Source organism: Hyalella azteca, unplaced genomic scaffold, assembly GCF_000764305.2.
Source record: "Hyalella azteca isolate HAZT.00-mixed unplaced genomic scaffold, Hazt_2.0.2 contig7851, whole genome shotgun sequence".
NCBI lineage: Eukaryota > Metazoa > Arthropoda > Malacostraca > Amphipoda > Hyalellidae > Hyalella > Hyalella azteca.
In genome coordinates, this window is record NW_025937964.1 from 1 (window position 1) to 60,282 (window position 60,282).

Here is a 60,282-nt window from a genome sequence, read left to right on the forward strand (position 1 = left end):
ACCTTTTATGCTTTGCTTCAAATGAGCATTTAGTCTTAAGTCCATTTACTAATACTTGTCTCCTTTAAAACTCCTCAAATCCTATATGGAGCTACCTGAGAACTGTTCTCTCTTAAGAGAGAACTGACTAGCTTCCCGTACCAAGAAGCTAAAAACTTAACCAACAAGCTCTCAAGCCCAATGGTCATCCCATCAGGCAGACCTGTGGCTTTATGTCCACCCAGCGTGGACCCCCCGCAAAGAAGAAGAAGAAGCTGTTGCCTGTGAGGCTGTGTATCAGTGCATGCAGCTGCAGCATGCAGAATGTACTCAGTGTATAACTGTATATACATGGCTAGCTAGTTCTAGTTCTTGACGTTTATCCACGGGGCTAGTATTAGACTGCGAGTTTTCACACACATATATAGCTAAATATAATTCTATGTATAGAATTCATTGTTTAATGTTTAGAAATTAGAATGGAGCCTTTCATTTCGATTTTCGAAAAGCTACATAGAGAAATCAATTTGTAAAAAAGTTGTGAATAAAAATGGCACTAGCCTACCTATTTTCAGCAAATTTGTCTAAAATATTACTAGTGATGTATATTATTGATTGGAATATATATCATTCTTAGTATGTTTTATTTATGCCAATATTTTAAATGATTTTATTATTATTCTAATTTTTATATTTAGCTAATTAGTTATGTGTGATATTTTTATTATGTTCTAAAGTCTGCAACTCTTAGGTTATTAGGGTTATTGAGGGATGGATATCATAGCATTGTTGATTGTCTGTGTAACTGTATCCTAAATAGGCCTAGGATAGTATTTGGTGACTGCCTGACTGGTGTAGTTTGGCAGAAGCTTCTCTTTTATGCAAGTTTGATTGAAGACCAGAGCATGCTTTTTATTAAAAATATTCTTGTTTGTTTTTTCAATGAGTCAAACCAAATTTCTTGCTGGCACCTGCTGCCACCAGGAGATCAAAAAGCAAGTTTTCAAGTGACATTTTAATTGATTGCGACATTTCAAAAATACTATTTTCATTATCAAGCTGGTGAAGATTTTACAACACTTGAAATTGAATTTTGGAAATGATAGTAGCACATATCAATGGTATAGTGGATGCAATTAAAGATATTAGCTTGAAATTACTCTGAAAATAATTTCAGCGTTCAGACAAATTGTGTAGTTTGGAGGTTGATAGCTGGAGTCTGGAGACTCGCTCTCAGGATGGAATTCTAAAATTTACAGTTCATATATTATTTTCGCTTCACCTAGACCAGTTTTTTGATACAACATTATTTGAGGCAAAAAAATAAACTTCTTATAGGCTTAAACACGTATAGGTAAAGGTATAAAAAGTTTCTATAAAGTAATCACTTAACTTGGTATTTGGAAATGTTGCGTGTCTGCAGGGCGGCTTGCACTCAACAATTAAAATTATAAAAAGTACTAGTTCATTAAAGATTTGTCTCTTAATGTGACAGCAAAGAACTTTTCCATGATGCACACAATAAACACGCAATTGAAGAGAGCAAGACTACATAGAACAACGAAAGTAAGCTCCTGGCATGCAACTGACAGAAACGAATGACGATCGCGGATGCGGCAGCACGAGGCATAACGTTCATATGCTCAATGCAAGAGAATGATTAATTATGATATTTTTGATTAGAGGTTTGAAATATTTACGGAAGCCTAAAACGTGAACAAATTATTTCGTTACTCTGACATGGTTGATTTCAAAATAAATATTTTAATGCGAATTCATGAGAAGCAATTGAAATATATTGAATGATGTTCATTTATATCTATAGGTGGAAGTAAACAATTACGAATTGATTTATTATCCTTTAAATAAGAATCTTTGCATTGAAACATCTTTATGATGTGTCTACCACAATATTTGTACAATAGTATGGGTATCAGTCAAGAACTGAATCGACATTTTTGCGGACTCGCCTGCGAACTCGCCTGCGGACTCAGCTCAACCGAAGGACTCATAACTCCTACAAATAATTGAAAAACATTCTTTTACATCAAAAACAACGCATTTTCGCTTACAGCTTCTATGATGATTGACGAATGACAAATTTGATGGTCTCACTCATATAGCTAAAATTTTTAAATTGAACAATTTTTTCATTATCGAAGACCTCATTGATTGCAGAACTTTAGTTTTCGCAAGTGTATTCAAGAAAAGTTTCTGAAATAGTAGGAACATTTCCATTATCATTCTGAAATAGAAATGTCATTTCCATTCTTACATATAAACAGGATTAATAAGATACCTATCAAATCCATCCATTGTCACTCAATTTGTGATGTACCGGTATGAATGACAGTTTTACTTTCATTCCTATGATGCTCATTTTTACCGGTTGAAGCTGTGGAATTAAATTAAATTAAAAAATTAATTGAAATTAAATTGTATTAAATCAAATTTTATTATTTAATACACTAGATGGTACAAGCTGTAGAATTAAATTCTATTAGAAAAATGTTGAATTAAAAATCTGATTATATTTTTTATATTAAAAATTAATTTTTATTAAATTAATTTGTATTATTAATGCACTATATGGTACGTGGTCTATGTTTTATATAATGAAATAGTTTCCCATGTTAAACAACAAAAATTTTCTGAAAGACACAAAACGTTCGAAAACGCGGGATGGCAGACGAAATCATTCAGAATTTGAAGTGAATTCATCAAGATAAATTCAACATAATAGGGCAAAAAATTCAAATCTGGAGTGTATAAATAGGTTTTTATAATTAAAAAAAACTTTCAATCATTTAAATCTCAGAATGGAATGTGAATCAAGTCTATTTATTGTGAAATCAAACTAGACACAACCAAAACATAAGTGTGTGACACCGTCTTGTGAGAAGTAAACAGAAAACGCCATGTGAATGTAAGCAATGAAAGAGTGTAAGTTTATCTCATAATTTTGTGTGAAATCGAAAACTTTGTGAGTGTTGTCCAATCGTGAGAATTTTTTATGAAGCTGGATGTGTTTTTTTTTATTTTAGAACGTATTCATTGCAAAAATGTGTCCGCAAGCCTCCTGATAAACGACTAGTTAACTTGATTAGTCGTTGGCAACACGGGATTGGATTTCAAACCACCCGCGATTTCGGAAGCATGCTACGTAGTTTCCAATGAGCTCAGTTTATAAATTTTCATTGCAGTGGAAGGTGGTGTAACACAGTGCTAGGGTTGGTATTTCGATACGTTTTCTTAAATTGACATGAGAATATACCTATTACCTATACAGAATTCCACACTGCTTGCTCTTAACCAGGGTCAGGTGCAGAAGGTGGAAGCAGCGTCGCCAAATACCAATATATGGGTTTTTAGGCCCAAAGCGTTGCCAACCATTTTCAAAATGCATTGCTGGTAATTTTTAATGAAAAGCCATTTATGCTAAGTAATGAAAAACTATTTACAAGCCACGAACTTATTTACAAGGTTGCATGCCAGGGTGCAGAAGGTGGAAGCATCGTCACCAATATATGGGTTTTTAAGCCCAAAGCGTTGCCACCATTTTCAAGATGCGTTGCCGGATCATTTTTTATGAAAAGCCATTTACACTGGTTGCTGAGTAATGAAAAACTATTTACAAGCCACCTGCACAGTGGGTTGCATGCACGTGTTACCCCAAATAACTAATTTTACCCTAAAAACAGTCTGATTGTACAGCAAGTGTCAACTGAACATGTGATGATGCAGTCTGACCGCTCTAATGTGACCAACTACATTTTGTTTACATTTTTTTGGCGGGAACTCATCGCAACCGATCTCCGGACAAGCCTTACTGCATCCTGATCCATCCAAGTTCCATGGTGCAATTCTATAGGTTATTCAAAAGAACCTGGTCTTATGTCATTTTGAACCGAACGCTTCTTAACTGACCGATTACCGCACCGCAGTAACACACCTTCACCGGCAAAAGCTTTCATACTTCTGAAGTTCTGATACTTCTGAAGAAAGGTGAGCTGACAGCTACACTGGCCGTGGGCGGGCCTTATTTGAATTTGAACGCATGCATCAATTTTAAATCCTATACGCATAGTATACAAGTCATAAATAGCCTAAATTTTTAATATCAATATAAAAAATGTATGTTTCTGCATGGATTATAATGCTGTTAACATTAACAAACTTTGAATTATCTCTGATGCAAGAAATACTTGCTTAAATAATTTTATTTTCAATATAAGCAACTGGATGCAAAAATCTGTTTGCAAGAACCAAGATAGCCCCTAACAACAGTAATTTCAAATTTTCAATTGACGTTAATTTCTAAATTAAAATGTATTTAGCCAGTATTTCTTGCATCAGAGATACTTACAATTATTTCAATGTTAACAGCATCAAAATCCACACAAACGTAAACTTTTAATAGGTTTTACACTGAAATTTACGCTCCTAGTCCAAAGAACTGAGACCAATTTCAAATAAAAAATGACTAATGAATCCATCGCGCTTTCTGGCACCTTCTGTCCAGCTGATTGCAGTTGCAGTGCATTTTTTTAGCTTAAGTTGCCAATACGTATTTAATGTTGTCTTCCGTAGTTCCGTTGATACAAAACTTACAAAATAATGTTGAATTATTGATTGCTAATTTCTTGCATTAGGTAAATGTTTATAATTCAAATTAATCATAGAAGTTGTATCTCCATAATTCCATGTTGAATTAAAATTACTCATAGAAGGTTTACATACAGATGCCAGCGCTAGCAGCGGCAATCAAATGAACTACTTTATTGTTTAGTATCTTCACTAATAATATAATAATATTGTATTCTGTTTAGGTCCGGTCTCTTGAAGTGTTCCAGCAACATATTTTCCATTACTAATTATTTAAATGTATTAACTTGTGGTGCATTAAGATATTAAATTGTTTAAATTCTAAACAAAGATTACGCTTCCACATCCACATGCTAGCGCCAGCAGTGGCAATCAAAGGAACTATTTTATTGTTTAGTATATTTACTATATAATAAGAATATATTATTCTGCTTAGGCACAGTCTCTCAAAATGTTGCAGCAACACATTTTCCATTACTAATTATTTACATGTATTTGTTTGTGGTGCGAAATATTGCATTTTTTATGTCACAGTCGAGGTACCACGTGTTCTTGTGTGTGACGTCATCGCAGGCCCGCCCCGCTAGCCATATGTAAACAAAGCCTGTGGAAAGCACGACACTGCAGTGAAGATGGGAACAGATTTGCATTGAAATCGATGTTTATTTGTGAATAATATTTTTGATTGTGATATTATAACATATTTCTGATTGTGAAATAATTTTGATTGTGATATTGACACTTGACAGTAGTGTCAACATTTGAACATCAAAGTTCTAACATCATGAATTAGGTATGAGGTAAAAGTGTAAGGACTGAGCAGAGCTAGAATCATGGCTGAGGCTTTAACTGATGTCATTGTCATTTTTTACGTCATTGATATCATTCTGGAACCAACGTAAGTAACAAAGGAATTTCCCAGTTCAAATATTTATTGATTTATTTATATCAATTTCGAAACTCCACATATTTCTAAAGGGAGTTGTGAATGTGATGAGACCATGGGGTCGAACCATTGAGTATAGACCATTGCAACTTGCAAGAGGGGCCCAAGGGCCAAGGGCATGGGGCCTTGCGAAGGGTTAAGACTGCCGCACGGCGGTGGACCGCCATAAGTACCTCTCTTCATAGAATTCCACTATGCGATCCAACAATCCAGAAACCTTACTTTTTTCTAAATAGTTGGCCGAAGACTGACCAATATATTAAATGCAAGAATTTCAATCTAAATGTGTTGACAAGATCTTCTGGAGGCAGAAATTTTGCTACTGAAGCATCGCCAAAGATCTTGCAATATTCATCCACTCTCTGCACAGTTGGCTCTTAATAATGAGGGCCTCAGCTATTGCCAGCCTTGATGGGTCAGGGCACCACATAGCTAATTACCTATGCTGTTGCATGCTTCCAATGTTGCTTGGGTGATGATCTCATTGTGAGCCTTCCGCTGCACTGCATGTGGTTCTTAGGTCCTACTGATTGTAGGTGGCATGCGAGTTGTTGCCTTGAGGTCATGCTAGTAAGACTAATGTAGTTTATGTTTTGAAGAAGTCTACAACCTTCTTCAAATATTCAACTCAGATTGTGTAAACAAATTTTAGTCAATAATTGGTTTTCAAGTAGAACAGTTAACACTGAAATATCAAATTACCACTCAAGAGAAAACCAAACCAACAATGAAGCAATATCTAATGGAACCATCACAATGGTTTTCTACCAAAACCAGATGAACAGAGGTTACAAAGTACCTAGATGAACGAATCCTACAGTCAGTCATTCATATTCCATAATAATATCAAGAGCACAATGGATAACAAAAATATAAAACTTCTGATCTACTACAAAAATGAGAAAATTAAAATCCTTGTAATGAATAATAATCTCTGTAAAAAATCTGGTCTGCTTCAAGAAACTAATGTGGTTTATAAATTCTCATGTAATAAAGAAGGTTGTAGACTTCTTCCAAACATGAACTACATTGGCCTTGCAAGCACAACCTTGAGCCGACAACTCACATGCCATCTACAATCTGGAGGACCTAAGAACCACATGCGGGAGGCTCGCAATGAGACCATCACCCGAGCGACATTGGAGGCCTGCACCAGCATAGTTATGCGGTGCCCCGACCCATCAAGACTGGCAATAGCTGAGGCCCTCATTATCAAGAGCAAGTCTCCAGCCATCAACCTCCAAACTACAGGATTTGTCCGGATGCTGAAATTATTTCAGAGTAATTTTAAGCTAAGATTTTAAAATTGTATCCACTATACCATTCATATGTACTGGTACTTCTGTCATTCCCAAAATTTAATTTCAAGTGTTGTAAAACCTTCACCAGCTTGATAATGAAAATTGTATTTTCAAAACTTCGCAGTCTATTAAAATGTCATTCAGAAACCTGCTTTTCAATCTCCCGGCTCCAGCTAGAAATTTGGTTTGACTCATTGAAAAGACGAAGATTGTTGATAAAAAGCATGCTCTGGTCTTCAATCAAACTTGCATAAAAGAGAAGCTTCTGCCAAACTACCGTATATACCGTATATATAATCTTTGAGTTTAATTCTTATTCTACTAGGATGTTACCAGGGAATTTTATTTACAATGATGGAAAGCTTTGGCATTGACAAATCACATGAAGAGATGGATTTAAAATTAAATATGACTTCCACTTTGACAAGAGTAAAATTTAGTTTAAAAAATTCAAGATTCTTTTCTAAACAAGACTTACATGAGAATCCACTGGCAAATGAAATTTCCATTCAATTACTATAATTTAGTTTAAAAATTATTTACAATATTAGGAATGATAGGATTTGGGATTGTTTGATTTGGAAAAATTGAATTTTTAAACAACAAGGACTCCATATACTGGGCAGTGGGCAATGCTTGTCTTACCTACTAGTTCTGAATAATCTTTCAGTATTAATGTTTGATTATGTTTGTTTCTCCACACTAGACTAGGTAAATAATTTTCAGTTCATTTAAAGCAGTTTTTTGGCAGTTGCTTTGTTCAGTTTGGTGTCATTGATGTAAAATCATTTACTCAGTACAGGTCATTAATTATCAATGAAAAATTATAATGTACTTTCATCATTTACTCCTCCAGCTCAGATAAGCTTAATTGTGAAGTTTTTGATGCAGTTAGTAACTTAGATCAAGTTTTACATTGTTATATCGGTGAAACTGAGCAATGATTATCAAGTAGTAAGTTGAGTATAAATTTAACCCTAATCGCGCCGGGTCCGTGGGAAAATGCCCATTGTTTATAATAATCTCCATAAAAAATAACAGAATATCTGACTGTTTTGTCTGTCTAGATACTCTTCAACTGAGATCTATTCTTGGTGTTAGATCAATAATAATTTAGTTATTTTGATCTAGAAGCTTTACTGCAGCTTTACTGGTACCGTGGGTCATTTAGCAAATGACATACTAACTTTTGGAACTAAGTGAACTGCTCTGCTTGCTGGCAGTGAAGTCTCCTGCCCAACACACATTAGCACTCTTTCACTAGTTACAGAGACGAGAGCTACTTGATCCTTCCGCTGTCTCAATTCATGTTTTTGCAATGGCAAGCAATAAACTGACTGACAGTGAGACAAAAAAACTCATGGAACACATAAACAATGAGAATGAATGCAGCAATGATGATGATGATGATGTCAACTTTATCCTCAGTGTTGATGACAACGATCAAGAAAGTGAGTATACATCAGAACTTTGCCTAGAGCTGCTTCACGAAAAATCATTTGTTTTAGACAATACTCAAGCATTAGAAACTTGTCTCAGAGAAACACCAAGACTGAATTCTCAGAAGCGCAAAGTTTGCTCCATTGATTCTGCTCTGAATCCCAAAAATTACAAAGTTTTTCAATTGCCAGGTACAGAAAAAGCCTACAATGTAATAATCAGTAAGAAAACTAAACATGAACCTGAAAAAACACTGACTTGGTCTACCAATCCTCCAGCTCAATGTTTTGAACATAGAACTGATTCTGAGAATATTATTCAAGCTCAACCAACTGTAAAGCCTGAAGTTTTGTCGGCTGCCAGCCATTTATCAGCCTGGAACGTATTCTTTAGCAATGACATGATCACAGCTATTGTAGACTCAACAAACAAAAAAATTAGACCAAAAGTCTGTCTAGCACAAAACAAGCCAGAATTTAATTACATAAGATACACTGACCATGATGAAATAAAAGCATTCATTGGGTTATGTTACATGAGAGGAGCTTTGGGCATAAATCACCACAGCTACCAACTTCTCTTCAGTAATGTGGTTGGACCTCCAATATTTTCATGTACAATGTCAGCAAGCAGATTCTCATTTCTTCATGCAAACCTTTGCTTTGATAACATCGACACCCGGGCTGATCGGTGGCCGCATGATAAATTTGCCGCAATTAGAGATGTCTTTGAATTATTCAACAGAAATTGTGGGTCTGCCCTCTATCCTACTGACTATCTTTCCTTAAATGAAAATCTCTACCCTTGCCGTAATAAAATAGCATTCAAGCAATACAAGCCAAAAAAGCCTGCTAAATATGGCATTTTGTACAAGTCTGTAAACTCGGCCAGATTTCCTTACACCTATCAAACTGCAGTGTATTGTGGCAAACCGGTAAAAACTCCAGCACCATACTATGTTCAGGGAACATCCCAAATCGTGATGAGATTGATTGAAGAACTGGAAAAATATTCCAGCCTGAAAGGAATAAACATCACCATGGACCAACTGTACACAAATATAGAGCTCTGTGAATGGCTTCTAAGTAAAAATATCACAGTATTGGGAACAATAACGGCCAGCAGAAAAGGAATCCCCCGTGAAATGTCCTCTATTCAGAACAGGGAAGAGTTTTCATATCGTGTGATGTGGGAGAACGCCAATAAAAAACTGTCACTCCACTCTTATGTTGTAAACACTAAGTCGAAGGGAAAGAAAAACGTGTTGGCACTCACTACTTTACGCCCCCTGATAGCAACTACTGCAGATGATCAAAAAAACAAGCCAGCAATCCTGAAACTCTATGAATTCACCAAAGGAGTAACAGATATTGTAGATCAAAGAATAGGAACTTACAACACGAATACAAAAGCCAACCGATGGACCATGTCTGTCTTTTCATTCATGCTAGACACAGCACGAGTCAATGCACAAGTTCTGTGGGAACTGAATCGACAAAAAATTCCTAATAGCTCAAATTCATTTCAATTTGCATTCCAATTGGCGACTGAACTCGTCCATGATCACATCAACAAACGAAACAAAAATCATCTTTCCAAAACAGCAAAGCACAAAATTGCAGCATTCCTAAGGTCTCTCGGTAATAGCCATACATCAGAAGTATCGGAAACAGGAGCATCAGTTGCAGCATCGTCCAGCAGAGAAGCAGCACCTGAAAGCCTTATTGCCCGGCCCCCTATTGGCGCAACCGCCTCCAACTGTCCTGCAACGAATGTGACTACATTGGTAACAACAAGAAAGCGATGTTTCAAATGTGTTGAAGAAAAATCTCGCCTACTGGTAGCTGCGGAAAGAATGAAGAAGCAAGCCACGATGAGCCGAATTACAACTCCGTGCAAGATGTGCCAGAAACCTGTTTGTAAGCAACACTTCGAACCAATTTGTGCAGACTGTTTGCTAACTGATGAATAATCGCATTGTAGCTTGCACTCTCTTTCACATTATAAATAAAAATTTTGAATTTGAGCCATCAGAAAACTTTACCATATTATGTGTATTCATTTGGAATTTATGTTATTGGACAACAAATGAAAGTTATAAATTTAGAAATAATGTCATTAACCTTACTTTTTTGCAACAAAATCAGTTATAAATGTTGATAGATAGAAATTCATGCTGATCTTCATTGCCTTAATATATACTCCAACCAGCATTCATCATCATAAATGCAAGATTCCTAATGAGTATGTTCAGATATGATACTACAGATACAGATTTTGCTGTATTATGTTTCATTTATAAAAATTGAAGATGCACCTTGTTTCATTTTGATATGCGAATGCTCAATATTAGTTGTTGCATAATCATGCAATTCTAGAAAGGTGTTAACTGTATGTCTGGCTTGTTAGGCATATGCACAGGTGAATGACCTTGAATCTAACCATTGGAAATATCACCACCTCAATATCCAGTGGCTGCAGTTGTCATACACAGAAATGGCTCTGCTTGAGACCAAAAATTTGGTCTTTTCATTCTCATAATAAAAAAAATGGATTCGAGTTCACAATTGTGTATTTGAAGACTGCATTTGATAGGAAACAATCTATATTAGTGTGTGGTAAAATAATTGCGGCATATGTATGATGGAAGGCCGAAAAAAAAAACTTGACCGAACAAAGGGCAGATATCATTTGCATACGAGGTTGTTGCGTGACACAAAAACCCGAGGCGATTAGGGTTAAATACTTCAACTTATATTTTATTTGATTGTTCTTTTTTAGTTCAACTCATTTTAATTCCCATAATGGAACCATTTTTGGAGCTCACTATGATGTCTATAGCAATGTTTTTAGGCTGTTACATTTCAGGCAGATTACCACTTTGGATTCAGGTCAGTGTTTTACCATATTCTGTCAAATATCATTGGCATTTACAGATCAAAATGTATCTTAAAAAAATTGTATTGACATACTTATTTACTTGATAATATGGTTGTTGTATGAATTCCAAACTATTATTTCATTTAATGATCCATGTTGCATTCCAGGGTCGTGAGGGCAAGAGCCAAGAGCTTATGAGTGTTTTTGGTGCCGGACTCCTTGTTGGTACTGCCTTCACTGTTATTATTCCTGAAGGAATTAGAACTCTCTACATATCTTGTGAGTTAGTGTTTTTGGTGCAGAACTCCTTGTTGGTACAGCCTCTACTTTCATTATCTCTGAAGGTATCAGAACTATCTAAAAATTTCCTGAGTTCTTGTTTTAATCAGTCATGGTAGAACTTGTTCCTTGTTGGTTATCAGGTATTTATTCACTTGCAGGTATTGAAAAATTTGAACAGCTTTCTATTTTTCTATGGATATTGACGAATTATATAACATAGACCAGTCTAAATAATAATTTTATTCTCTAGGTTATAAGAATTTAATTACTTGGTCCATATTTGAATCATAAAAATAGATTACTGTATATGTAAAATAACCTTTTAGCCAATATTGGCAAGTTGGCAACCAGTACCATATTCATTTACTTAAGTCATTGATGATAGAATACTTTTTAAATCTTAGATTACATTTAGATTTTATTTTTTGTATTGTTAAATCTTGTTTCTTACAAAATTTTAAACTTTCAATTTTTGTGCTCTCTGAAATTAAGTGTTTTGTAGGCCTAGAGGAAGACATGGTGTCATCTAAAACCCCAAGTGCAGCGGCCGCACGCAAGGAGCTGGAGCCTGTAAACGAGGTGGTTGCTGCTCCTGCACATGAACATCAGCACCACAGAGACAATGAAATGATTGTGGCGTTGTCCCTTCTTTTAGGCTTCCTATTTATGTTGTTTGTGGACATGTTGTCTACTTCTTCACACTTCCACAGTCCTAGAGGGGACTTGGACAGCAATCCCAGCTCTGGTAATTATTCGTTCATCTTTATTCATTTATCCCTGAGGCTGTTTTGTTCATAGTCTATTAATGCATTTATTTATGACTTTAATGAGTAAGTTAGCTGTGATTTGTATTCTTTTTATTTATTATTATTTATGTGGCTTTACATCAATTTTCACTTACAAAATTAGTTTAAACATCTTTTCTTCTTTATTATTTCGAAGGTAATCAGCAAAATAAAATGTGATTAGATTGCAGTCTTCCCCGTTTGAATTTCCTAATACTCAAAAGCTTGACAACAACATACATAATACAAATCACCGTGGCTTTTAACAGGAGTGTTGCTGATGCAGAGTTCAAACAAAACACGTCGTGTGTGCACAGCAACTTTAGGTCTCGTAGTCCACGCTGCTGCAGACGGCATTGCGTTGGGTGCTGCCGTGGCTTCTCATCACTCTGACGTGGAGTTCATTGTATTTTTTGCCATCATGTTGCACAAGGCGCCTACAGCATTTGGTCTGACTTCATACTTGGTGAAGGAAGGCAATGACTTGAGAAGGATTAACAAGCTGCTGCTGGTGTTCTCTTTTGCTGCTCCTGTTGGGGCATTTATTACTTACACGCTGGTGACCATGGTCAGTAAATGAATGATAGTTGAACTGAATTGAAATACTTTTTTATTATTAATTTATATAGGTATAGGATTGTTTCCTTATTGAAATAGTTTTCACTTAAGTAAACAGGGATGTGCATTGATTTATGGTTAACCTTGTTAAATTTAAATTTTAGTATTCATAGATATCACAGATCAATATCATGTTTGATCTAGTATCAAGTCTGTGCCGAACTGTTCTTGTTTAATAAACCTTTAAGATGAACACATAAGTGCTAATGTAAAGCTCTGCTACTTTCAATCTTGTGCCTGATTAATTTTTATCATAAGAAGCAACGAGTTTAGAAAATCTTGTATAGATTCTCAGAAGAAGAAATTAGTTCAGTTCATCCTCTTTTACATTCTTTATAAATGTGCAAAAATTCATTCAAATACAATATTTTCTTCTAATTTCTAGGCAATTATTATATGACGAGGATGCATTGCAACATTTAACACATCAATTTACTGTGCAGTTGGGTTCACCTAGCATGTCTGACTCAGCCAACACCAGCATAGCCATGTTGTTCAGCGCAGGCACCTTCCTATACGTCGCCACCGTGCACATCTTGCCCGACATCACCAACTCCTCCACTGCAGACCCTGACGCGCCCAAACATGTTACCTGCAAGCAGTTTATCTTCCTAATTATTGGGGCATTCGTCCCACTATTGTTCTCATTGGGTCATCACCACTGACAATATCTCTTCCAAGTTTCTGTGTTCTAACAGTGTTCTAATTCAAAGTAGTAATTCAAATTCATTAGGATTAGAATAATTCCAATTGTGGTGGAAATGATAGAATTTTGTTAAAATTGGAATGAAGCGTGTATGAGTGAAATAATGTAATGAAAGAATTTTCATCTTGTTTTCTAAGAAAAAAAAAAAATTGATAGCGAGTGGTAAGTGTATATTATTCTTATACCTTTTATAAACAATTGGCATTCTCACTGGAATTCATTTAAAGTACGACTTAAACTATTCTTTGTTGCTTACTTACTTAATTTTGTCCTGTATGTGTTATTGCGTCGAGTTTGTTAATGTTTCAATTTGGTGTTACTCATCATATCAGAAAAGAAACATCACTGAAAAGCGCATAACTACTCATTGTTATTTATATTTTGTTTGAGTAAGCTAGAAAACGGAACATTTTCTGTCTATTTGATTTTTCACTGAAATTTTGATTATTTCCACATTGCTTGAATATAAAGTCCGGCGGCTAACTTGGGTACCTGCACAAAATGCAGACAGAAGCTCACTGACCTGCTGCTGCTGGGTCTTTGTCCAAGCTTGAGTGTAATGTTGTGGTGGTAGCCTTGCTGGAGTGTATGATCAAATTTTATCTAAATAATGAAACTGATGATGAAAATGAAAAATTAAATGATGATTTAAATGATGAAAATGATCAAATAGCAGCTTGTTCTGTTCATTCGGTACATGAGCTCATGAATGTTTGGAATGTGGATCCGGTGAAATATTTTATATGTGTTTTTTATTCATTGATGTTAATTTTGCGATGAATTTGTTGTAACAGCAATTTTAAAGCATATTGGTTTAAGTTCTATACATATATTGGTACTGTTTCCCTTTTATGCAAATACACACTAGTTTTATTGATATTTGTATGTAATAATTTCAATATTTCTATGAAACTAATTCATATTGCTTTTATTGTTGTTTATTCATTCGTTACTCGTGTGCCGAAGCCGCTACTGAAGTTGCTCAGTAGAATAAGTTTCTCTTGTTTGATTGTGCTCAGATTTTTGAGTGTGAAGTACCAGTAATGTTTTAAGTTGAGTGCGCTCTCTGACTTGAAAAAATGAAATAATCGCGTGTATGACGTATGAGCAACGAAAACTAATGAAAGTACAGGATTATCCTAAAGGATGAACCCAATTTAATAAATTCATATTTATTTAGGTTTAAATTTAAATTAATAACTTATACACCAATAAAAACATGAAAATACAATTATTTTGCATATTTATAAATGCTAAAGGTGCTACACAGCAAACATCTAAACCAGCCAAACTCGTCCCTCGCGATTTGGGTAGGACGCATAGGCAATGAAGATCTGGCTCTACACTTCTGGCCACCGAGATCACCTGATCTCACCCCATGTGACTATTTCTTATGGGGTTACGTCAAGGAAGCTGTTAGTTTACGTCCCGCCTCTACCAGCAACTCTGGTTGATCTGAAGAACCGTATCACTGCTACGGTGCACTCAGTAACAGAAGATATGCTTTCTCGTGTGTGGGACGAGTTTGGCTGCCGTTTAGATGTTTGCCGTGTAAACTTTGTGAAAAACCTGTAAAATAAACTTTAACTTTTCCTCATTCGATTAGTGCATAAACTATTCATTTGAAATTATATATCAATAGATAGGAGTTTTTAAATTAAGTCAATCATTTAGAATAGCCCTGCATATGGCTAATTAGAGCAAAATTAAATCGTTTTACTTTCTTGAATTTTCACTACATTCGCGTTTTAAGAAAAAGAAGCGTTTTTACTTGCACTTCTAAGCAATGGAAATATTTTTCGTTTGAATATTGAACTTAAGACTTCGTTGTGGTTGTGAAGCTTGATTTTTAGAGGCATTTTTGGGTATGGTTTTTGGAATATTTAAAGCTACATGATGTGTTAGTATGATTGATAATTGTTGTTGATTAATTAAACGGTATTTGTAGCTTCATCATTTTCAGACAAATATTATCTTGAAATTTGTGCTATTCATGCTTCGTCATTCAGCGCCTGCTTGGCGTGGTTCTGGCAAGGTGCATTCAGAATCAATATAGATTGATAATAATTTTTGTCGCCGTAAACGTTATAAAATTCGTTACGCTGCATTTCAGTTGTCACTTGTCATTTAGTCGCCATCGGGCTGTGCTAGAAATTGCAGGCGTAAATGTCATCATTACATTAACTATTGGATTATACTGCCCACTATCCACTACATGTGAACGTTGTGTAATTTATTCGCTATTTTGTACATCAGTTTCTGATGTGAATTTTTTAATCATTTGTTCTCTTACTTTTGCTTAATGATATTTTATTCAACCCTATTTTCGGGAAGTTTGTGCGTATCTCTCCACGTCTTTTTACAATTTAGCACACATATATACCTAGTTGTTTGCACCTTGGTGATAAAAGTTGCCTTAGTTATTTGTTATAAGCTTCAGCTCTCCTTCCGTTGCAAGTTCTCATCCAATTTTTAGTTCTCTCCTTGAAGATAGGATTTAATTTCGCAGTTTTTCCGCCCAGGGGCCATAATTTCAAAACTCGTTAAGCGAACGTAAGTACTTACGCTCTATTTTTTTGTCTATGATTGGTGGATTTTGCCTGAAAGGCCGTCAATGATTGGCTGATGAACTTACGATCTCTTAACTTTTTTTTTACAAAGTATGGGCCCTGTTTTCTTTGTACTCGTGTTTTTGCACGTGCAATTTTGTTCTCTTGTATGCGTTGAGTTTTTTTCTTAACATTTTCGATCAGAAATGAAATAATTTCTTTATTCTTTTACTTCAGTTTTGTCTGTATATTTGTCTTATTTCTAGCCAAAGTCAGTTCCTCTGCCGTACACTGGCCGACGTGAAATTTGTTGTTGACCTCACGGTCCCAAGATTCTACTCAATTCCATGTGTGTGACAATGATGGTATCTGTGATACTTGGCTTCAGTACTTTTACGGCTTCATATTTTCCTCAGTCCCGAGGAGTAGGGCAAGAAAAAGTTTCAAGTTTGCCTCTATGTACTACTGTTTTATTTTTACTTAAGAGGCATGCATGATCCTGGTGGCACATTTTATTAGCTTACATAGAAGATAAATATTAGAATGTACGATGTAGAATGATGCATTTTCGCGGCGATGGGCTCTTAATAAATTGTTACCGTAAATTGTCAGGTTATTTGACTTTTTCGTCTGTAGTTATTATGTGAACCGGTGTTGGTTACCGTTTGAGAAAATAATTTTCTTTACACACATTGCCTTAACTTCTGGACTTCGTTCTAAATTGCAATTACTATCTATTTTTCGTACCTTTGTATATATTCATATAGCTTAAGGGACCTATTGAAGTCTACCTCGTAAATTGAGGTCAGGGGTGTAGTGGACTGAAAGATTTCAGCGCCAGGCTCAGTAGAGTCATTCCCTCTTGCTTATAATCCCAGCAATTCAAGGCCCTTATTTTGTCTCATTCATTATCCAATCACCATAACTTATAGCTCCTATGGGAGGAGGGTATGGGTTTTCGACGCGTATCTTAGCGTGCCGGAGTGCATTCCTTCAACCATTATTCCTGAGCGCCTCATTGCTTAGCAATGTGCTAACGTATCTCTTCTCTCCCTGGCTGCATCGAGATGAATATTCTGCCTTTCATCTCGTGTTAAACAATAGTTGAAAGGAAAAATGTTAATTGATTTAAAAAAAATTTCCGCGCTTACTACATCGTTCCTGAACTTCGTGAATCTCTGGTTTGAATATTGATAACGGGTATTAGGATCGATATTTTTCAATTAGCACAGAAATTTAAATTTATTTTAGAAGATAAAAGAAAAATTTGTATGTTATATTTTATATTTCTATTTAAAAAGTCGCGCAATGTAGTTCCATTGAAATGTTCGTTGCTAGACAACCAGTTTTATTATTAAGGTTGGGCGCATGAAAAACTTTCCTATTCATGACAAAAATATTCAAGTTCATGACAAAAATATTCACAATCACCTAACCCAGTAAGTTTGAGTCCTGAGTAGAGCGCATGGAATTGGGCGGGGGTGCAGCCGTAGGCCACAAATTTAACTCTTGAATAAGCCGTGGAGCCAACGTCCAGCCTCACCATGCATTAAGTTTACTCAGCCTCAGAACTAGAAGCCGCAGGCTACGCTTGAACTCCGTAATCTAGACAAGCAACACACTGCCGAAAGATAATAGCGCCGTAGGTCTTCAGCCAATGCTTAAGCATGCTCGCTCATATGCAGGCCGTTCTTCCGGCTGTACCTACTCCGGCCTAACCTCTTATAGCCAAACCTATTCACGCTGTCCCGGCTCACAACTTGCCTGCAGCCAATGACTGGCATCAGCACACTTAGACCGCCATTCTAACTGCCTGCAGCCAAATAGGTTAGATTAGGTCCGCTCAGGTTCATTTTGGGTGGAGAAATGTTGCAAACTTGTGTAGTTTAAGCTGGAAGAGGTTTGGTCAGATGAGGTTTGGCCAGATGCAGTATGGCCATCCTTACATGTAGCAAGATTATTTTGTAGCTGTGGACATCCGGCGCTAAGGCTTTGAGCACTTGACTTCATTGGCCGTTATGCCCTCTAAGCGTTCTTACCTAGAGAAGGAAATATGAACCAAGTGTAAAGTTTGGCAAAGCTGGCCTCCGGCATGCGCCCCCATTGATTCCACTCAAATTAAACATTGCACTTGCGAACTTCGTTCGACGATAGCGATGCATGTGCCGCTGACTTTTCTTGAAAAATATAAATATTCTCAAACAAATGTTGCCTCCGAGCCCCCGTTGACTTTAAACGAACGTTGGCTTCAAACAAACGCTTGTTTCATACGAACGTATGGCTCAAATGGGTTGCCTAATCGTTGGCTTCATACATCGGTTGGACTTTAAACGAACCTTATAATATAATAATAATAGCGGTTGCGGTTGCAGCGTTTAGTAGGCCGTAGGCCAGTCGCCGATTCTTAACATCGCAGAACATTCACAGTATTTTGCAGTCTCGAACTCGCAACTCACTGCTACCATTCAAACTAATCACCCGGCCTCCTCGCCGATTCTGACCAGAAACAGCCTAACAAGCGCAGAGAGCTGGAATCGAACCAGCCCCTTTCTACGTCTCGCACAAATTTACGGCCGCACCAATCTTGATACTCTGAACTGTAACCACTGGGCTACCCTGCCCTAACGTTGGCTTTAAACGAATTTTCACTTCACACGAAAGTTGACTTATTGCTGCTCAAAATATTGTTAATGACAGATTATGCCTGAAATTTCAATTTTGTTTTGAACCTGTTTATTTTTTCAATGCTTAGATGATCTGCAAAACTTTGTCCGCTTTTCATACACCATATTCCGACAATTAGTTTTCGTTGACGAGCACGTGTAGTCGGTAATTATTACTTATTGGTACCTAGGCTAGTAGTCGCTAGTGCGATACGTTTAAAAGCTGCCGATTAATACCTATAAAACCTCAAAAATGCCTCGGAAGGGAAAACAATCCAATTCCGTAAGTTTACTCTTTCAAGTGTTGGATATTAAAGCATACTTTTATATCGATATTAATTGTGTCATGAGAATTCTTGAATGTTCATATGTTTAAATTGAATTTTCAAAAATTGCAGCTCTTTTCCTAGTTTTACATTCTTGCTTGGTTTTTAGTTTAGTTAGTATGGCTATGGCATTACTTAGTTCTAGAAATATTGGTTTATATATTCAAGATTGATCCTGCCTTGTAGCTAAAGTTCTAACTTGAAAACAGGATCAGAAAATTAATACTTGGAAATTTGGCATTGTCATCTCATCTTGCATTAGGTAGTTGCTTGCAAACTAGTCTGGAAAAGTCCTATTTTTGTCTGAAATATCGCGGCTCTAATATCATTTAATTTCAGTAGGTATGAAATCTCGCGGCTCGAATGTCATAAATTTTTGTTTGATTAAAAAATCGCGGTTTGCACTTCGCAAACATGTCATTTCATAAAATTTTCAACTTCCGCAATCCGCATTGCTTTACCGTTTCCGCCAAAATCATCTTGCAGAAAAAACATAAACATCGTAATCTAGTATGGAATATATCTACTTGGCGAGCCGTGACTGAATTTTTCGAGCCGTGGTTTTATGGATTTGCCAGCCGTGATTCCATTTCTACGCATGGTGGCAGACCAGAGCTTTTTTAGAATCAGTTCATTTTTTATTTCCTCATTTACTCAAGATTTAAACCTATTTCTTATGTATGATAATTCTGGTATAGTGGTATCCATGATACTTTACTGGTCTACTTATAGTGCTCAAAATTGAACTTGAGGGAGAGTCTAAAAAACTCTCTGCTTTGCCACTATGCCGACTAGCTACCGTCAGTACCTAGGGTCAAGGGTGCAAATTGGACCCATTTGCTTCCTAGTCACTAGGGTACAGTCTAGGGTGCAAATTCTGTCTCTTATACACATCTAGATGTGTATAAGAGACAGAGCCACTGCTAAGCGACGACGAAATTCGTTCATTTGAACTCGAACAAATCAAGGTGAATATGGCCAACATGAATGATGAAATTCANCTGACGTGCTGTCTCTTATACACATCTCGAGATATGGAATTCACGGCTCGGTGAAATAGAATCACGGCTCGTAGAAATGGAATCACGGCTGGCAAATCCATAAAACCACGGCTCAAAAAATTCAGTCGCGGCTTGCCAAGTAGATATATTCCATACTAGCTTGCAAATCCTGGCATCCATGGTCATTTGGTCAGGAAGATGTGCCACTGCCAGGTGCGTGGGAATTTATTTTGTCATTTTAATGACCTGCACGGTGCGCCGTACTACATTGGAAAAAAAATGCACCGTGTGCCGTACTTTAGAAAGCTAAAATAGTTCTACTATTTTAGTCGACAATATACGTGAGTATATTGACTACGCGAGTCAAACTGACAATAATAAAATGTAAGACATGTCCGGGTTACTTCTGACTCTTCCGGTTGTCCGCCTTGTCGGATACGGAACGTACGGTAATCGTAAACTGCGGCTGTTATACATACGAAATGTAAACAGACAGTGTTCAGTGTTGCCATATGACTTTGGAGAAAATTTCTTCTAAAATAAAGATGGCCGCGATTGCGAGAATACGTGCGCGAAGATAATCAATTTTCATTACATTGCGCCAACTGTGCACAGCAATAGCTTAAAAAAAGTGAAAATGCGCTGGAAAATTCACCGAAAACATACATCATCCTGAGTGTGGCCTGGCATGAAATTACCTACTAGTTATTGTTGACTTGTTGTGGTTCCCCAGTCTCATTTTTACAACCCCTGGCAAAAATTATGGAATCACCAGCCTCAGAGGATGTTCAATTCAGGATGGAATTCTAATTTCGAAGGTTCATTACATATAGTATTTCGATCCTCCAAGACCACTTTTTCGATCCAACATTGTTATTTGAGGCAAAAAATGAACTTTTTAAAGTCTTAAAACATGTACGCTAACTTGCTCAGTTTCTATAAAGTACGTAATCACTTGGAAGTTGTATGCCTGCACCTTTCACTCAACATTAGAATTCCATCCCAACAGGATGGAATTCTAATTTCAAAGATTCATATATTATTTTGATCCACCAAGACCGCTTTGGCACTTTTTCTACCCAACATCGTTATTTGAGGCAAAAAATGAACTTTTTAAAGGCTTAAAATATGTATGCTAACTTGCTCACTTTCTATAAAGTACGTAATCACTTGGAAGTTGTATGCCTGCACCTTTCACTCAACAATTAAAATTAGACTTATAAAAAGTATTAGTTGAAAATTTGTCTCTTAAGTTGACCGCAATGAACTAAACTTCATTAAGTAGGGTAAACGCAGTATATTGCGACATCGTGGGTAATTCCGTCACCTCTCTAGTTTTTCCTTTATATTAAGCTTTGTTCTAGTTCCATGCGTTCGTTGATGGTTGAAATGGTGACGTCATACATTTGCGCGTCAAACTACTGCCAAAACACCAGGTCTTAGCTGATTTCAAGTGGTAAATAAATTAATAGATGATTAAGTTGAGAAATGGATTTAGACACATGAAAAGTAATTCCGTCACAACTTGAATTGGACTCACACAGATTGTTCCAAGCTGTGTACAAAAATTAAAATTTGCTTAATTAAAAGCTTAACCCTTTCATGCCTGAATTATCTTATGATTCAAAATAAAATATTTTTATTGTAAAAATGAGTTATTTAGGTGTTAATTAATACAGAAAGTACAATATTTATGAAAAATTCATTTATTTGAAAAAGTTACGAAATGTTGCCTTATGTCTACATCCGGCAGATATAGAACTAAATGACTACTTAGTATGGTATTATGCATATCATGTTTTTGTTCTAGTAAGGCATAAACCTACATTACATTTGTTGCACATGACTTTAGTGACTCATCTTTGACTCATCTTAGTTTAGTTTCAGCAATAAATGGCAAATGACTAATATTGATGAAATGAACAGCGCCTAATGGATGCGAGAGTTTTCTTCTTTTTTTTTTGGTAGCGGCTCCATTCACGCTGCTTGGTCTTCCTCTTGGAGTTGAACTTGGAGTCATCAAACCAATGGCTACATCTTCCTTGAAGTTTGACAGAGACATCACTTTTGTTTCAGTACTTGGTAATTCCTTTTATATAAAAACCAGGAATTCACCACACTCATGAGTCATGTCTAGGAAATAAAAAAATGCTCACGGAAGTCGAAGCTTCTTCGTCTCTCTTTTTTCCATCCTTACGTAGTGCATGCAGTTTAGTTTGTCGAACAATGAAATCTATAGGAACATCATCAAAAATCAAATTGAAAAATGAAGTTGCACTAAATGTTTGCCATTCTTCATCAACAATAAGACTGTCTTCCCATTCAATGTCATTAGGTTCTTTAGATTTGAATTCATTTATTCTTAGCTGCTCTCTGTTGTTTTGCCCAGATTGAAAGCGGAATATCATCTTCAGATGCGCCATCATGCACTTCGATATTTGGCAAGGTGCGATTATGTTGGATAGTATCTTCTTCTTCAATATCATATACAGCAGATTCTAATTCTTCATCATCTTCATCAGATTAATCACCATCAGGACGGAGTACCATCTTCACAGCTTCATCTATTGTCAGAAACTTCCAACCCTGACAAATTGCTGAGCGATTCTGGACCTTTTCATATTCGGTCACGTGTTCTTTGACAGATCTGCTTGGTCACACTTGCTCATATGACATGATGGATCTTCAATATAATATAAAGAATAATTCATTTGGATTACAAATATATCATTTGTATAACATAATTATAAAACTATATTTGTAATGATACAAATGTAATACATATGTATATAATAGATAGTGCCATTACGACGCTGTTCTACTCAGTTGTTTCCCTTCTGGTGACTTACTGCCGGATGTAGCATATAAGCTACACATTATTTCAAAATCTTGTACATCACAAAGTTCGTACTATGAAATATTTTTGCCAATATAATATTTTACTGTGCATCATTACCTATACAATGAGTATGATTTGTACTAAAATAATTGTCTTGAAATATTTGTAATTGGAATGACAAATGATGAAAAAACCGCGTAACACTCGCCAGACAAAGGAACGTTTTTTGACGCATCTTCTCTTGTTCATAGCTGTCATACTACTGACACCAAGAAGCAAATCTAACTACCACTGTGTAGCTTGTGATGCACTCTATGCAACGACGTTTGAAAATATTCTGAAATGCAATTAGAAGTGCCCTAAAAATAGAGTAGAATTTAATGTAGACTACAGTCTACATCCGCCCTGAAAGGTTTAATAGTTGTTAATTAAAAGCGTAATTAAGTAGTGTTCAATATTCATTAGTGTTCTAATTCAAAGCCGTGTTGTATTCCAATACAGCTCACACAGCGAACGGAATTTGAACACGTGGATGACGGCATTACGTATCAGTAGAATTTGAAGCGTGGACGGAATACGCCTCACCACGTGCCTAATATAGCCACACACAGTGATGGAATATAGGGATTTGGTAGGTTTGCATTCTAAAGGCTTTTAAATAAATATGGCAACATTTTGTGATGTTTTGTTGTGGCTGACACGTAGTGCAGTGTTTTGAGTCACATAAAGCAAACAGAACTTGAGTAATGCATACGGTTATTTTTTTGTAGTTTTTCATTTCTCGATGTGTCCTTAATGTGACGGAATATACCACGTTTACCCTAATCATTAGGCAGAGTTTCCCATCGGCATCATGCACACTGAACATGCAATTCAGAGTTCAGACGAGCCGAACTACATAACACGTGAGCTAACGTGCTACTGAATTGAATAGGTAGGTACCTAGCTTCTTTCCCGCTACCGGTGATCTAGCGGGATGATCAATCGTATACTTAATTCGTATACGGTTGTATACGAATTACAAATTAACTAATCGTTCGTACGGTATACTTAATGCAAGAGAATGAATAATAATGTTGTTTCTGATCAAACGAACAAAAACTTTTTCTGTTTCTGATCAAACGAATGAAAACTTCTGATCAAACAAACAACAACAAACTTTTTGAAGATAATTCTGAAATCGTAACGTCTATTGAATTCTAATACGGATCGTTAATTTTAACATCGTATTTCCAAAAATCAAGTATTGCATTTCTTTTAATTGAAAAACATTCTTTTACATAAAAAACAACAAATTTTTTCTTACAGCTCCTCAGGAATGACAAATGAATGCTCAGACTCCATTGATTACAGAACTTTAGTTTTTGGAAGTGTATTCAAGAAAAGTTTCTGAAATAGTAGGAACATTTCCATTATCATTCTGAAATAGAAGCGTCATTTCCGTTCTTATATATAAACAGGATTAATAAAATACCTATCAAATCCATCCAATGTCATTCTATTTGTGATGTATGAAAGACAGTTTCACTTTGATTCCTATGATGCTCATTTTTACCAGTTGAAGCTGTAGAAGTAAATTAAACTAAAAAATTAAATAAAATTAAATTTTCCTAAATCAAAATTTATTATTTAATACACTAGATGGTACATACTGTAGAATTAAATTCTATTAGAAAAATGTTGAATTAAAAATCTGATTATATTTTTTAAATTAAAAATTAATTTTTATTGAATTAAATTGTATTATTAATGCACTATATGGTACGTGCTCTATGTTTTATATAATGAAATAGTTTCCCATATTAAACAATGAAAATTTTCTAAAAGACACAAAACGTTCAAAAACGCGGGATGGCAGACAAAATCATTCAGAATTTGAAGTGAATTCATTAAGATAAATTCAACATAATAGGGCAAAAAATAGAAAAAATTCAAATCTGGAACAAATAAATAGGTTTTTATAATTAGAAAAAAAAACTTTCAATCGTTTAAATCTCAGAATGGAATGTGGATCAAGTCTAATTATTGTGAAATCGAACTTGACATGACCAAAAGCTATGCCTGTGATGCCGCTATGTCAGATATGATCATGGAAACACCATGTGAATGTACACCTTGGAAAAGTCAAAGTTTATCTCATACTTTTGTGTGATATCAAAAACTTTGTCGGTATTGTCCAATCGTGAGAATTTTTTACGATTCTGGATGTGTTTTATTTTTATTTTAGAACGTATTCATTGCAAAAATGTGTCTGCTAGCCTACAGATGAACGACTAGTTAACTTGATTAGTCGTTGGCAACACGGGATTGGATTTCAAACCACGTGCGATTTCGGAAGCATGGTAGGTTCCAATGAGCTCAGTTTATAAATTTCATTGCAGTGGAAGGTGGTGTAACACGGTGGTAGGGTTGGTATTTCGATACGTTTTCTTATATTGACACGAGAATATATTACCTTTGCAGAATTCCACACTGATGTTCATTCAGTTGTTTAATTTTGTAGAAAAAAAGCAGATCACAGTCTACCACTGCGCAGACCAGGGTGCAGAAGGTGGAAGCAGCGTCGCCATTCGCCAATATATGGGTTTTTGATCCTTTCAGGGGTAAGTTACCATAGGGTAAACGCGGTATATTCCGACACATTAAGGACGCATCGAGAAATGAAAAACTATAAAAAAATAACCGTAGGGTAACCATGGTACTATATTCCAACATCATGGGTAATTCTGTCACCTCTCTAGTTTTTCCTTTATGTTAAGCTTTTTTTTTAGTTCCATGCGTTCGTTGATGGTTGAAATGGTGACGTCATACATTTTCCCGTCAAACTACTGCCAAAACACTAGGTCTTGGCCATCTAGTGGGAAAATATTGAGATCCAAAGAGAGACAATGCACGCTACCCAGTGAGATCATCAAAAAATGTGTCAAATTTGACAGTTGACCTTGCTCTACCAAATAATGAATAACTGTTTGTATTGGAAGAATATTATGGTTTGAGACTTTTAAATATGTCTGTGAATATATTAGGAATCTGTTAAGTATACTTGTATTTGCTGATTTCAAGTGGTAAATAAATTAATAGATGATTAAGTTGAGAAATGGATTTAGACACATGAAAACTAATTCCGTCACAACTTGAATTGGACACACACAGATCGTTCCAAGCTGTGTACAAAAATTAAAATTTGCTTAATTAAAAGCTTAATAGTTGTTAATTAAAAGCGTAATTAAGTAGTGTTCAATATTCATTAGTGTTCTAATTCAAAGCCGTGTTGAATTCCAATACAGCTCACACAGCGAACGGAATTTGAACACGTGGATGACAGCATTACGTATCAGTAGAATTTGAAGCGCGGACGGAATACGCCTCACCACGTGCCGAATATAGCCACACACAGTGTTGGAATATAGGGATTTGGTAGGTTTGCATTCTAAAGGCTTTTAAATAAATATGGCAACATTTTGTGATGTTTCGTCAATGCTGACGCGTAGTGCAGTGTTTTGAGAGTCACAAATAGCAAACAGAACTTGAGTAATGCATACTATATTTAGTTTTGCAAAATTCCAATTAATTGCTACTATAACAGTTTTACGCCGTGTCAGAGGACTGTCCCAAGTTACCCCGCCAGTCCCGAGTAGCCCTGGTTGACGGTACCAGAAACCTTATTTTTTCTCTAAATAGTTAGCCAAACACTGACAAATATATTAAATGCAAGAATTACAATCTAAATGTGTCAGCAAGATCTTCTGAAGGCGTAAATTTTGCTACTGAAGCGCCACCAAAGATCTTGCAATATTCATCCACTCTCTACGCAGTGCAGAGAGTGGATGAATATTGCTAGATCTTTGGCGATGCTGCAGTAGCAAAATTTACACCTTCAGAAGATCTTGCCAACACATTTAGATTGAAATTCTTGCATTTAATATGTCAGTCTTTGGCATCTATTTATAAAAAAGTAAGGTTTCTGGTATGTTGGATCAGGGCTGGGAAAGTCCTATTTTTGTCTGGAATATTTCTGCTCTAATAGCATATAATTTCAGTGGGTATGAACTCTTGTGGCTATATTCATAAATTTTTCATAAATTTTTGTTTGATTGAAAAATCGTAGTTTGCACTTCGCAAACGTGTCATTTTATAAAATTTTCAACTTCCGCAATCCGCATTGCTTTACCATTCCCGCCAAAATATCCTGCAGAAAAAACATAAACATTGTAATGTAAACAAATCAACTAAATGTTTTGTTGAAGATCGCGCATAGTTGCGGTCATGTCAAAACAGTCAGACTGCATTAACACATGCTCAACTTGCAGTTAAGACAAATTTTATTGTTGCCGTTTGACTGTTTTAGGGTAAAATTAGAGATTTGGGGTAACACATGCATGGACTTTGTAAATAAATTTGTGTAGATTTATTATAAATTTATAAATTTGTGTAGATTTGTGTAAATAAATTTGTAGATTTGAAATGGCTTTTCGTGGCTGAGATATGGAATTCACAGCTCAAAAAAATGGAATCACGGCTGGCAAAGCCATAAAACCAAGACTCGAAAAATTCAGTCACGGCTCGCCAAGTTGTTGTTGTTGTTAAGGTTCCCCGAGCCCCGGTCACGCCAGGAAGCCCGCGCCGCGTAGGAAAGCTGCCACCTGAGCCGGCTCAGACCATAACTGCACGATGGATGTTATGCCTGCCCGGAGCCTGGGTGCTGCCAGCTCCGGGCCCTCCAGCAGAAGATGCTTGACAGTGTGGAGGAGTGCTTGACATTGGGGGCACAGGTCCGTTTGAGTGCTGTCCAGGCGGTGTTTGTAAGAGTTTAGCAAGGGATGGTGACCGCAGCGGAGTCTGCTGATGTGCACCCTGTCTGCACAGCTCAACTGCTGTTCTGTATGGCTGATGTCTGGTGGTATGTCATCAATGATGCTCTTGATTGGTAGATTTAAGAGTGCGTTCTGGGTTAGGTGTGTGTGTATGTGTTTAATGAAGGTGGCTGGGTCTGTGGGCGAAGGTATGGAATTAATTATTGTGAAATAGTAGTTGTATGGAGTGTTGGCAATATGTCTGGGTGTGGGGGGTAGGTACTGAAAGTAATGGCAGGGACTGAGGGGATTGTGGAGTGCCGATGCAAGGAATTGGGCACCTCTCTGCCCTGTGCTTGGGCAGGTGACTGATGCTGGCATAATAAGTTATCAATATGTTGGACTGTTGTTTGCGGGAAGAGATGGTATCTGAGGAGGTAATTGCCGAATGAGATGGGGCGAGTCCACTGTTGGAGTTAGTGAGGCTGCAGATTGTTCTATATAGTTTGGAGGAATCGGTCCTGTGGTCTAGTGTTGCCACAAACTCTTCCCAGCGTTGCTTCTGTCTGTTCCTTATAGAGGTCTTGATTTGTTCATTCAGTTCGTGGATGTGGTCTGTAGTTGCCTGTGAGTGTGGTGTTGGTGTGCATCATAGGTTGTTGCGTGTTCTGATGAGACGGGAGATATCAGGTGTGAAATTAGGGTTGTACTTTTTCCTGTTTCCCTTGGGGACATATTTCTTATCAGCTTTGGCAATGATGTTGAAGTGGGTGAGGGTGTGGTCAATGTTGGTGATGGGTTGTGTGTTCAAGTAGATATATTCCATGCCTGTGTTGGATCCACTGTGCAAAGAGTGGATGCATAGTGGCAAAGCAGAGAGTTTTTTTAGACTCTCCCACTGTGGATGAATATTGCAAGATCTTTGGCGACGCTTCAGTAGCAAAATTTACGCCTTCAGAAGATCTTGCCAACATTTAGATTGAAATTCTTGCATTTAATATATTTGTCAGTCTTCGGCCAACTATTTAGAAAAAAGTAAGGTTTCCGGTACGTTGGATGGTTCAGGATGCAGTAAAGCTTGTCTGGAAATCGGTTGCGATGAGTTCCGGCCAAAAAAATGTAAACAAAATGTAGTTGCGGTCACATTAGAGCGGTCAGACTGCATCATCACATGTTCAGTTGACACTTGCTGTACAATCGGACTGTTTTTAGGGTAAATTTAGTTATTTGGGGTAACACATGCATGCAACTTTGTAAATAAGTTTGTGGCTTGTAATAAATAGTTTTTCATTACTCAGCATGAATGGCTTTTTATTAAAAATTACCCGGCGACACATCTCGAAAATGTTTGGCAACGCTCCCGGGAGGGGACTTCTGACGTGTGTGTGCTCGTCAGAAGTCCAATGGGATCTCGCACTCCTAGGGGGATTGTTCCTGAGCGCCCCACCGCTGAGCTCGCGGTGTCTGACTGCAGATCTCAGTTGTGGGGTCAAGTTATTATGTAGGTAGGATTCCTTACATTTCCCGTCTCTGTCTCTCTCGTGCGGGCGGCCGATATCCCGTGTAAGCGACCTCTTGTTTGAGTGTCTTCGTTTCTGTTACTTTTCACCTGTCCCTCCTTGTCACTTTGTCTCTTTGAGATGCTAACGCTGTTTCCTTCAAGCCAGCTTCAGCGGGCTGGACAATTGAGACCTTCCACCCCTTGTGGGTGATGATTAACTTGAGATTTTGAATAATTGAGACCTTCTGCCTCTTTGGCGATGTTATATTTTGACCTTCAGTGCGAAATAGCTTGATAGCTGAAGCGCTAGCAAACCATTATACTACTACTACTGTTTGGCGACGCTTTGGGCTTAAAAACCCATTTATTGGCAACTCTGCTTCCACCCTCTGCACCCTGGATCACAGACATGACACAAAACTAAAGTCATTTCAAATGGCAACTTTCTGGCTTTAAGAAACACTATAAGAAATCAAGAAAAAAAATTGTGGCAGTAAGTAACGGTTACTTTTTTAGACCAAGCAGAGGGAAAGAAATATGAAATCACTCAATTCTGAGAAAAAAATTAGGGAATCATGAAAAACAGCTTGCAGTCTCTGACCTGAGGCATGGACTTTATGAGTGACAAACAGTACTCTTCATCATTCTGTCTCCATATTTCTCTGATTGCTGTTGCCAGAACGGCTTTGCAGGTTGGAAGCCTTGTCATGGTTCATTTTCTTCAACTTCCACCAAAGATTTTCAATTGGATTAAGATCCAGAGTATTTGCAGGCCATTACATTGACCTTATGTGTCTTTTTTCAAGAAATGTTTTCACAGTTTTTCCTCTATGGCAAGACGCATTATCATCTTGAAAAATGATTTCATCATCCCCAAACATCTTTTCAATTGATGGGATATGAAAAGTGTCCAAAATATCAACGTAAACTTGTGCATTTATTAAAGATGTATTGACAGCCATCTCCCCAATGCCTTTACCTGACATGCAGCCCCATATCATCAATGTGGAAATTTGCATGCTCTCTTCAGGCAGTCATCTTTATAAATCTCATTGGAACAGTACCTAACAAAAATTCCAGCATCATCACCTTGCCCAATGCAGATTTGAAACTCATCACTGAATATGACTGTCATCCAGTCATCCACAGTCCATGATTGATTATCCTTGGCCCATTGTAACCTTGTTTTTTTTTTTGTGTTGGTGTTAACGATGGCTTTCATTTAGCTTTTCTGTATGTAAATCCCATTTCCTTTACATGGTTACTTACAGTTTGGTCACAGACGTTAACTCCAGTTTCCTCCCATTCATTCCTCATTTGTTTTGTTGTGCATTTTTGGTTTTTGAAACATATTGCTTTAAGGGGAGCATGCAGGTCCAAAATCAACAGTTTTGGCTTTTCTGGATTTTAGTCTCATCTTAGAGCTGACATTCTGAGCTATCCAACAGTACCATTACCATCTCTCTACGTTGATTTATGTGTTCACTAGAGATTCTGCAAGGGAGGGAGGTGGGCGGGGTCTTTAAGTAATAAGACTGAGGGAAATTCGCTGCCCAGCCTATAAATAGAGTCTCTACTCGGAGTGAAGCTCAGTCACCCTCCTGTCAACCATTACCATCTCTCTACGTTGATTTATGTGTTCACTAGAGATTCTGCAAGGGAGGGAGGTGGGCGGGGTCTTTAAGTAATAAGACTGGAGGGAATTTACTGCCCAGCCTATTAATAGTCTCTACTCGGAGTGAAGCTTAGTCACCCTCCTGTCGTTGAACAGGGAGGTGTACATGTACCAGTCACTCCCACCATCCTCTTTGGTACAAGCTCCAGTAACGTTTAATTTTGTATCCTTGCTACATTGAGTGGCTATTCGGATGCGCGCGGCACTTTGTCGGGCTGTACTGAACATTCACACTTTTTGTCATGGCAAAGTTAATAGCTCCTAAAGTTTTGAAGCTACAGTGATGAGATGTATACCATTTGATTTGCAATTAAAATATATAGCAATTCTCGACTAATTTTTTTATTTTGTTTTAGTTTTAAAAATATTTTGAAAAAAAGTAGGAAAAATTAAAAAAAAATTCAAAAATTCGAAATTTTTCCAAAAAATAATCATAACAAGAGAAGCAAGAAAAAAATTGAAAAAGTGGCCTGAGAATCGCTAGATATGCTCTTTGCGCATCAAATGATACGTGTTTGGATGTTGTAGCATGTGATTTGCAACAGTTATTAACTTTTTTAGAGTACCACCTTTTTAGCCGTTTTCTGAGAATTTCACGTTTTCTTCCATTTTTTCGAAAAGTTCACACGAACAAAATAGTCGTCATTTTCAATTTTACATATGTGTACCAAGTTTGGAGATGATCTTTCCCTAAATATAGAAGATAGATTTTGACCTACATGCTCCCCTCAAGTTTTCTGTCTTGACACTTTGATGTCTTCCTTGGTCTACCAGTATGTTTGCCTTTAACAACCTACCCATGTTTTTTGTATTTGGTCCAGATTTTAGACACTGCTGACTGTGAACAACCAACATCTTTTGCAACATTGTGTGATGATTTACCCTCTTTTAAGAGTTTGATAATCCTCTCCTTTGTTTCAATTGACATCTCTCATTTTGGAGCCATGATTCATGTCAGTCCACTTGGTGCAGCAGCTCTCCAAGGTGTGATCACTCATTTGTAGATGCAGACTAACGAGCAGATCTAATTTGATGCAAGTGTTAGTTTTGGGGATGAAAATTTACAGGGTGATTCCATAATTTTTTCCCTAGCATTGAGTGATTTCATTTTTTTTCCCTCTGCTTGGTCTAAAAAAGTAATCATCACTGACTGCCACAATTTTTTTCTTGATTTCTTATAGTGTTTCTTAAAGCCAGAAAGTTGCCATTTGAAATGACTTTAGTTTTGTGTCATGTCTGTGATTTGCTTTTTGTCTACAAAATTAAACAACTGAATGAACATCCTCCAAGGCCGGTGATTCCATAATTTTTGCCAGAGGTTGTATAAGAGACCCCCCTTGCTCCAGGGATGCCAATTTAGAATAATGGGCAAAATTTTACCCAGACACATGAAATTTTAATTTGGAAATTATTTTTTTTTTAATTTAAGGTTACAAGGAAAAATTTGCAGTTTTTCTTTACTTTGACAATGGAAATTGTGCAATAGCATGAATGGAAATTGCCTACTTATTACTAAAATCTTATGGCTCCAAAGTTTGGAATCTCAGAGCCTGATTGTTCACTTTTATTAACTCAATCTAGGATATCCGGCAGAATTGCTGTTCCACTAGAGTTTTGTGAATATTGCAGGTGTAAATGTGTAATTTTTCATGATTTTTAATAAAGAAATCAGGCAAGGGTTTTCCAGTATGCCTGGTTTTCCAGTTGGTTGTTTGCAATTAGAAATCAAGGCAATTTGTCTAGCAGTAATCTTGAGGCTTCAAAAATGGTGAAAGACCTTGTCAGTCATATTGGCAAATGAGAGATTTTTAGAAAACAATTCATTTTTAATTCCTGGATCTAGTTAAAAATTGTTTCCATTACCTTTTTATGATAATGCTGGTCTCACTGATACTTAAATGGTTTACTCATAGGACTCAATGAGGTACTGTACTTTAGTGGAGTCTTAGATGTCTCTGCTTTGTCACTCCTTAAGTTGCACCTCAGAGCTTGAGTAAGGGTTATAGAAACGGGTGAAAATGTTTGCAAGCATGGGCATTTTTGTCTCATTCATGGGTTATCCTCAATTTTATAGATAGTTTAAGAGGTACCTAATGACAAATCTCTTGGTAAGTTCTTATAAAGATATAGATCTTGTTGCTGATGCGTTGCCAAAGATCTTAAACTATTTGCTCAGTCACAACCCCCCAAACTAGTAAACTAGGCAGAAGCCACCCATGTGCATTAAATGATTGTGTCAGTTGCTGGAGCTAATTCGAGTGACTAGTGTGAGTTGCTGAAACTAGTGTGAGTTGCTGAAACTAGTGTGAGTGGCTTGAACTAGTGTGAGTGGCTTGAACTAGTGTGAATGGCTTGAACTAGTGTGCATTGCTGGAACTAGTGTTCATTGCTGGAACTAGTGTGCATTGCTGAAACTAGTGTGCATTGCTGAAACTAGTGTGCATTGCTAGAACTAGTGTGCATTGCTGGAACTAATGTGCATTGTGGGAACTAGTGTGCATTGCTGGAACTAGTGTGCATTGCTAGAACTAGTATGAGTAATATACCTATATACAAATTTCCTAATATATGACCAAGGAATAATACTAGAAAAAATGACACTTTATGAAGCATTGAATGTAATAAATTAACTTCTTTATTAACCAAAATTTATTGTTCCAGAAGCTGCATCACATCAAAGGCTACACTCTGTTTGCCCGAAATTTGCCCACTAAGAAAACCACTTCCCAAGTACACTTGCACTTCAGCAAGTATGGCAAGATTGTCTCGTGTCACGTGTCAGAAGGCAAGGACATGTTTCAGGGTGCAAATAGGAACAGTGCACTCATCACATACGAGTGTGAAGAAGATCTACAGAAAGCACTCAAAGCCCTGCATATGGTAAGAATCAGTCACTTTGGCTTTAGCTAGTGCTTGTCTACTCATCATTCAAATTGTGGCCAATATCCTCAAAAATCGTCTGTGGATTTCTTAGGAGATAGAATAAATTTATTGAAATATTTACTGAGGTTATTCTCTGCCAAATTAATAAGTCAGTTGTCATTTTACTTTGGAATTTTCACTTTGGTTGCCATATTCTAAAGTCATGGAGGCAGAATGTTATTTATTTATTGAAATATTTACTGAGGTCAGGTGAGGTGAAATATTTGCTGATTCATTGGTCAGGTTATCATTCCTCTCTGTTATATGTAGAAAATAATCAAGTGTTGGTGAGAAATGGAAGCATTTTTATGTTAATTCTTCAGAGGTGGCAGCAGTTGTATGTTAGCTCTGGAGAGGTGGCAACAGTTGTATATAAAATGAGTGAATATAAAAGTTCACAGAAAAGTCCTAATTATCTTCAATGCACTACAGATTTGGAGTTCACGTTGGAGCAATGTTTTCAAAGTTAAAGTACCATAAGTTTTAGTGGATTGATTTTGATACCATTTTCATTCTGCCTGATAAACTAAACTATTCTCATACTTAGGAGCATCTATCTTTGTCCAACCACTTGATTTGTTTCTACTTGGGCAGATGGACAACACGAAAATTCTGGTATCTGAATACATTCCACCGAAGAAAGTTGCTGTAAGTATCAAATTATTTATACTAAACCTTGGAAGTATGAACATGTGATCTAATGTTATGTAGATATTTTTATACTTGACTAATTAACTACAAAGTTTGGGGTTACATCCATGGCTGAAGATGGATGCAACTGAGTTACCTTGCGGTAAGTTGTTCTGGAAAATTTTTGACGTTTGAGGACAAATGTTTGATTGAGATTAATTTATATAAATAGTTGCAATCATCAAAATTGTACAACAACAAACCAGTGAAATGCTTAAAGCTAAACGCATAAAATAGGAACATGGGGGATGCAGCTTCAGTATCATCTGGCTACCCTGAAACTAATTCTGCATCCAATCCCAATAACACCCCTCAGCAATACCCACTTGGTCAAAAATACTACTTCTCAGGATTGATGCCGTTGTTCCACCTACTTCTGGTCAGGGTTGGCAATGATTAAATCAAAATGATTAAATCACTTGATTTTTTATAAAAAAATCATGATTTTTTATAAAAAAATCATGATTTTTCTTATTTTTTTTATTTTTTTTTATTTTTTCATGTATTTAAATATATTGAGTGGCAGTCTTTAATTTATATTGAGGTATTGTTATTCATGGTTTAGTATAAATGTACTATGAATGACAAATTGGTATATAAACTTGTTGCCTTTTGTGTGTATTAGGTTCCAATAAATTGAATGTTTTTGGTACAGAGGCATCAAGTGTGCAATACATTGTACGTAGCTAGCAGCTTCGCTAATTCTTAGAAGGCTATAAGTAGTCTCTACCTATTTGACTATTTGTTATATATTGATTACAATATACAATTTAAATGTGTTAGCTAGCTTATACAGAGTGGGGCAGAACTGATTGAACAGTTTTGAGGCAAAATAAAAGAGTAATGGAAGCACATAAAGAAGAAAGTTTATTTTCCTCAAGATTACCATAACATACCATTTAAAATACTTATGTTTTGAAAACAATATAAGGAAGATGGGGTTTGTTTAGCTGCATCACACTGTTGGAGTCGTTCTTGGAAGTTTTCTATAGCACGTTCACACATATGGCGAGGTATGGCCATAACCTCTGCTGCAATAATCCGTTCCCTTAGCTGTGGTAGGGTGTGAGGGCGACTTCTGAACCCCTTTCTTTTAGATGTCCACTAAGAAAGAAATCGCAAATGCTCAAATCAGGTGACCTCGCAGGTCACTGTAAATCACCCCTCAGATCTGGGACTCTGGGAACATGCGTTTCAAAGCATTGAGTGACATTCGGGCTGTGTGAGCTGTAGCCCCATCCTGCTGTAACCACACGTCTCTCAATGCTTCATTTTCAACAATGTTTTCGTCCATCATGGGCTGCAAGAAATTTTGCAACATTGCAGCATAGCGATCGGAATTCACTGTTACGGTTACTCCCTCCTCTGAGAACGACTCCAACAGTGTGTTGCAGCTAACGGCCTCCATCTTCCAGATACTGTTTTCAAAACATAAGTATTCTAAATGGTATGTTATGCTAACCTCAAGGAAAATAAACTTTCTTCTTTATGTACCTCCATTACTCTTTTATTTTGCCTCAAAACAGCTCAATCGGTTCTGCCCCACCCTGTATATTGAGAGGTTGAGATTGTATTGACCTTTTAGGCAATTAGAAAGATTTTCCACCCTAATACGAGTATTCTAATAAAAATATTTAATTTCAATCTTTAAATATGTGAATTTAAAACTAGAAAGCAAATAATTACAATTATAAGACTATATATAAAATAATTAAATGCAGTAAATGGATATAAAACATTTGAATTGTGCACATGTTTATTTCAAACAGTGTTAGCTTTTCTCATAACTTAAGTCTCGTTTCAAGTCGTATGAGGTTTGTTTGGTTATCGTTCAGTTTATGTTTAGTATTGGTTTATTGGTCTGAATTAAATGGGAACAGTGCAGTCAGTCACTCAGTCACTACTAGTCGGTGTGTATAGAGGGTAGAGTCTTGTAGATTTATAGGACATAAAACTAGTGGATCTATTGATAGTGCTGTGCACTGTGCTATCAGCTACATATCTGTTGTGTGATTTTTCAATGTTTAGAAGATCTGCATTCCTGAAGTGTTTTTGTATATTGAAGCCAGTTAAATGGTCAATATTTAGCTCATTACCTTGCTCCATACAAACTCCACAAAGCTAATGAATAGATTTAACAATAATTGTTTACCAAAAATCCCTAAGTGGTAAACACCACCTTGGCCTGTTGGCCATTATTGAAGGCAATAAGTGCCCTTTTTAGCCATCCATTATGATCCATATACCTACTGTTATTGTTAGTAGGCTAATTGCAACATAAAAAATCATACTTCAAAAAGACAAAAAAGTTGAAAAAATCAAATAAATAAAAAAAATCATGAAAAAATAAAAAAAAATCATTGATTTTTGATTTTTTTAAAAAAATCAAAAAAATCGCCAACCCTGCTTCTGGTACCAGTGCAGGTGATGAGGTTCAAGACTTAGCTCCTGATGACCCTGAGACTGGGTATGCATTTGAGGGTTTTCATCCCATGATGATGATGATGAAAATGTAAGGCCATACATCTGCCTCACTGTGTACCAATACTCAATTGGGACCCCAGCCTCCATGTACTTCAGCCAACCCCAAAACATTCTGATTCAAATGCCAAAATTGTCATTATAGAACCTGTTGCAGATCCTGATGGCCCTAATGCACGTCCTTAGAGTAAGTTTTCTCCAACAAAATCTCCCTTAGCATAGCCCTTGCTAATCCACCTTTTGGCCAAGCCGGCATTGGCCACATCTCTAGGAAACCCAAGCGTCAACTCCTGGTTGTTTCGAGGAAGTATGACTCGCCTGATGACTTGGCTCATTTCCTGGCGGTAACCAAACTTGGTTCATGGAATGTTAAATGCTGCATTCCAGTAAATCAGACCGTATCAGTTGGAGTCATTGGGCCCTTGGGAGAGCACGTCTCTGATGAGGAACTGACATCTGTTCTGAGAGATTCAGGTTACAAGGATGTAAGGGCCGAGTGTGTGCTAAAGGGTAAAGGAGAAATGAGAACCTCCATGTTCAAAATTAACTTTCCTTCTAGCACTTTTCTGGACTATCTGTACGCTGGTTACTAGCGGTTTAAAGTTGACCCCTTGGTGGCTGACCTATGGCAGTGCTATAGATGTCAATATTTTCGACACAGCGCCATTAGCTGTAAAGGCCCCCCTTGTTGTGTTGCATGTGGTTGTGCCTACAGTGTAAAGAACTGTTCTAATACTGGGAGACAACACTGCTGGAATAGCGGAGGTCCACATACTGTTAGTTATGGGGTTGTCCTCTTATGAAGCAAGCAAAACAGAAAATATTCGCTTACACCTTAAGCTCTCGTACCGAGATGCCATGAAATCAGTTAAGGCTACTGCCTTAGGCTCACAAAACACCATTCAGAGAACAGCTTCCCCAATAACTTCCACAGTATCTCTTGCTCCTGTCACCTCTTCACTTAAATCCAGACCTGCAAGGACTTAACCCTGTTCCATTACCTGTACTATTGGCCCACAAACAGACGTGCAAGCAAAACCAACCCTGTAGAACGGCCCGGTGTCCCAATTCAACAAACTACTGTCCAAACTTTTGTCTCTGTGCAAGCCTAATGAAAGCATTGACTTTCTAGATGTTGCTACTAGACTCATTAAAGATACTTTTCACAATGAACAACCCTCAAGCATACAAGTTGAACACTGCCCCCCTTAGAGCTCTAGCACCAAGCCATACCGTAGCCTAGATGAGGCTCCTTTGCTGGAACTTTTGCAAATCATCACCGACGAAAAGATGTCAAGACATTGATAGATCATTTGGAGAATAGTCTCTTGTGTTGTCCTCCCACGGCTACCATGCATTTGCGGGGTGACGGGCACATGGCATCAACTAAAGGCCCAGGGCATCAACTAAATCCTTTACTGTGAAGGGGCTAAATGGGACAGTTTCCTTTGCTCCTATAAGAAGAACTGGTAACAAGAAGACGAAGAAGAACTACAAGGTTTCTTTTATGGTGTAGAATCCAGAAGCTTGAATTTAGCAAAGCTAAACCTTTATCTTTCCATTAAAGCCTTTAGCAATTAATCAATGGAATTAATTTCTGTTTTCTTTTGTAGGATGAAAGTGTCAAGGCTGATGCGTCCAAGGAATCCATAAAGACGCTCATAGCTCCTGAACAAGTTCCGCTCATCATGGAGGGCAACCCCGTAATATTTGTGTTCGGTTTGAACCTCACCACCAGCAAGGCTTACATCAAAAAATTTTTTGCGGATTTTGGAGAGGTGCTGGACGTTGACCTGCCCATTGAAGAGCCCGGCCTTAACAAAGGCTATTGCTATGTTCGCTTTGCCAGTGTCAGGAGCATCATGGATGTAATGCGGAAGAAAGTCTTGAGGGTGAGTTCTAGGGCTTATAACATTGCAGTGATAACCAACAACAGCTGTGAAGGATCTCGTGAGAGTTTGATGCTCACTAGACTTGTGAAGGAAAATTTCATGGAATTTGTGTTATCCTGCCTCTGTCTCTGACTACATGTTGATGTTATTTGTGATCATTGGTATATTTGAACTCAGCAGGTATAATTATTTGAAACTGAAGCATTAGAAATGTTCTTGAAATAATACGCTCTCTAAAAAGCAAATGACAAAAGAAAAAATGTTAATTCAGCTGAATGTCAACAGTTTACCTGAAATTATCTGTTGGCACTTATTCTATTTAAGATCAAGCATGAAATGAAACATTTTGCAAAGATACATATTGAATTAACGTAAAAGTATTTTAATTCAAATTCTATGGATAATCTGCATGATATTTTGTTAATGTTTCTTTATAATTTCATTTGCAGCTGGACAATAAGTTCTTGTCTGTCATGCCTTCAGTCACTGAAAATAAATGGGTAAGTCGTGTTATATTCATCACAAGCAAACAAATTCCATGCCAGAATTCACACGTTTTTGTTCTCGTTTCGAATCTTAATAATGCTTTCATTGTTTAAAATTTTATAAAATATCAGGTCATCTCTTTCTCTGTTAGTTTAATTAAATCCTACTAATAAATAAACTTAGTTTAAGCTCTCTTGCTCACTATATATATACTTACAGTAAACTGTTTGATCAATTTAATGTTAACTTCCATTTTTGCCTAGGTGAATTTACCTTAGTTACTTTAATTTTAATTTCTTTTAGTTTTTAATAATTGTGAGTGTCGATGTACGCGCTTAATTTTCTGTGCCGCATCATCTAACTCTTGATTGTTCTCTTTTGTCAGAGTTCTCTGCCGCCTATTATTGAGAAGATAGATCTTCGGAGCAAGAGTGCAAAGAAAACTGATAAATTAAAAGATAAATTGGTGAGTATGCAATTCATGCTCGTAATTCTTACTATTAGCGTTTTTTTAATTGTATACAAATCTATGTTTAGATTTGGAAACAGTGAAATGACATATTCAAACGTGTTAAGTATTTGAGGGGTACTTCCATGCTTAGATAAAAGAAGGTAGGTGAGATATAAATCATATAATAGGTATGTAGTTGCTAAGCTGCTTCTGTACAAGTTACATCATTAAACTCAAACGTGGGTTTAAAAAATCCAATCCTATATCAATGGAACCATTGATCTAAATAATAAAAACGAATCAGAAAATAGTTTATGAAAGTATACATAAATTGTTAGTGTTGTGTAGTCAATAAAAAATTATGACCAATTATTAAAAATGTCAAGAAAATTCCTAGAAACCCAAAAATTACGTATGCAAATAGAAAATGAGTTAATTTGAACTGGGCAATGGAGCAAACGAGACTCGCCAGCACTAGGAAATAGTAAGCTGCATAGCGACCGGTTTTTTGATGAAATTGTTGACTTTAAAATCCCCAATGTTGACGATTAAGTCTATTGGAATTTTTACCGTTGACGATTAAATCCCAATGTTGACTTGATTAAATCTACAATTACTGAGGCATTTTACTGCTCACATCAAATGAACGTAGCAGTTAAACTTGGTCATTCTTCTTGAAACGAGAATAGAAGCATATTGTTTGGTGGGATAATCGTGATTTGAGTCGAGAGACATATAGTTAATTGAGATTTTGCAAGAAGAAAAATTTTTGCACGGAAAACGAAGATAATTTCCTCAATTTGCTTGCAGGCAGCAAATTGAAAATCTGCAAAAAAAAAATTAAACGGACAATGAAAATACTTTTCACTCCATGTTTTCAGGCGGCAAAGAAGGAGATGGCCGAGGCTGCGGAGGCTGCCCGTGTCCGGGAAAATGAGGCGAAGCGTGCCGAGATTGTTGCGAGGCGTGCTGAGGCAGGCGGCATCACTCAGGAACAGAAGGATTCGCTCCTGAAGGATCCTGTCGTTGTATTAGAGCCAGTAGGGCCAAATGTTAGCGCCAAGTCTATCATTTCTGCAGTGCAAACGTTTGGGCCTGTGAGAAAAGTTTATCTAACAAAAGACCGCCATCTCCGAAACCTTGGAGTGGCGTTTGTTCATTTCTCAAAGGCTCTGCATGCTGAGAAGCTCATCAACGAGTTCTGTATTGACGTGAGTTTAATTATTTCACCAATAACGCTTGTTGCCTAATTTTCCTAGTAGTTTTTTCATTATTATTCATATCTATTAAGTGTTTTATCAAGTTAGCGTTTTCTCTCGCCTTTGATTTATGCAAGTGCAAAGATAATACTCCAAAATTTAGGCAATGTAGTTTTATCGTCTTCATTGTTTTTGTTGTTCATATTAAATTATTTCAATGCACTAAGTCAAATTTATTACGACATAAAATATGTATTCAGTTATTGCTATGAATAATTTATTGTTATTGATATTATTGATTAAAATTATATATCATATTATTGTTATAATTTATTGTTATTGACATCAGGTGGAGAAATATTGCGTAGAGGCGCGACCTCTGTTGGACGATGAGGAGAGGGTAAGCAACAGCAACTGAAGCCTAGAATGGTTCCATTCGTTGTACAAATTATGATAATTGTATATCGTTTTCTCTTTGAATTTTTGAGCTTTCTCATCAATCAACGGTTTTGTTTGTATTTTAATTATTCCTTATTCTTCTTGTGATCCAGTATATTAATAAGCTTGAGATATTCGTTAGTGGAATGCTCAAGTTGATCTAGTTGAATATATCGACAAATATTTTTGAGCCTTTGATTTTTTTAGTATTGGCGTCTTTTTTTAATTCGATAACAATTTTTTGCCTTATCAGCTCGCATTATTGATGATTTATTCATGTTACTGATGTGTTTGTTTTGTCCCGCCCAGGTGCAGGCCCATGAGACAGAACAGACGGGGTCCGAGGTGTGTTGGCGGCCCTGAGACGGTCACGCTAGGCGTCGTCCTAATCTATTTTACTCTCAGTTTATCTTCTTGAATTTGATTCATATATATTCATATCTATGGATATCATAGCTTGATTTTTTTTTCTCATAAATGGATAAGCATATTTCCATGGATTCCTTGTGTTGGTTAAAAGAGAAGCGTCGTGCATGATCCCTTTTTCAATTAAACGTGCTGGAAATGAGATCTTTGATATGGAATAATTAAAATCCACTCTAATCCTAGATAGCTTTACATTCAGGTTTTGCATTATCTGTTTACACTGCATAATAATGACATTTTTTATGTTTTCAATTGCAGACTGACAATGAAGCCTTCAAAATTTATGTGGATGGCTTGGACCGCTCAGTGACTGCCAAGGAAGTTTATGGCCACTTTGCATTGTGAGTAATGTTTTCGTGGAGCAATCATGGTATTTTCAAGGACAGCTTCTCGTATTTTCATGTACAGTCCCTTGTATTTTCGTGCACCGCAAAAAAAAAAAAATACTCTTTGTATTTTTGTGGACATCTCGTGTTTTTGCCGGTTGTTCATTCTTCGATAATTTGTAGGAATTATTCATGACCAGAAAGTTGCTTCAACATTATTCTCCCACTACTTTATTAATTAACTATACTTTGCCTGTTTTAAAAATGAACAATTACCTCCGTATATAAAGAGTTGTTCCAACATTGCTTGGGGGCTTTATGTTTATGTGAAATTTCGTCTTCATGAGGTTGTTTGCTTCGTTGATTACCTTGTGTGAGTCGCAAATGCAGAAAGTAGAGTTAGTCTGCAACTTGGCTTTCTGATGATAGCTTATTCAGATACAATTTTCTTCGTCTCTCCCGCTACTTTATTACATTCATGTACACATTAATAACCTTTAAAACCTGATCAGACAACGTGTCATCTTCAGCAAATTTTCAATTACAACCAAAAGTCCAAGCGTAGATTAAATAAAGAGCCTGTACATGTACGGAAGGAATGCCTGACTTAGATATGCACCCGCTGTCACGAGCAGCCTTCATTTCAACTGCAATGTTCAAGCTTTGTTGTTGTGTGTGCAGGTATGGCGCTGTCACCAACATCGATATGCCCATCGCGAACAAAAGAAACCCCAAGAAGCACAACCGAGGTTTTGCCTTCGTGTCCTTTGCCAACCAGGAATCTTTGGATGCGGTGCTGGCTGTGGAGATATTGGGTGGGCACAAGGTGAGATATTGACATGAGTAGATATTATGAGTAATATTAGTAGTACTTAGGATGTTTTGCTAACGCTTCAGCTATCAAGATAATTCGCGCCGGAGGTCAAAAATAAACTTTGCAAGCGAGCGTGAAGGTCTTAATTATTGATATTATCTCAAATCGTTCAATATTATTATTTAATATAAACCTTCCAGTGATTTTATTATTTATATAGCTTCATTTTGATGATGTAACCGTAACCAGGCCTAGGCATGGATAAGTAAATTGTACACACCACTATCGAGTCAAAATTAGTTCTACACCACGCTGCCAGAGATAGATGGTTTATGCAACTTGATAATCCTATCATCCCGTACCAGTTGACAAGCCTCCCTCACGGTTTTGCAATAGTTGATATTGTCAAGGAAACAATTTAGGTCCAGGTAATATCCCGACACGATAAGCACCTGTCAATATGTACTCAAATTGCTCGTTCATAAATACAGCGCTAAGCATCATACGCACCACCCGTACTTTAAGATCAGGTTTATAGTATAGATTTATGATGATGTTTTCTTCGTCCTAAATATGAAACGGTTAACTGCTCTTGAGTTGAGTTCCAAGAATAAAATATTATATTTGTCCGGAATGAAAATTGAAGAGTTAATTTGGCTGCACAAATGGAAAAAGTATTCTAAGTAAATAAATTAGTTTCTTCATGAAAAAGTTAACATACGCGTGTCATCACCATAACATAACATAGTGAACTCGGCGCTGAAGTGTAGGCCTGATGTGGGCTGTCGCCGATTCTTTTCCTTTTCGTGCCTTGTTCATAGATCTAAAATCGTGTCATTTAACCGGATCTTTTCATGACTGACGAAAGTTTGAGATAGCTACTCGACTTCCACCGGGTTCGATATAGTGCTAGGCATTTCAAGTCTGAACATATATTTTTCCATAGCTTTATCTAGTCTGTTCTTGAACGCGTTCATACTTGGAGCGCCGACGATGTCATCGGAGATGCTGTTCAAATTATACATACATATATACAATTATACATTATACAATGTTACACCTACCAGGCTACCACAAGTGAATAAATATTTTATAGTGAAAGACTAATGCATTCGACACAAGTCTATAGTAAATCCGATAATGATTGATCTATAATTAATTTATTACCATATTACGTAGTGATGTAAAATCGGTGAATACTTTTTCTTTCATTTGTTTCAAATTGAGAAAATATTAACGCAAATAATTATGTACAGATAAAATTCAAGCCGGTTAATGTAAGGCTGGCCGATCCAAACCGCAGTAAGAAGAGGAAGCTGCAGCAGGACGTCGACGACAGCGACGAGCCCAAGAGCAAGAAGGAGAGAAGACAGAGGAAGAAAACTTCCGTGAATGAGGCGGCGAGTGAAGATGACGAAGAAATGGGGTCAGAGAACGAACAATCAGCTAATGAAGATGATAGTGAGGGAGAATTGTTATTGTCTGACAGTGATGAAGAATAAACAATTTTATGGGATTAACATTTCATTATAACATTTTCGTCGGACATGCGATGTAACGAACTTAGTTTTTAAGCTGTGCGAGTTATGTATTTAACTGGAGGGGAATATTCGCTGTGGCGAGTGCTAACAAATTGAGTTGTCATGCATGATATCTTTGAGCTTCCGTCTATGATACGTCGAGTTAGCAAAAATTGCTTGTCACAGTCATTAAATTACAAGATTTGCACGATATCAAACGGGAGGTATTTTTCAGTGGATATCGTGCAAAAGAACTGGAGTAAGAGACGGAATGTCAAAATTGAAATGTATGACAACCCAAAGCATCAGCGCTTCGACCACACTTGACTAAGTGATATATCATGATTGCTGCTTTCTTACACAAATAACTGGTATGATTCACGCTTACGACCACACATGACTGGACGATTCATGCGTTCCACCACATATGCAAATGGAATTCCAATTCAATCACAGGAGGTACTTATTCTCTCGAAATTGACTAATTATCGTTGTCCCATATTCTTGCCACCACGCATCACAACGAAATTCATGTTCACCACAATAATAATTTAAAGGAGACGACGGGAGAAATATTTACATGAAACATCGAGGACTTTGTGTCATGACAGGAATCCGCACTCAAAAACAATTGGGTCTCGTTCAGCTCTAATGCATTGTAATTTTACTAAATGCATTTTTTGGAAAAGTTTTGTCAAATTGTAAAACCAGTACGGTGGCCATACGCGCTATATTTGAGCTTCATAATATAGATTTGAGAAACCTGACTGTACACTTGCGCTACACAGTGAAGACGTTATGAGTTTTTAGAGAGGGTCTCTGCTATTCTTCTCTTGGTGGACGGCATGAGCTTGATGTGGTCGTCAACACACGTCATCGCGCACGCCTCGAACTCTGCCTTGTACACGGAGACCTGCACACAAAAATTGCTACTTGAAGCGCGGCACACAAATTACGTCATACTGAATATCTGGTTGTCGGGACACATAATTGAAACGTATGCTGTATTTTTCTAAATTCTCTGTAGTCTACATGTTATTATGTAGGTTTCCTTGCGTATGAGTAAACATTTACAAATCCGACAAGCACAACTAAAAACTTGACCCTTAGAAAAAGCAACCAATGTTGAAAGTCAACCAGAAATACGGATAGGATCACGAACTGCAGCATCGAGTCAAAGCAATACCAGACTACTATGGAACTGTAACGGAAAATGCAACAAAAGGAAAAATTAATAGGGATAACTGCTGGAGACAAGACTATGGAACCCTCTAAACTGCAGCAACAAAGCAAAACGAGAACTCTGAAAGAAAAAGCGATGCCTTTCAGGCTGATCAATTCTGGAAACTCGTTCTTCTACAGCCTTTGGATCAACACTCGCTGAAGTACCTAGCAGCAAACGATCTCTGGAGCCATGCATGATTTCAATGCAAAATCTTTGCGTTATCGAAATCTTCTATGAATATCGTACATAATTTAAGCCACATCTGAAGTGCGTAGGCCAACAATTTTCATGCGATAGCGAAACAAAACTGACGTGTGTCAGACTCCAAACCAAGCAAAAACTAGGAGCCACAACCATACATACCAGGCACTACTATACCTACCAGGCACTACTATACCTACACCGGGTACGTGATTAGAGGGTAAGGGGACGTGGCTACGGGCACGTGGCACGGTGACAGGTTGGTTCGGCCACATGGGATGGTAGATATGGGCATGTAGGTGGCGAGTAAGGGTAAGTTTGGGTGTGGGTATCGGAACGTGAGAGGTGGGTATGTGAATGCGGAATGTAGATTTAGGTTTGAACATGAAAGGTAGCCAAAATTACGTATGAGGTAACTAAGGATACGTAAAAGGTAGCTAAAGGTACGTTAGAGGTAGCTAAAGGTACGTTAGATGTATCTAAAGGTACGTTAGAGATAGCTAAAAGTACGTAGATGTAGCTGAAGGTATGTTAGAGGTAGCTAAAGGCACGTAAAAGGTCGCTTAAATATAAGAAGTTTTAAAGGGTACGTAAGAGGTAGTTAAAGGTATGTAAAATGTAGCTAAAGATAAGTAGTAAGAAGTTTTAAATGGTACGTAAGAGGTAGTTAAAGGTAGGTGAGGGCATACCCCGCCCTGGCCGAGGGTGGCATCCCGTAAGACCCGACCCATGGACCCAGCAATGGAGAGCCCCCGTCCCTCAGGCTGGGGACACACGAAGGCAATTTCCTCAAATTAAACACCAATTACAGCTTGGAATTATTTTTACCCCTTTGAACAATTTAAGCATAAAGAGAATCAAGTGTACTTAGATCATTCAAGGGGGCTTTTATCGTGATCGTTAACTAAATGTTGTAATAATACGCCAGGTACTTTGCAACTGTTTAAGAATGGCGTGTTTCTTCTGCATTATCTGCTTCGCACTAAATCATATTAGACATAAACATGGGTACAGATGTTGACTGCTGAGACACATTGCTTTCAAATGGACTCAGATATCCGACATGTAATAATGCTGGATAGTATGCCTGCAAATATTATTCCCCCATAAAAGACATCATGTTATGTAGAAAATGGAAAACTAGGATGTTTTTAATTGTTTAGGGAAAATCCGGAATTCAGTCTGTAGTGTAATATAAGATAGCAGACCTGACTCGTCTAAAGAATTAGTTTAGATAATGCAAACAAATATGTCTGTTAACCAGGAATATAATAGACTAATAATAGAAGAAAAACATTGAGTTTAGATGATGATAATGGTTGAAAAAGTCTCATTCATAAAGAAATTAAAACAAATCTACAAAGAAGTTAATTCCAGAAAAAGACTCAATAAGCAATGAAGAGCAAAATTTTACATGCATAGCAGGACTCTAAGAGATATAATGCAAAATAGGTACAATAAAGTAAACTAAAAATTTAACTTTAGCTTAAAGTTGTGATATCATACCTCACAAATAGGTGTATGGAAGAAACCATGACAAAAATATTTAATAAGTACATAGTGCACATGATCCTTCGATGTCATCAATTCATATTATGTTAATCATGCTCTAAATAATATCAATAACCAAACCTTCGAATGCAGCTTCAATACTGTACTTCCATTTGGTCTCTTTAAGAGTAATAGCCAGAATAACTACCGTAGGTATGCCAATACTGTTTGTGTGATGTTCATCAATGTTTATATGTTGATGTGATGCTGGCAGCTTTTGCGCAGCTTTGTGTTTAAAAGTAATTTTTATACAATTCATAATATGAATACCAAGTAGTGATATCACCGATCCAGTACAACATTGTCATTATACTATTTATACCTGCAGTGCATTTTCATCCATAGTGTAGCCTTCATGTTTGCAACTATTCATATAGTATGTACATGTCCTACCCATTGTCTTGGTGCAGTATTTTCATCAGTATAATAGAGTCAAATTATTATTGACAACATAGCATATGCATGTATCTTGACTAGACGCTTATACATACATAAAGAGAATGCAATGTAAATGAATGCTAGGTAAATGAATGCAATGTAAATGAATGCAATTTCAATGCATTATCTACCTGAGCTTCAGAAGTGTTAGCAGTGACTCTGTCTTTAACACGGTCTTGACACACCAGCACGCAGCGCTGCAGCCGCTCCTGTGTACACAAAACAATTCACATCAGCATTTCTATGCAGTCTCATGTAAAATGAAGGTAAAGATTATAACAAAAAATCATTCACAAACAAATTAAAATTATTTGAAATTCTAGTTATCTTGTGAAGAAAATTAGTCAACATACCCAATGCACACAAGATGTTATTGTTATATTCCTAGACAATCACACGAACAAAGCATTGTAAAATCACAATAAATGAATCATTCATCAACAAGCAAGAATTTTTATAGTCCTCCAAAGACACTAGATTGATAAATTTCATAAAAATAAACTGACATTGAACGCTAACAAAACCAGAAATAACTAACAAACCCTGTAAAAAGAGGTGACTTGGACAATTTTGTGATAAAAATTGTATTCAATACAAAAAGACAAAATACAAGCTGCATTTGAGATTAGTCTTGCATACCTCGGATAGTACTAGCTGTTAAGTTTACACTGGACAAAAAAAGTGTGCTAAAATTGAAAAAACTACCTGGAACTGTGCAAGTTCGTTTTGGACAAACGTCTGGGCCTGATGTAGCGGTGTACTGCAAGACTCTATGCAGCGATGGACTTGATCTACTGACGCCTCCTTCTTCTCACAGCACTCGGCAGCACAGAGGTGCATTGTGCGCTGCAATCATAAATGCCCATTAATACTATGCTTTTGAAACAGGATTCTTCTAGCAGCTCTGGCCCTTAATTACTACCTATAATGTGTATCCTGGATACCTACACATTATACACAAAAAATACAATAGAAAATACTAACTAATCTAACTTGTACATCAAAGTTAAATATGCATGACAATTCATGTATATAAACTAAAAACTAAAAATTATATAGATTCTAGAAAATCACTAGTAAGGTAGGGACCAATATGGATTATTTGAGCAATGCTTCATTAAATACTGTAGGTATGCACTGAATTGCTTCATCTAAAGATAGAAGTGAAAAAATTCATGTAAATACTATTTTTTTACATTTCTGAATCAGGGTATCAAGCATCCTGCTTACCACTTACTTGCATGCCTCTTAGGAAGGATTTATCCAAATCATCTACCAAGGATGTCATGGATTCCTGAATTCTAATTTGTGCTTTTTCTGCCATGATTGCACTAAATAATTATAAATACAAACAGCAATTATCTATGGCAGATCAAGAATTCAATTTTTCTTATATATAAATAATCTGTTGTGGGAAAAAATAAATTTTTGGAACATGAATTTGTAAGAAACAAATTTACAAATACAAATTTCATTGCCCAAAATTGTAGAATACTTTATTATTTACCATTATTGTCATTTATTTGTCTTCAAGATTATCAGTCCACTAAAATAATGATAAATAATACTATTTAGGCTCCTAAACATGGGCACCTAAATTGTAAACAAAATCCTAAAAGTACTTATGGAATCCACCAAGAAGTACCAAGAAAGAATAAAGTGATTATAAATGGGCTACAAAAATTCTATAGATTGATCATCTTTATTGATTGATCAATAAACAAAAATGGCAGGATGGCAGCAGAGCATTCAAAGGGTCCCTCTGTGTCAGAAAGTCCAAGTTTGTGGCTTGTAAATAGTTTTTCATTACTCAGCGTAAATGGCATTTCATTAAAAATTACCGGCGACGCATCTTGAAAATGGTTGGCGCCGCTTGGGCTTAAAAATCCATATATCCCACCCTCTCCCTCTGCAGTCTACACCCTGGCCTCATGTTCATTTTGAGTCCTATAAGTAGACCAGTAAAGTATCATGGATACCAGTATTATCTTACATAAGAAATTGTTTCAAGTCTTGAGTAAATGAGAAAATTAAAAATGAACTGATTCTAAAAAATCTCTGGTTTGTCACTATGCTTGCAATATTCATCCACTCTCTGCACGTGCCCAGTGGAAAAGCTGAAAGTATAATAGTATGATGATCAATATTTGGAATAATGGTTGGAAAAGCTACAATTACAAAACCTACAATAAATAGCAATGCTGGTTCAAGGGGTTGCTGCTTGTGCAGTGTTGCACAAGCCCTTGTGCAGTGCAGCACAAGTGATTTTAATAGAAAATTTCAAAAAGTATCTTCATCACATAAATTTTGAAATAAAATTGTATGGAGATGGAGTAAAGCATTAGTAATCCATTTCATATGGTAAATCTTCCTGTGAGGCTTCAACCCTGCCTAGCACAGTGACAAACCAGAGATTTTTTAGAATCAGTTCATTTTCAATTTCCTCATTTATCCAAGATTTAAACCAATTTCATATGTATGATGATGCTGGTATCCAGGATACTTTACTGGTCTACTTATAGGACTCAAAAATGAACTTGAGGGAGAGTCTAAAAAACTCTCTGCTTTGCCACTATGCATGATACTTTACTGGTCTACTTATAGGACTCAAAAATGAACTTGAGGGAGAGTCTAAAAAACTCTCTGCTTTGCCACTATGCTGCCTAGTCAGTGTAGCAAATGCAATAAGCCAATAATGGAATCTGAAAAAAGTCATAGGCAGGATTCCGAAAGATGTACAACCACAACTCGTGACAACTGCAGTGCAGCTGGCAGCACAAGGATTATAGTTTTAAACCAAGTTGGCGGCAATTTAAAAACTCAAGTTTGTATAGACATGATAAAAATTTTATTACCTAGGTTAGGTTAGGTCCTAGGTTAGGGCCCGAAGGGCCGTTAGGCTAGGTAGGACTGGAAAGAAACTTGGTGAGATGACTGAAATCAAAGCATTCAGAGCCAGAGGCAGCTAGTGCCAGGCTGCCAGCTACATTTTTATTTTGTGACCAAGAGATAAAACACTTAAAATTATATAATTTAGGAAGCAGCGTTTTCTAGTCGGGCACAGTGGCAATTCTTCTCTAATCGACTAGGTAGCCGCCGTAGCCGGTCACACTGTCACAGACGCAGCGCCGGCAGCGGCGACCGGCGAGCTTCATTAGTTTGAACTTTGAGTGACATTCAACTTTACAAACTTAACTCTACGATAGTTAATTTAAAGTAGATAAACGATAGCGAGATTTTAAATCAGCAGCAAGTTAAAGCTGTACCATTACCTTCGAGTTTGACTTACCGCGAGGCGGGAACTCGCACCGCATCGCACTCATTTACGAGTGCCCCCAACAATGCACTGTGATCCGGACCAGTTAAGCCGGTTTTGTGTTTTTTTCCGCGTGATCTGAACAACTCCGCTCCAATACATTCTATAATTCTAGTAAGATCTACGCAATTAATTGTCTAAAACAATAAGATGATTGAATTTGTTAAAATTATTTGGAATGAAAGAGTTAGACAAAAGGCAAGTTAAATGATATGGATTAAAGTTATATCTAATTATGTTATCAGGTACACCCATGGGGTACACCCATGGTTGAATTAATACAAGGTTGACCCACGGCGACGACGATTTTTTCGCCGTTCTGCGCATGTCTCGTGTGACGTCAACGTGGGCCAAAAATGTAAACAGTGGTGATCGACACGTTGTTTTTGTGCCATATTTGAAATGATATACTGACTGAATTTTTGGAAATATATCATTTGGCATGGAAGTCACTTCCATGAATTAGATTGATCTACCAATCAAATGCTGAATGGATGCAAGAATGGATTTATGACACACATTCTGATTTTTACAAAATTATGCAAAATTATGCAGGACTGAAACTATAAAGCACCTATGTTACCATCATCAAACAAAACATGTATTACATTACACAAAACACATTACAAAAAAAATATTGTACATTACAAAAAAAATTATTTCCCATCTGCCAAGGTAAAGAATTGAAAAATTTGTCTCTATGTATGGGTATATTTCTCAGTCTAAGTCTGAGAAAATTAATAATATTGTTAGACTCATTAAACTTCAACTGATACATTGTACTAGTAGAAAATTTTGCAATGTTTTTTATACAAATTTTTCTCAAAAACAATTTTTTTTGTAGAGCAATTAGGATTACAAGATGATTGACTTAGCTAGCTTGTTACCCACCCAAAATTATTTTAAAACTTTCTTTCTCATCTACAGACAGGTTAAAAATTTTCTCACTGTTTTTACAAATTGTAGGTACAATTGAAGTAAACTTATTAGATTTTGCCATCTTGAAAATATAGTCTCAACTCTCAATTCACCATTAATGCCCAAACACCCCATTAGCTATTTTATTGATAAAATTGCTTTCATAATTCATGTAATAAATTAGGACTAGGTAATGAATAATGTCAGTTGTCAGTACTAGAGACTTATAAGTTACAGTGTCTTATGTATTCTTAAATGATGTAGATATTTTAAATGTGATTCATGAATAAGTTTCATCAGTGTTCAGACCAAAGAATGATATTAATTATAATTGGAAATTGAAATTACACAATATAGATAGCCACCAAATAATTAGAGTAGAGTTCTGGGAATGTGCATTCATACATTCAAGATTGATGATCATTTATCCAGCCTAGTAGTACTAGGTAGTAGTAGCATGATCAGGCAATGCCAATCAGGTACAAAATAGCTATTAGGTAAATATAAAATAAAAAATGAAATATATGTTTGAAAAATGTGCAATTAAATTTTATTTTATATTTACCTAACATTTTATACCTGATTGGCATTGACTGATCATGCTACTACTACTAGGCTGGATCAATGATCATCAATCTTGAATACAAGAACACACATTCCCAGAATTCTACCCGAATTATTTGGTGGCTATCCACATTCACATATGATTCATATGTGCACATAGCACATGTTTGTACCTATATTACCCCTTGCCCCTGCCCTGGCCCCTGGGTTCCCCTGCCAAATTTCACCTTGCAGCACGACCAGCACCAATCGCCAGGATGCACAAATAGGCTATTCTAATAGTAATATCCAACTATGAGGATTCTTTTTCTTTGATATCAATTATAATTTATATCATCATCATTCATCAATAACTTTATTACCTAGGTAATTTTACATAGGCTATCTGGTAATTTTCCTCACTTTCTTAGCCCCTAACATAAACACAAAACAGTATTTTGATTTAATCTCTAGGCATGCCATTAGCGATTAGCCTTACCTGCTGCATTAGTAGCCTAGGTGCCAGTGTCACATCAAATACAAGGATCTGATTCTACTCACAGTCTCGCTGAAACATGTACAACATCGTAAATAAATTGAGAAGTATCAGATTAAAACTGACATAATTAATCAGAGATAATTAGACATCAACTCACTTGATATAAGCGGGATTCGTTGAGGAGAGCTTCATTTTTTATGGTCATCTTCTGAATGATCGGACAGGAACTCCTTGCCGATTACGGCTTCTCAGCAAGTCGGCCCTGTTTGTTTGTTTCGAATTTATTTGTATACACGATAGAATTGCTCAATAAGCCCTATATACTTAGAGACAGACTAGCTGAAGCTACTGAGATTTTTATAACGAGTTTGAGGAGGGCAATTTTTTTTAAATTGATTTCAAAATCGGCATAAAAACAACGTCTTTCGCGACAGTATTTACATTTTGGGCCCACGGTGACGTCACAGTCGGAACAACAAACGACATCCGCAAAGAGCAGCTGCGCGTGGGTCAACCTTGTATTAATTCAACCATGGGGTACACCTACCAACATTCTTCGCGTGAACCCTACAAGATGCAACCAATCTAATTCAAAGAACCAAATAAATTATCTACTTAAGGTGTATGTAAATTTATTCGGAATACTATAATAAAGCATTTCAAACAAAAAGGAATCGTATGCCTACGAGAGTGCAAACAATTTAACTACCGTAATTTGTATGTCATAGCAACATGTGCGCATTTTGCTATGAACGGCAAAACAAAATTATTACTTTCACTGAGACGGATGTGCTTGAGGTGCATATTTCTATAAAATAAATCTATAATTGTTATTGGGGTTTGGATATCAAAACTGGAAAGTCTTTGATGCTGGCAGGTTAAAAATATTTTTATGTAACAAATATTGATTGAAATTTAGAACCAATTCTCAGAAACAATTAATTACGAACACCTTCAGTAAAATGAGATACTTTTCCTATTGTACAATTATTTTTCTGATGTATTTCAATACCCAGACGCCAAAATATAGTTCAAAGTTAATTCTCATGTAAAGAAAATGCAACAAATGCAAATATGTATTATCTCTATAAAACTATAACAAATTCTGATTGCATTCATCAAGATCTTATGAGAAAAGAGACAGGAATGAACAACGGTATGCATGAAGAATCATCGCGTGCCCCGAGTGCAGTATACAGCGAACTGAAATACTGGCAAAGTGTTCACCTGTCTTCGGTGAGCTCCGCCTCTGGCTCAGCGTTGCGAGATGCCACTTGAGTCCATATGAACATTCAATATAATTTATAAATATATCAATGTCATAAAATATTTCCTTATAGAAAACAGACAAGTATGAGTGCAAATAATTCTATATTTGCAGGTAACTCTCACAATGAACAGCCTAAAGCTCTAGTAATTTGTTCGAAAAGAGAGCTATGTCACGCTGAAGACACTGTCGATCGGGCGCGCGGCAAATGCTCGGCGCGATCGGTTGCTTCGAGTCGAAAATGTGACTTCGTCGGTCGTGGTGGTGCGGGCACGTTAGTATCTACCGCTGGCGGTGATACATGTCTTGTGAATATTAATAGAGGAATATAATAACCCTATACCTAGCTGTGCTTCAGATAAAATCAGCCACCTTGCACCTGACTGTACTTAGTTCACCGAGAATTGCACCAGGTTGTGGTTGAACCACAAATCTGTAGCGGTGGTTAGAAATACAACTACCTTTGTAATTTATAAGTCCTTCACTAGCAACAGTGAAATTTTGTATTTTTCTCGAGAGTCACTTCAATTGTTTACTCCAAACTTGAATTTTTGGTGGCGGATCGCGCACGTTTTAGTGACGTTTGTTGAAAATTGACATTGGATCGAAATTGTCCAGAACACAAATTGATGATGTGAGCATTGGAACATTTATAATTTGTATAACACTTGGTTAATTTACGAATTTACTAGAAAAACCAAAGATTCGTCTAAAAAATCTGTGGAGCGTATTTTGACGAGTGAGATGAATTAGAGAGATAACGTCGATGTTGGGAAACCGTTTTACTGTGAAGAAATGCAGGTCCTTTTATAGTCGACGTACTAGCCAAGTAATATAGCTACCTAGATGAACTAAGTCTGTGTTAGGTGTTGAACGTTTGGTATTTTGTATACTGCATATTTTATCAATACATCGGCGTTGGAAATAAAATAGGGCTTGAAAACTTCTAATCGTCCGAATAATAGCTGGAGTTGTGGGCACTTCAATGTGAAACTCTCAAATAATATATACATAAACTTAGAAAAATCACCAGTGAACAAAAAATTATAAAGAGGTGAACAGACTTAACATTGTTTCATTAGATTGTGGGTTTTAAAGAATTTGTACATTTAAGCGGCAATACCGCTAATATTAGGTAAAATAGCGCGTGTATTTTGGACCGAAGTTGCCAAATGGCTGTTGACACTTCTGCACTTAGACTTCGGAGTCTAGTTTAGGATTTAGCATTAAGTGCTTCGTGGAAGACTATCTGGTTATAGTCATCACTGCACAAACATAGAACTGACTTAGATTTAGACTAGGTCGATAATAAGGCACTTTGTAAACCGTTCAGCTCAATTGAAACATAAGAAAGAGATAAGAAAATTTAAGACGAGTTGTGCGAAATTGGTTTCACATTTCGCATTCTGGAATTTGTTGGTGTTGTGCGAACAAACTTGAGAATAAATTGTGAAGTGTTAACAATTGGTTAGTGCATCAATGATAATAAAAATCACGGTCAGTTTTCTTATGTTACAAAATTAAAAAAATTCCGGTGAGTGAGTTACCTTGAAAGGTTGCACTACAAATTAAGTGTAAAAATATGAATCGTGCGTTTTTGTGAGAAGAGTAGAAATCGAAATGAAAGTGATTTGTTAGAGGATCCAATTTAAAAACAATACAGCAACTACGCAATGTGAAAAATGATCAAGTTGAAGAAAAATCAACTATCTCATAAGTTACTAAAAACCGTCTTAAGATAACGAAAATGAGCAACAGAAAAAGGCAAACAATTTGAACAATTAGATGATTGGAGAGAACAAGTTGGAAAAAATCCCTAACATCTCGAAAAATGTACACAATTTACGAAAAAATCAGAGTTGGCAAGAAGAGACTTCAGGGAAAATTCAGTGATCCTCAATATAATATGCGATACAATATTTCTGGGGATACAATACTACGATAGGGAGGTTCAAAACAATTAGAGGTAAAATACTATTGTGAATACAAGGCGAAGAGAAACGATATTATCTGGAACATAATATCAATCAAGTTTGTGAGCTAAAATACGGCAAGAAAAGTGTCCAGAGTGAAGTGTAGCTATACAGAGTCGAATTATTGACCATAAAGTGTTTAATTCCACACGTCGACCGACTGAAGGATTTTTGCAACCGCGCTTCTCATCTCACATCGTCTATAGTTCCTGGTAAGTAACGAACTTTAGGTTTACGAAAAATTACTCCAACATTTATTCTCGGACAACAAAAAATGCTCTGAATGGTATATTGTCAAATTTATATCTAAGTAAAAATCGAGTTTATGTGAATTAACACTCAAACTATAATTTACATAGGAATAAGATCTATGTTAATGTTATTACCCACTCTCTCGTACATAAATTATCAAATGCCAAATATTAGTATTTAGACCCTCTAAGTAATTTAATCCAAGGAATTATTAATCTCGCTCGATTCGCTCGAATATCCCGATCTTTAGTGGAGCGCTCGGTCTACGATCGTAAATGCAGAAGTGTGCAGGCGTAGGATACGACAGCCGAGTCCTTTTTACAACACTTCTCTTTAACTTCACTTCTTGTTTGTCTGTCTGCTACAAATCTTGTAATTCTACTTATCCTATCGATCTGAAATTTTGCACACTTGCGTAAAGTTGGCAACAATGCATGAATCGAATGGCAAAATAAATAATTTTGAGAAATTTTTTTTTTTCAATATTAAAAAACTGAAAAAATAATTTTGTCAGCTATAAATCTTATAATTGATATTTGACACACTTTTACCTGTCCAATTCATATGAAATTTCGCACACTTGTGTGAAGTTGGAGGCAATGCATGAATCAATTGACAGAATAAATAATTTTGAAATAAAATTTATATGTTAACAAATCGAAAAATTAATTTTTTTAACATTCGAAAATAAAATTAGAAATTCATTGTACATCTGTAACATTTAAAACACTGGATTCTTTAGAAGTGTTGTCTTTAAAAAGAAACGTATATTATTATTGCCAAAATGCTTCTCTTGATCTCCGTCTCTTCATAATGTACATTGTTTATGATGTATTATTCAACATTAAGAATTATTTGCGTCAAAACCACTACCTTTTCTTCCTGTTTGTACAGAAGGACGACATAAAGAGGCACAGAAATATATCTGTTGCGGAATCCTGTTGCGTGTAGGATTCGTACTCATGAATTTCACTGTTTTCACAACACTTCTCTTTAACTTCACTTCTTGTTTGTCTGTCTGCTACAAATCTCATTATCGAAATTTAACACACTTCTACTTATCCTATCAATCTGAAATTTTGCACACTTGCGTAAAGTTGGGGACAATACATGAATCAAATGACAAATAATTATTTTGTACTTCATTCATAATAAATTATTCATTGTACATCTTTAACATTGGAGACACTGGATTCTTTAGAAGTGTTGTCTTTAAAAAGTAATATTTAAACGTATATTATTCTGTGACGAATTTTGTCCTTTGCCCTTACCTACTGTATATTAATGCTGTCCCCTCTGTAATTTACCTTCACTTTAGTCTTCTCTCACTTCCATTATCTCTTTGACCCTCAATTCCCTTCGCTCTCCCATTTCACCCCCTCTTTTTCAGCCCATTACCCTCTCTCTCCCTCTCATCCCTCACTCCGCCCTCTCTTCCCCCTCTCCGCTCCCTCTTCCCCCTCTCATCCCTCTCTCTGCCCTCTCTTCCCTCTCTCACCCCTCACTCCGCCCTCTCTTCTTCTCTCCTTCCTTCCGCTCGGATCAGGAAGTGATCGATACACGTGTACGTCTCTCTTGCCTGTGTGCGTGTGTACGTCCGTGTACGTAGCCCACGGCGTGTGCGTAGTTGTTGCTGACTCACGATTGCCTGTGTCGGTGCAGACCACGCGCCATGTGCGTGTACAGACACGTGTGCGTTCGCCATGTAGGCTTGTGTGCACGTGCAGACATGTGTGCACATGGCGCTATTGCCTCATGGCAGCACATGGCGCTATTGCCGCATGGCAGCACATGGCACTATTGCCTCACTATTCCTACCTGAGTATCATACCTCGTCTCTGCAATGCTATTCCTACCTGAGTATCATACCTCGTCTCTGCAATGCTATTCCTACCTGAGTATCGAAATACATTAATTAACGTTCCATTTCAATGACATTAATTAGTTTCTGCAAATAAATATTTAAATAAAATTAACCCTAAATTGAGGCTCGTGTGAGGCTGTGAGGCATTTGCCTCATAATACACGCTATTAATAATATACATAATAATACAATAATAATAATAAAAGTAATAAAATACACATAATACATAATACAAGATCAATACCGGCATGAAATACCGCGCATTTCTAAACCTTTAAACTGCTCGCCTTCAGTGCCTTGAAACTTCATTTTCACAACACTTCTCTTTAACTTCACTTCTTGTCTGTCTGTCTGTCTGCTACAAATCTTGTAATCGAAATTTAATACACTTCTACTTATCCTATCGACCTGAAATTTTGCACACTTGTGTGAAGTCAGAGGCAATGCATGAATCAATTAATAGAATAAATAATTTTGAAAAAAATTTTAAATTAAAAAATTTATATAAAAAAAATTTAAAAACTAATTTTTTAATTTGAAAATTAAATGAGAAATTCATGGTACATTTGTAAGATTGGAGACACTGGATTCTTTGGAAGTGTTGTTTTTAAAAAGTAATTTTTAAACGCATATTATTTTATCTTCATTTATCATAATAAAAATATTCATATATATACAACTTACAATACGCACACGTATATTTCAAGTACGTGTTGAGGCGTGTACGTTATTGGAGTGTGTGCGTACAGGGGTCAAGGTCAGTGTACAGGTGGCTTGGAGTGAGGGGAGGGGAGGGATGGAGGGGGAGAGCTCAAAAGTGGGGGGATTAAAGCTCTTAAATTACGAAACAATAGAAAGAGAGGCCATAAACCCTCTCTTCTTGTGAGGTCAGTGAGAGGCCATAAACCCTCTCTTCTTGAGAGGTTAGTGAGAGGCCATAAACCCTCTCTTCTTGTGAGGCTGGTGAGAGGTCACTAACCCATTACACTACCACAACAAACTACCATTTCTTAATAATCATTTCACCAAACATATTTGAATAGCTAAACATTCGTCCACATGAATAATGTTGGAAAAAAAATTGCGCAGGTAAAACAGAAAGAAGTCAGGATCATCATTTTATATATGCTGCGATAAGTGGACAAATGTTCCATTGAAATATTGCATTAAAACTAACAATAATTAGATGATTTGGATGAAAAGGCATATATTTGATCGAAGCATTCATTAGTTACGCAGTAAAACGGTAAATATAAAAAAATTTGATATAAAACAGAGTGAACCTAACTCTACGGAATTTAGTTTTAATGTTTCGTTTACTTCCAGAAAATAATTCTTGGTTTCAATTGAAGTGAGTAAAATTTGCTTCACATTATTTTGCAATTAAAGTAAAAGTAAGATCAGTAAAGGCTGGAGGAAGTGTGGCAAGTGGCTGGAGGGAGTGTGGCTGGAGGGAGTGTGGCTGGAGGGAGTGTGGCGTCTGTCTCTTATACACATCTAGATGTGTATAAGAGACAGTAACAGAACTATCGTCTCGGGACGTGGTCTTGCTGTCCGGCAGCCTACCGTTGGTGTGCAAGGTTAAGCATAGCCTGAAAGATAGTTGGATTTCGTTCGAAAAATCACTGAAGGATTTCACAGCGTCATTGGCGAAGGACGCGCGTACGGAGGAATGTAACCATTGGGAACTCGTATACCGGG

General features: G+C 36.7%; 3 protein-coding genes across 4 annotated transcripts; 2 read left to right on the forward strand and 1 right to left on the reverse strand.

Moving 5' to 3' along the window:
- Window positions 1-10,938: 10,938 nt before the first annotated feature.
- Window positions 10,939-14,668, forward strand: LOC108668825 (zinc transporter ZIP9). Its single transcript, XM_018156076.2, has 5 exons — window positions 10,939-11,162; window positions 11,319-11,430; window positions 11,936-12,178; window positions 12,488-12,786; window positions 13,280-14,668. Exons 1-5 carry the CDS (start codon window positions 11,076-11,078, stop codon window positions 13,499-13,501), a joined length of 963 nt encoding a protein of 320 aa, XP_018011565.1. The 5' UTR covers window positions 10,939-11,075; the 3' UTR covers window positions 13,502-14,668.
- Window positions 14,669-18,904: 4,236 nt separating this feature from the next.
- Window positions 18,905-44,530, forward strand: LOC108668823 (polyadenylate-binding protein 8). Its single transcript, XM_018156073.2, has 12 exons — window positions 18,905-19,037; window positions 33,551-33,769; window positions 34,406-34,459; window positions 38,596-38,874; window positions 39,324-39,374; window positions 39,746-39,826; window positions 40,693-41,022; window positions 41,360-41,410; window positions 41,758-41,793; window positions 42,133-42,215; window positions 42,882-43,026; window positions 44,271-44,530. Exons 1-12 carry the CDS (start codon window positions 19,008-19,010, stop codon window positions 44,514-44,516), a joined length of 1,605 nt encoding a protein of 534 aa, XP_018011562.1. The 5' UTR covers window positions 18,905-19,007; the 3' UTR covers window positions 44,517-44,530.
- On the reverse strand, window positions 44,521-51,293 carry LOC108668824 (protein FAM136A). Of its 2 annotated transcripts, XM_018156074.2 has the most exons (6): window positions 51,239-51,293; window positions 49,187-49,354; window positions 48,655-48,795; window positions 48,081-48,158; window positions 46,650-46,724; window positions 44,521-45,447 (listed from the first exon to the last, which is right to left on the reverse strand). In XM_018156074.2, the coding sequence occupies exons 2-6, from the start codon at window positions 49,271-49,273 to the stop codon at window positions 45,331-45,333; spliced, it is 498 nt and encodes a 165-aa protein (XP_018011563.1). In that variant the 5' UTR covers window positions 49,274-49,354; window positions 51,239-51,293; the 3' UTR covers window positions 44,521-45,330. The 2 variants fall into 2 exon arrangements, with proteins under 2 accessions (XP_018011563.1, XP_018011564.1); XM_018156075.2 differs by lacking the exon at window positions 46,650-46,724 and having other exon boundaries at window positions 51,239-51,285.
- Between the last annotated feature and the right edge of the window lie 8,989 nt (window positions 51,294-60,282).

What these genes read in the sequence shown, in the direction of transcription:
- LOC108668823 (XM_018156073.2), top strand. Translation starts at nt 19,008, where the DNA reads ATGCCTCGGAAGGGAAAACAATCCAATTCC. An exon ending in AGGGAAAACAATCCAATTCC is followed by an intron (nt 19,038 to 33,550) that starts GTAAGTTTACTC and finishes TTATTGTTCCAG; the next exon opens with AAGCTGCATCACATCAAAGG. An exon ending in CAGTCACTGAAAATAAATGG is followed by an intron (nt 39,375 to 39,745) that starts GTAAGTCGTGTT and finishes CTCTTTTGTCAG; the next exon opens with AGTTCTCTGCCGCCTATTAT.
- LOC108668824 (XM_018156074.2), bottom strand. Translation starts at nt 49,273, where the DNA reads ATGGCAGAAAAAGCACAAATTAGAATTCAGGAATCCATGACATCCTTG. An exon ending in CTAACACTTCTGAAGCTCAG is followed by an intron (nt 46,725 to 48,080) that starts GTAGATAATGCA and finishes GTGTGTCCCCAG; the next exon opens with CCTGAGGGACGGGGGCTCTC. An exon ending in CCACCCTCGGCCAGGGCGGG is followed by an intron (nt 45,448 to 46,649) that starts GTATGCCCTCAC and finishes TTTTGTGTGCAG; the next exon opens with GTCTCCGTGTACAAGGCAGA.
- LOC108668825 (XM_018156076.2), top strand. Translation starts at nt 11,076, where the DNA reads ATGGAACCATTTTTGGAGCTCACTATGATGTCTATAGCAATGTTTTTA. An exon ending in TAGAACTCTCTACATATCTT is followed by an intron (nt 11,431 to 11,935) that starts GTGAGTTAGTGT and finishes AGTGTTTTGTAG; the next exon opens with GCCTAGAGGAAGACATGGTG. An exon ending in CTTACACGCTGGTGACCATG is followed by an intron (nt 12,787 to 13,279) that starts GTCAGTAAATGA and finishes TTTACTGTGCAG; the next exon opens with TTGGGTTCACCTAGCATGTC.